We start from the raw sequence: 72,089 nt of genomic DNA, 5'->3' as shown, positions 1-72,089 counted from the left end.
CCGACAGGAGGGCGAGGTGATAGTTCCCATTGTCGCCTTCCTTGAAGGGAGGATGACAATCCCCATGGGGCCAGTGATGAGGGATTACTTCACGCACTTCCGGTTGGCCCCCACCCAGTGTGGGATAAACGTCTTTAGGATTCTGGGCTGTGTGGACGCCCTAAATGAGAAGATGGGGCTGAGGTTGACCCACCACGACGTGAATTGGTGTTACAACCTTCAGCTTCTTAAGGGCAAGTCGTATTACCTGAAGACGAGAGACGACAGGGTGCGGCTCATTCAGTGCCTCCCCGAGTCCAACAAGGGGTTCAACGAGAATTTCCTCATCGTGTTAGGGGAGTGGCACTGCACGATGGCCTTCACTGCCTAACAATAGAGGGAATACCAGGTGGGGTAGTGGGAAACAGGAGGGGTTTCAAGTTCTCGTCTTTTTTATTCCTTTTTTTTTTTTCTTTTTTTTTTCTTGACTAACGCGGTGGTGCTTTCCGTTTGCAGACCCGCATGCTTTTAAGCGTCACTTCCCTCTGGTCAACCAGGAAGATTTGTAGAAGGCGCTGAGGGCGTGGGTGTATATAAACGAGGACGACAATCAGGTTAGGGCCGCCCACATAATTTTGGGGTATAAACCTACCCAGAAGTCGTTCCCGGTTCCGAAGCACGTCATCCGAGCTAGCGATCCTTGGCTCCAGAGGATTACTGTGACCAAGGATGGGTTTTCGTTCCCCGAGGAGCCCTCCGACCAGGAAGCTGTCACGCTAGCCATCCCCTCCTCTTCCCAACCGCTCGCCGAGGCCGCCGAGGAGGATCCAGAGAGGGAAGGGGACGCGTTTGACGTTTTCACACAGCTTGATCAGTCCGAGGACCCTCTCGGGGACTTGGGTGATCCCAATTTGACCGAAGCAGACCTCCTTACTTCAGAAACCCCTCCTCGGACGAGAATGGGTTACAAGAGGAAGCCCACCACCACCTTGTTGGACCTGATTGAGGGCCAACCGGGGGAGTCCCAGCAGAAACTTCCTACTCCCCCTCCGAAGACTAGGTCGACTTCTGCTCAGCAGAAGCTCCCTCCTCCTCCTTCTCAGACGCGCTCACCCTCTGGGTCCGTGCCTGCCGGCCCCAAAAAGAAGAAGGATAAGGGTAAAAGGCCTGTAGAGGATAAGACGGTGTCCTCGCAGGAGGAGGACACTACTCTGCGGCCGTCTAAGCAGCTCAAAATAGGCGACAAGAGCCAGGAGAGGCAGGTAGTCGACACCACCTCTTCCGAGGCTCAAGCCTGGCTCCCAGCCCCGATGCTCCGTGGGGAGCCCTTGAGGGATAACGCCTCCCTAAGGGACTTCAATGAGGGCGAAGGTGCGCGCGTGGCCGACGCGCTGGAGAGGAGCCTGCTGCTCCCGGCGGACATGGCTGAGCTTAACTCTTTGACGAGCGAGCAGGTCTTCGTCAGCCTCAAGCGATATGTGGGGATGGTAAGGGCTATAACTTCGACTCTTCGCCCACTCTTTTTCTTTTATTAGGCTTATAGCGTATTGGTTATTTTGGCAGGCTGTCCAGGCTATCTTTAGGTTGGAGGGGGCGGCGAACGACTAGAGGAAGGCTCTCAACAAGGAGCGTGATTGGCGCTTTGAAACTACCCGGGCTCTGAAGAATTCCGAGGCTGACCTCGCCAAGGCCCGAGAGGATTTGAAGGCGGTGACCAGGGAGCGGGACAGTGCCCTATCTGGTCTTGAGGGTGCCCAGAACCAGGCCAAGGAGCAGACAAGGCGCCTGGGCGAGGCATAGGAGCAATTGCAGATCGCGAGAGATCTGATCGCAGATCTGCAGGCTAAGGTGACAAAGGCCGAGGGGGCCCAGAGGGAGGCAGAATGGGCCAGAGACCAGGCCTGGTGGGCTAAGGACGAGGCGGACTATGGCAGGGAGATGGCCCTGACTGCCAAGGAGGATGCTGAGGCCGCAGCCTACGCCGATGGGGTGGTCGCGGTAGAGGCCCTCTACAAAGTTCAAGTCCCAGGGGTATGTAGGCGATACTGCTCCCAGGTCTGGGTTGAGGCCTCAAACAGGCTGCGGTGGAAGCTTCGTCCGACCTGTGGAAGGCGGAGAACGTGTACTACCCCCCTGCTATCTGCGAGGTAGCCCCTGATGACCCTAAGGTTGGGGAGATTGCTAAAGCGGTGGGGGCTGCAGAACTAGGGGAACATTCGAGCGAGGAGGTGCCCCAAGAGATAGTGGAGATCCCGTCCGATGATCAAACCCCCGCCACCGAGGAAACAGCTGCTCTCGCTGCACCCTTGCAAGCCATCCCCTCAAGCCAAGGCTCAGAGGGGTCAGAGGTTGCCCCTGCCCAGCCTGAGCAAAAAGAGTAGACTCCCCGATGTCTTGGCTCGCCCTACTTTTACGTTGTTTTATTTTATTTTGTTGCGCTTCTCCTCTATGTACTGTGGCTCTTGCCAGGCAACTTTTACGGGCTCATTATTGTAATGCGAATTTAATTTTCCTTTCTATTTATTTCAACTGCTTATCTGTGTGCACGCTGCCTGCTTTTCCTCTTTTCCTTTGATCTGCACGATTTTAGCTTGAATTGTATGTCGGCCAATTGCGCCAGTAACGATGATAAGGAGAGAGAACGTATGCGTGGGCAGCCCTCTGGCGTTTCAAGGGCTAGGTGGGGCTTCATCCTTCCCTAACTTGTGATATTTTATAGTTAGTCTCCCTGTAGGCCTAAGTTCGAGGACCATGCAATGCCTTGGTTCTGTCTAGCGCTTCCATTTCTCTGTAAGTATCTAGTTTCCCCATAGGTTTGAGTCCGAGGACCATGCAATACCTTGGTTCTGTCTAGCACCCAGGTGTAGTTGAGCGGTTAGTTTCCCCATAGGCTTGAGTCCGAGGACCATGCAATGCCTTGGTTCTGTCTAACGCTTCCATTTCTCTGTAAGTATCTAGTTTCCCCATAGGTTTGAGTCCGAGGACCATGCAATACCTTGATTCTGTCTAGTACCCAGGTATAGCTGAGCGGTTAGTTTCCCCATAGGCTTGAGTCCAAGGACCATGCAATGCCTTGGTTCTGTCTAACGCTTCCATTTCTCTGTAAGTATCTAGTTTCCCCATAGGTTTGAGTCTGAGGACCATGCAATACCTTGGTTCTATCTAGCACCTAGGTATAGCTGAGCGGTTAGTTTCCCCATAGGCTTGAGTTCGAGGACCAGCAATGCCTTGGTTCTGTCTAACGCTTCCATTTCTCTGTAAGTATCTAGTTTCTCCATGGGTTTGAGTCCGAGGACCATGCAATACCTTGGTTCTGTCTAGTACCCAGGTGTAGCTGAGCGGTTAGTTTCCCCATAGGCTTGAGTCCGAGGACCATGCAATGCCTTGGTTCTGTCTAACGCTTCCATTTCTCTGTAAGTATCTAGTTTCTCCATAGGTTTGAGTCCGAGGACCATGCAATACCTTGGTTCTGTCTAGTACCCAGATGTAGCTGAGTGGTTAGTTTCCCCATAGGCTTGAGTCCGAGGACCATGCAATGCTTTGGTTCTGTCTAACGCTTCCATTTCTCTGTAAGTATCTAATTTCCCTATAAGTTTGAGTCCGAGGACCATGCAATACCTTGGTTCTGTCTAGTACCCAGGTGTAGCTGAGTGGTTAGTTTCCCCATAGGCTTGAGTCCGAGGACCATGCAATGCCTTATTTCTGTCTAACGCTTCCATTTCTCTGTAAGTATCTAGTTTCCCCATAGGTTTGAGTCCGAGGACCATGCAATACCTTGGTTCTGTCTAGTACCCAGGTGTAGCTAAGCGGTTAGTTTCCCCATAGGCTTGAGTCCGAGGACCATGCAATGCCTTGTTTCTGTCTAACGCTTCCATTTCTCTGTAAGTATCTAGTTTCCCCATAGGTTTGAGTCCGAGGACCATGCAATACCTTGGTTCTGTCTAGTACCCAGGTGTAGCTAAGTGATTAGTTTCCCCATAGACTTGAGTCCGAGGACCATGCAATGCCTTGGTTCTGTCTAACGCTTCCATTTCTCTGTAAGAAGGGGTTTGTCCTCGGACCGCTTTATTGGAAACGATTCCTCCTTGGGTCGGACTATGATCTTACACGTGTCGTTGACCTCGCCTCCAGCTCGAGTCCCCGTCTTTTTCATTTACGATGTGTCCCTTGGCCGTTCGTGCTCCGCGCTTGACGTTTCGATGTGCAAGGCGCGCCTTCATTAATGTCCTCGTGAATCAACACAAATCCAGCGGTCTACGGTCCCTTTGGAATTTGGTAGCTTCATGATTAGCACTGCTGATAATTCTCCCTTCGAATTCTGTGTAGATTAATTCTCACCAACCTTCATCCTCTATATAAGACTTTTCGGGGGGATGGTTTCTCCATATTCCATGAACTTCCCGACACAAACAGAAACACGCATTTTCAGCTCCCCAAGCCCCTTTAATAACCCCGCCAGAATTGTGACCGGAGTTGGCAGATATGGGGCGGCTTTAGGCGGGTGTGAGGACATCCATGCCAAGAGTCGTTGTAACCGCAGCCCCCACTGGGCTTCCGACGCGGCCGAGTCTAGGCGTAACACTAATAGTGCTGTGCACGGTGGCTAGAAGGGACGTCGCTGAAGTACCTAATGTCTCTCCCTGAAACGCACCTCCGACGAAGGAGACGCGAGAACTCATGTCATGGCTGGTGCCCGAGTGTTGCCATCTCTAACGGCCAACGCTCGTGAGGATTGGAGAGAATCAAAAGAACATCACGAGGGAGGGCGTCCCGGTGCCTCTGCATCTGCTCCTCGCTTTGTTCAAGCTCCGCCGCACCGAGAAAGGAGTTGTTGGTGGCCTTGAAACAAGCCAGCCTCCTTCCCTCCTCCTATTGTCAAGCTCTCCCATTCTCTTGATGCCAATAAAAGCACGGGTTGACACTTCCCTCTAGCTGGTTTTAGGACAGGTCCACCTGGGCCTCTGTTTGTAGGATTAGCTTGTAGGAGTAGTTTTGAAACACGCCAGCCTGAGCCTCTGTTTGTACATTGTAACTTTTTGTTTAATAAAGTAAGGTGTAGACTCATTCCGTTTCTGTTGAATCTTCTGTTTCGAACTTTTATCTTTCTGCAACGTTTTTTTTTTTTTTTTTTTTTTTGCATCACCACCAATCTTCCGTAGAATGATTACTTAGAACGATCGTCTGTTGCGTCGGTCAGCGTACTAATCCTTCTCACAGACCGCGCCAATTGTAGGGTCGGTTTTTGTAGCCCAAGAGATATGTGTTCCCCCCAGGCCTAACGAACCCAAAACAATAAATTTGTAGAGAGTGGATCGAAGGTTTAGGCGCTCGCCGGCGTGCATGAGGCATAAACTACTTTTCTTTTATTGAAAAATACTAAGACCAATTTACAACTGGGGGATGCTCCTCGGCCCATGGCCGAGGAGGTTTTTTCTTCCCCTTCACTCCTCCTCCAAAAAAACCCCCCTCTTACACTTTGTTCCCCTTTCTTATATATCCCTCTCTTTCTCCTCCTGTTGATCATCTATTGGCCTCCCTTCTGACCATCTGTCCCATCAGAGGTCATATCCGTGCTCAGGTGGCTCACCCTTATCGATGTTGCCCTGTCAAGGGGTTACATCCTCATTAATGCGGCCAGAAGGGTTAGGTGAGCGTATTCAATGCCGAGGTGACAGTTCGCCTAGGGCTTGCCCCTTCTCCGTAATTCTATTGTTAACGCGTGGCACTGGGCCCTCTCCTCCTCGGATATTCCAGGAGTCCTTTGGTAGGGTAGTCCTTGTATTTTTCCGAGGTCTCGGACGCCCAAGGACTGAGTCATCCTCGGACATATCATGCATCCTCGGTGTGGGCCATTTGGGCCTGGCTTGGGGTGGGCCAAGGCTACCCGATTTTCTGGCCTCACAATATATATGCTAATACACTAGTCGCCCTTTATATTTTCAGTAGAAATGATTTTTAGTTATATGAACATTGGACAAGGCAAAGCTTTTCTAAAAAAATAATCATTACTATTTATTATTTAATAAGCCAAGAGAGAAATGGGCTATGAGCCCACCACATGATCTTGACAATGACATGAACTGTGAACCCAATTGTGAAGTAGCGAGATTGGCCCTTAAGCTCATTCCATGAAATGAAGAAAAATAATATGCCATGAGCTCAATTTCTTTTTTTTCTTTTTTCTTTTTTATGGGGAATTTCTGATTAAAAAATACATATGGGTCTTTGTCCAATTCATAAAATTGTGGAATAATGCGGCCATAAGCCCGTTATGTGATATAGAGAAGACAAGGGCTAATAGGGCCATTTCGTGACGGGTAAATGCTTGTACATCATGAGCCCAACCTGAACAAATATGAGAATTATTGTGCATGATCTAATCTGTGTGATTTATAAACTGTGGGTCCTTTTGGGGCTTGAAATGAATTTGGTCCAAGAACCTCAAAAAGAATGAAAATAATCTTTAATTTAACCAATGGCACAAGAGAACCTAATTAAGCCAATTTGAATTATCTATCTATATTATATATAAGAGGATTCTCCACTTTCAACTAGACTTTTATATGGTTCAAAAATATTCTCATTAATGAAGGGTAACTTCATTTAGAAATAGGGTCATAAATGTCAAATAACAAATTTCATTTTGAATTCAAAAAGAGAACTCCTAAAATTTAGGATTTTTGTCCCTTCACATTCAAAAAAAAAATTACAATATTGCTTATCTCTAAAGTTTACCCTTTTTATTTGTTTGAAATTTAAAAAAAAAAATGTATTTCTAAATTATAATAGATGCAAACTATCAATCTTTACCCAAAAAAATAAAAGAGTCTTTCAGCACATATGTGAGTGCATGCTCAAAAGCTAGTACTATATATAAGAGGATTCTCCTCTTTCAACTAGACTTTTATGTGGTTCAAAAATACGCTCATTAATGAAAGGTAAATTCATTTAAAAATAGGGTCATAAATGTCAAACAATAAATTTCATTTTTAATTTAAAAAGAGAACTCCTAAATTTAGAATTTTTTTTTCCTTCAAGTTCAAAAAATAATTTATAGTTACTGCTTATCTTTAAAGTTCATCATTTTTATTTATTTGAAAAATAAATAGAAAATATATATTTCTAAATTATAATATATTCAAATTATTAACTTTTACACAAAAAAATAGAAGAGTTTCTGGGCACAAGCGTGAGCGCGTGCTCAAAAGCTAGTACTATCTATAAAATGATTCTCCTTTTTTAACTGGACTTTTATATGGTTCAGAAATACCCTTAAACCTTAGATTTAACATTAAAAAAAATAAATAAATAAATTTAAAGGCAACCCGATAAAATATATCTCTAACTCTACTAAAATACCTACAAAATAGGATATTCTCCTGCTAATCCATGTCTTCAAAACAAACTTATCCAAAAAAAAAAAAAATTTTTAAAAGCCTTGTCATACGTGCAAAGCACGTGTGATGAGGCTAGTTTTATATAATTCTCACCCAATTCAATGTCATTCAACTTGGGTTCCATGAGCCCAGAGCTCTATGATTCATTTAGTCGAATAGATGGCATGCCTCAACAACTTAGCCTGAGTTTGGAGATGTTTTAGATGGTTTTGTTCCTTCCAAAAACATGACTTTTGTGGAGTGGATCAATCAGACCAGGTTTGAGTTTGACACCATGGAATAAACTCCAAGGCAATGAGGACAAAAGCAAAAAACAAAGAATACGGAATGGTATAAAAACAACGTGAAAGTGAGACATTGATTAAAAGAGAGAGAGAGAGAGAGAGAGAGAATACGGAATGGTATAAAAACAACGTGAAAGTGAGACATTGATTAAAAGAGAGAGAGAGAGAGAGAGAGAATCTAAAGACTGTAGAATTGCCAAAAGTTGAAGGTAATTGAACTATTGAAGAGGCAAGGGAAAAAAACAAAACTAAATGAGTTGAGAACCCAACCAAATATGTAGTCCCGCATATCTTTCATTCTTGAAATTACAGTTAATGAGATTGGATTTGAAGCCTGAATTTGTGACCCCCCCAAATTTCGGCTAAATTTTCCGTGTAGAAATTGCAATTTCCTTTGAGAATGTCACCAAACAAAAGGATTTGATAAATTCCTTTGTCAAATTCTAGTTTCTTCCCAAATCCCATGTACAAATTTTCCCTCTCCCAAACACATGGTAAATACATACCTTTGTAGTTGTCAAATGGTGCATTTAGTATAGAAGAACATACTATTAAAAGTTTTGCCTCTTCTCACCCAAAACTCACTGTTTTGGTTCAACAAAATAACAAAACTTTATTAAACAAAGGAATCACTCTCCTTATCAATGTGTGATTACACATTTGACAAAGAAAAATACTAGAACTAGAAATACAAACTTTGACAAACTCCTTATCTTTCATATTAATTCTCACATTTATATATATATATATATATATATTTTTTGGCTGCATCCCACATCTATACATTTAAATTGCCAATTTTATTTATTTTAATTATTTAATATGAATATGATACAACATTAATTTATATAGTAATAAAATTTGTTGATCAATTCATTTTAATAAGATTTGAATTCAAAACCCTTATTCAATGAGAAAAGAGTTTTCTCAGTTAAGTTAAGTAAACCAAAACAGCATGTTATATTCTTCTTCTTCTTTTTGTTTTTGTTGATTTGTGTGTTCGAATGATAATAAGTCTGTTTCTATAAAAAAAAATTAAAGAAAAAGAAAAAAGAATGATATTAAGTACCCGTTTAGGTACAATTGAAACAAACCCAATGTCTACGTTTTGGCGTTTCCTTTTTTTTTTTTTTTTTGAGAATGTGCACTGGCTTTTTTTGCTTTTCCAGTGGATCCAGTGCATTATTCTTGAAACCCACGAACCTCTTTTTTCAACAAAACTTTCATTAAAAATTAATTTTACAGTACTATTCACCCATTTAAAAATTATTTTACTTTAATTTTTTTAACTTTTAACAAAATAAGCAGTATTTAAACATATTTTAAAGTCTTCGAAGGCATGTGTGACCCGCGTGGATGATGTCTTTCTTTTTCTTTTTTGATAGGACATGCGTGGATAATGTCATGTTGCTAGTTGGTAGGCTAGTACTCCGCATACACAATTTTTGGATGTCAGAGCTTGGTCCCCCAACACATGAATTGTGTTGCATTGCACCAAGAAATGCACATAATACTTTTTGAGATTTAACTTATTTTGCCTCCTTTATTCTCATATATTATTTATAGGACTTTTTATACTATTCAGTTAGTTTTTAACTTTTTCTTTTCTTATATTTTCAGTAAAAGGTAGGTTTTAGCTAAATAAGTTGTTTTCAAACAAAACCTTAGGGCTTATTTGGTTTAACTAGGACTAAATTTTCACAACTCAATACTTATAACTTATTACTCAAACTCAAAATGCATAACTCATAATCCAAACCTCATTTTCTCACAAATGACAAAACTCAAACTTCACTTTTTGCCAAAATGGTGGAGCCCACCCACCGACACCACATAATGGGCTTATGTCTCTTACCTCTCATAGAAATTTTCTCCAATCAGAGCACGCCTCTCTTCCCCAAAAAGCACACCTAAACCCCATAAGCCAAAAGCATAGCAATCACCTCCCAGTCCAACGTCGGTAAAGATCGAGAACAAGTTCGGGTCTTCTTTAATCTTCTTTCTTTTTCTATTTCTTTATGGTTTTCATCAATACCCATTTAACACCTCTCTTTCCAAAAACTCATTTCACGCCTCTCCCTCGTTTGACCTCAAATCATCACTTGGGACCGGTGAAGATTACTCTGGAGTTCACTACAATTATCGCTGCACTTGCTGAACCACCGTTTAAGGTAATTTTCTCATGACCCTTTGGCTCCGTCTCTCCGTTTCTCTTGCCCTGTTTGGGGAAGTTTTAGGATCAACCTAAGGAATGGTTTGGGCCTACTTCGCCTCTGAAAAAACAATGAGATTTTGGGTCTGTAATGTTTAACCCCATATCGCACAACAATATGTATGTAATCAATGGGTTTTGTTGAGCTTGGGTTTAATATTATATATGCTATTTGGGTTAGATATATTCAAACTTTTAAGTATACATTAGATGTTTGGAAAACGTTTGAATTATTCCATCTATATAATTGAATCAACATACTACTTGACACAGTTTGGATATAGATGATTTTTCAATGGTATAAGCAGAGCAGTTTGTAATTTCAGCGTACAATTTGATGTGTGTTATAGTTTAGTCATTCATTTGAAATTAGAAAACTTTAGAGTACTTGGTATAAATTGGTTCTCAGGACTTAGGTAGGAAACTATGGATTGACATACTATTTACCATGTTGTTATCTAACCCAAGTCTGACTGATTCTATAAATTTCTTTAAACTGTATTTTTTTGAGTGATTTCTTGGATACTAGAGCTAGATTGGTAATGTAGGTAGCTGGGAATGGACTCTTTTGCTGGTTGCATCAATCTCTACTATTATGATACTATTTTGATTGCCAAGTTTTGTTTATGAAATGTATAGAACTCGTTCAGGACTAGTTTGACTGAGTTCTCTGTGACTGGTTATGGATATTTGAATGTTGTGTTCATCTTAGGCAGGTTCAGTGCTTCGGTTCATCATCTCAAATGCCATTGGGAATGAAGTGTAGGCGAAATGTGAGAGGAGACAGAGAGAGGGAAGTGGGAAGGAGGGTAAAGTGACGCTGAAAATTTGGGGGAAGAAATGAACTGAAATGAAGCAAATGCAACGGTAATATCAAAGGACTGTTGACAATTCACTGCAAATGGGTCCCACGAAGTCACACTATTTACCAAATTGCCATTGAAACTCAGTTTTCAACTTGGAAAACACAAATTTTTTGTTCCCATCACTCAAATTCAAATTTTTAGTTTTGATTGATGGGAACAATACTAGGAAACCAAGCCAAACACTAGGATTGTGTAGCCAACCCGCCAACCCACCAAAACCGATCCAACCCAACCCGTCGAGTTGAGTTGGTTTTTAGGGCTTGGTGGGTTGGGTTGGGTTACAAAATTTTTTTTGATAGCGGGTCAGGTTGGGTTTGAGTCATAAAATTCCAAACCCGCCAAATCCAACCCGACCCATCCATATATTTAATATATATATATATATAATATTATATAATTAATAAAATTTTAAAATAACTAACTCTTCCTATCTTATATAAAAATCAATTAGTTCACACAAACCCTAGTAAATTACTATTGTTGTTTAATCATTAGTGTTGTTTGCTTTTAAAGAGTTACATTGATACTAATCTTTGGGTTTTTTAAATATATATATATTTATATTTTTTTTCTATTCAATTTAATAATAATAATAATAAATTTGTCCAACCTATGGGTTCAACACGACCCAACTTGACCTATGTGGTTGGGTTGGACTTATGTAATGGGTTGAGTTGGGTTGAATTTTTTGACCAACTATGGTGGGTTGAGTCAAAAAATCCTCTTAACCCGACCCGACCCGACCCAACCCAACCCATACACACTCCTAGCAAACACACTTTTTTTTGTGGGCCCCACGATATTGGGATTGAGTGCGATGGAAACTGAGTTATATCATATCCAAATATCCAATTTTATAGCTTTTTTTTCTTATATCTTTCTCCAAGCGAAGGTATTGCGCCAACTTTGACATTGATGGGCTGTTAATTATGGTCTCGTTATCAGCTAGCGTCCGCAGGATAAATAGAGATTCTTGTTAGTTGGTTAATGGGCCTTACATAGAATTCTGTGTGTTGGCCCAAAGATTTTGGCATTTTTGAAAGGTCTTTAACAAACTCACCGATCACTTAATTTCAGAAGTCATGTGTAACTTTTATTTGTGCAAATGCAAATACACTACTAGTCCATCTTTTTTATTTTCAAACGAAATAAAAATCATTAACTCAGAAAAATCATCATCTATGAGGAAATGAATTCAAGACTCATTAATAAACAAATTCTTACTATAAATACAGAAAAGTTGGTAAAGAAAATTTTGTTTCATACAAGAGGTACTCATACAATGATAAAATTGATAGTCATGACACCTGTGGTAGTATGGTCCACTTCTAGTGGAAACAGTAACAGTGTGTATAAACTAATTTTCATTTTGGGGGACAGCGTCTGTTGCATAAATGGGTAAATCCAAGCTGTAACTCGAAACAATAAAAAGGATGGTTCAAAGAATTCAGATTTCAAAATAAAATAGAACAATCTGAACAGCTAACAGGAAAATTTAGAGAAAACGAAGATTATAGAGGATGGGGGAGTTAATAATATACCTGGCCTCTATGGATGCCTAGATGAATTGATGAGGCAACAGCATCTTAAAACATTAATTTTAAATTAGTATTAATTAACGATTCAAACAACTCTGTCCAGTAGAGTATTCTAAGAATTCGTGGAGAATCTAGTTGTTATTTATTTTCAAATTGCTTTTATCTTCTAGTTGAAATTACTTCTACAGGAAGGATGCTTCCTTAAAGTTAGGAACAAATCTACAGATATTTATGTATGTGTAATAATAAAATTAAATAGAAAATTTATCTCAAGTTCAATAAACTACTTTAAAAAAAAAACAAAAAAACAAAAAACAAAACAAAACAAAAAAAAGGAGGATGGTTCAAAGAATTCAGATTTCAAAATAAAATAGAACAATCTGACAGCAAATAGACAAATTTAGAGAAAACAAAGATTATAGAGGATGGGGGAGTTAATAATATACCTGGCCTCTATGGATGCCTGGATGGATTGATGAGGCGGTAGCATTTTAAAACATTAATTTTAAATTAGTATTAACAATTTAAAGAACTTTATCCAATAGAGTATTCTAAGAACTCGTAGAGAATCTAGTTGTTATTTATTTTCAAATTGCTTTTATCTTCTAGTTGAAATTACTTCTACAGGAAGGATACTTCCTTAAAGTTAGGAATAAATCTACAGATATTTATGTACGTGTAGTAATAAAATTAAATAGAAATTTTTTCCCAAGTTCAATAAACTACTTTCTCAAAAAATAAAATAAAAAATCAATAAACTAGTCACCTCAAGAGTATTTAATTAAAATATATATATTATTTTATAAATATTCATTATCCATAATTGATCCCAAATGATTAAATTTTAGGTTCAAAATTAGAATGAAATTCAAAAAAAAAAAAATTCAAAAAATCATTAACAAAAGTTTAAAAAATTGTAACAATATTCAGGTTCATATTGCAATGTAATTTTAACAAATCAACAAAGTTTTTTTTTAGAAAGTTTCAACTTGTAGCGTCCGCTCCTAATAATAACTCTATATCATCCGACCAAGACATCAATCAATTTTTTGGTGTAGACGAAGATTGAATCTCAAATCTCTTATACAACCATCAAAAACTTTACTAGTTGAGCTAACTAGAACTCACACAAATCAACAAAGTTATCTTCTCAGTAATTCCAATTCAAATCATAATGTTTGCTAAGCCTCCAATACAAAAGGAAAAGGTGGTGACTAAAAAATGTTTAGAATGTGAAACAGTGTGACCATAAAATTGTTTTGCTTAATTTCAAAAAAATAATTAATTAATTAAAAAGAAAAAAAAAATTGTCTGGCTTTATAGTTAAATTTGTCTATTTCTAAGACAACCCTCCAATTCCCTACTACTTTTAGTTGGATGATTTTATTTTTAAATACGACATGCCTTAGATCTAAATTAAAATTTATTTGACTTTTAAATACCATATGTCTTTCTTTTTTTTCTTTTTTTTTTTAATTTCTCAAAAAATAAAAGAAGTTTATTTTTTCCATTTTATAAGGACTATAAATCGTCTCAATAGATGTTCTCTTTTTAAATGGCGCAAAATATGTTTGTTTTTTCCCTTTCGGGCCTGAGCACCACATTTCAATTCCAGGCAGGATTGCTTGCTATCATTGAATTTCATATTAGTTTAAACCCCACCTCTTTTGATAATAAACACTTTTTTTTAGAAGATGATAATAAACACTTGATAACACAAAACAAAACAAAAAAGTGACCAAAAAAATTCAAGAATGAAGTTCCAAACATATTCATGAACAGAAAGAGGATAGTGTGTACAAATGCCATAAGATGTACTATCTAACTTTATAAAAACCAGAGAGGGCTCGTGTATAAGCTAAGCCTCTAATATATATCTCATAAAGCTACAAAGACAAGTTGGTACAATGAAGAAAAGGAAAAGAAGTGAAGTGAAAAAAAAAAAAAATTTACATTTACAATGGGAAAAGAAAAGGAAAAATGTGTAGCAGGAAAACAGAAGTATATATTTTCTGGCCGTTGAGCATCAGGCGAGAGAAACAGATACAAAAAACTATTGGTGTGCTTCGTTTGGTAATGTTGGTGGATCCTTCCTAAATACATGCTTTCTGCAGCGTTCAAAAATGCTGTCATATATCAGATCAAATTGAACTCCCGCTCTCTCCCGATTCACGATGAACAATATGTGATCAGCTTCCACAATCTTGTAGTACCTGCATTTAGTTAAAACGTCAGATTCCATCTCTGAGCAGGCTCAAAGAAGAAGCATTAAAGCGAAGTCTAAAGCTGAAATGTCCACAAGCAGTGGATGGGGAAAAGCAAGTATAAGTCATTCCGTTTCTTAATAACATAACCTTAAGCAAGTTTAATAACAATATTGAACTTCCAATTTTATTCCTAGCCATTATGGAAGTGGACAATTTACTTGTTTTCTTGATGTTTTGTACGTTTCTTTGAGAATTACAACTATGTTGTGAGACAACAGTTGCAGAAACTGATATACGGCTGAACTAGCTTCAGCATTTGGGCACGATTCTAAAAATGATTGATCTTGCTATAGTGATCTCTAATGGTTGTTTACAATGCATGTCCAAAAAAGAGCACCATCTCATTATTTTGCAATATATAAATGAGTAGCAATGTCATGATCCCCCAGCAAGCATATTGCTAGGCTGGACTAGTTAAGCCACCTTAATTTACACATATTAGCAATGGAAGTAATCTCTTTAACATCCAATTTATAAATTCTTAGAAAATGTACACCATGATAGTTAAATTCTGAATGATATGAATTGGCTTAAAACTGAAGCTGGATGTCAAACAAGTTTGAAACTTTGGGTGAAAGATTTGTCTATGAAAATTACCATTTTGTAGCTAGCATTGTTAATAGTGTATGCAAGAAACAATCAAAATCGAATTTCCCAAAATCAAGCTCTGTGGCCAAACAGTAAATAGGATTTTATTAGTAACTGTGTTAGGTAAACAATTTTGTTACTAAGAAGCATGACTTACCAGATGCCTGGTTGCAGTGGTTGACACTCTGAATCATTTTCAACAAAACAACTTGGATGTTCAATTGGAAGACGAGGGTGAGTCATGTACGCTGTGTTCAGGGCTCCATCATTGTCCTGCCAATCCTCATCCCTGAACAAGCATTTATAAAACACAAATTAGTTATTACTAAAGTAATAGTCATTTTTGTTTTTCAGATATCAAATTCAGCACTTGCTCCAAAATGAAAACTTTAATTTCTTGATTTACGCAAAATCTTACATGTAAAAGAGGGTACCACCATCTGTAATTTTCAAATTCTAGAGATTTAATCATTACAGAAACAGACAAACTAATTAATAGTGGAAGTGTCACACTTGATTAGGATATTGACAGAGAAATACTGTAAATGATCCAAACTTATATAGTGGAAATCATTTGTCAAAATAAAAACCTCTAGTAATTGGAGAACAGGTGCTAGATAATAAGTAGATACAAGAACACATGGATTTTAAAAAAAACCTGTAGCCTTTATAAGGGGGATAGACATCAGGAGGATGACGCCATTGGCTCATCTGCAATACTCTTATAAAAAGCAATGGGTGGATGCCAAGTATGCTAGAAGGAACTGTGATGCCTAAGATCTTCCTAGTACGCTTGGTAGCATAGCTGAAGTAGTATGTATTGGGAAAGGTATTTAGATGGCAGTTGAGATGCATGGCCTCTTGAATTGAAAGATCTGGGAGGATCCAGTCCCCTGAAGAAAATGGGCCTGAATTCCCCAAGAGGCCATCAACAAGAACCCTAAAACCAATTTTCCTCCACGACATGTTGAAGTGATCAAACCCAAAATTGTAATATGCCTTGAGCCAGGGAATGTCAAACCAATCATATATTATCACTCCAATGCGTAACAATTGTAGCAGACATATAGGTTTCATGGTTCTCCCATCCTCTGGCCTGGAACAAGTTCAAACCACCTTAAAAGTTAGGCGTAGGGAAATTTTTTAATGCAGGGAAAATTGGGGGAAAAGTAGTCAAAATATATAATAGCATAATTTGCCAACAATTATAACCATTATCCAACTTTACATACAAAAATGAAACTAGCTTTGATGTATAATCTAACAAGGCAATTATTATGACATATCATTAGGAGCTAACATGGCCACATAGACCAACTGCTTCTCTTTTTTATGCTTTCTACTAGTAAGTGAATTTTGAATCCATAGCCACCAATTCTTGTGCGAGAAGGAAATGCTATTAGAAAAGAGATCACATGTCCTCCCTGGGGCATTTGCAAGCAGTACTCTTAGTGAAGTTATTTTCTAGTTGTTCTGTTTCTGTTTTGCTCTCAGTTTGCTTTTTGAAGAATTCCCCCCCCCCCCCCCCCCCTCTCTCCCACCCCACATAGTAACCCCTTCCCATCAACCACCCCTCAATATGTAGAATTACACCCATAATTAATTTGCTATCCATATAATCTTATTTGGCTACTAGCATTATTTCAACACTCATTGGTTGGACTTAATTTCGCAACTAACACAAAAGTTAGAGAATTCCATAGCTGTAATAGAAATTAAAGAGACTGAAGCTTTTAGGAAAGGCACAAGTTTTAAACGAAACTCACTGTATCCCATCTAAGTAGGTTCTCGTAGTCCCATTGAAGGCTCCTGACAAGGCTGTGATGCTCAATACCCATTTTTCTGAGGTATTCTCATACCCATTGAATGCCTACGAACAATTTGAGCGTAAAATTACAAACCATCTTTAATTTGAAGATTTTGGGTTCTCCTTAGTTTACATAATACAATTTCAACTAACCTTATCAGTAAGCATTTGCTGCAACAAGCAAACAACCTGTGCTCCAGCCGAGTGCCCCACAAAGTGAATAGGGTGATCCTCATCCCATTCAGGATAATTCCCTGCATTGCAATTACAGCCTATTAGAATAATGGTTAAGTGACTAAAATTCACCCCTTCTTCATTGTTAAAGTTTTGGGGACAACTCATAATTTGACATGGTATCAGAGCAAGTGGTACTAATTTCAAACCTGTCTCCACTCTATCTCTCATCTTTCCTAACAGCATAAACAACTAGTAATTTACCAATCCACAACAACAAGAAGACAAATTCAAATTCAACTAAAGCCAACTATTATATAGACAAATTTCATTCATTGAAACAGACAAAAATCATGAATATAGAGCTCTAAGCAAAGCAGGCGAACTAGAACCTTGTTCATAAACTCGTCCGAACTGTGAGTGCCCACAAGCCTTGCTATGTTCTTCACCATAATCGACCTGCCCTCCTTTCAAATAATAGAACAATTCACGAGCCCTGAAACCCAAAACCCATTTCAAAAGTAGCTAACGAGAAAAAAGTGAAAGCCATGAATTCAGCTGAACCAAAAACGCCAAAACCCCATTAAAAAGTGGCACATACCTATCATAAACGCTTGTTAAAGACCCCAAATCAGGCACCAAAACCCTCTCGTCTTTCTTCTCTGCCCCAGCAAAATACGACAAACCTCCCAATCTCTAAAAACCCAGAAAAAATTTACCAAAATAAAACCCAAAAAGATTAATTTGGAAGCGTAAAAAGCACGAAATGGAAAAAACAATCCAAACCCATTTGAGAGAATAATGAAATATTCACAGACCCCTTTGCCAAATCCAAAAATTCCATGAACTAAAACAATAGGAGGCAGACTATCAACATTGGTGCTTGTCCCTTTCGGCACGTCTTCTTTGACCACAACATTCGTATTGTTAGCCTTAAACAAACATTCATTCAGAGCCTGAGAGAGATCACCAGCCACGGCGGAGCTAAATATGTAAAACCCAAATAGCATATGACCCATCGAGCTCACAAACAGCTCTGCTAATTGCAGTGAAAGCACCCACCATCTGATCATTCTTAGATTCAAAATCAAAATAAAAAATATACACTCTGTAAGAGAAAAAAAAAAAACACTATTTGGAGGCTATGTTTTCCAAAACAGAGACAGAGCAGAACCTTCTTCAAAACCCAAAAATGAAAAAACCAAAGAAGGTTCGCCCAAAGAATTGGTTCAAAGAATCAAAAGTTCTACATCAACCCCATGTTTTAAAGACCAAAAACATTCTAAACAAGCTTTTATATATATATATAGCATGAATTTTCTCTTTTTTTAATTTTCTTTGCGGAAGTCATGTTGGAGGTAAATCCTTAGCGCGCAGAGCCATCATTTAAGGCTATTGGTCGCCAAATATACAAAGAAAAGCATAAGAATACATGAAAAAATGCGATCAATGTTAATGGTTCGCACCAAACATACGCCAACCGGGAGAGTCCTTAATCATTTGTCTAGCCCTTGGCCATTCGCTCAATAAGACCAAACATACACCAACCGAGGGGAGTCTTTAATCATTTGTCTAGCCCTTGGCCATTCGCTCAATAAGGCTTAGATATTGTGGGCCTTTTTTCCAAGGTAGTAAGGAATAAGAGGTATCTGCTGGTCGGCAAAGACTACTTCACTAAATGGATCAAGGCTGAACCCCTGGCAAACATTAGAGATATGGATGCCAAAAAGTTTGTCTGGAAAAACATTGTTACCTGATTCGGAGTCCCTAATACTCTCATCTCAGACAATGGTCTCCAGCTTGATAGCAAATCTTTCAAAAGATATTGCTATGAGTTGGGAATTACGAATAGATATTCTACTTCGGCTTATCCCCAAGGGAATGGACAAACAAAGGCTATTAACAAGATCATAGTGAATGGACTAAAGAAGAGGCTAGACGATGCGAATAGAAAATGGGTGGAAGAACTACCACATGTTTTCTGGACATATCAGACCATGCCTCATAGACCTACCGGGGAGACCCCCTTCTCAATGACTTATGGGGCTGAGGCTGTCATCCCTTTAGAAACTGGTTTCCCAACATTAAGAACCAGTTCATTCAGTTTGAGCCGTAACAATGAGCTACTAGAGAAGAATTTAGACTTGAATAAAGAGATAGGGAAAATGCAATGGTCTAACTAGCATATTACCAACACAAGCTCAAACAGGGTTATGATGCCAACGTGAAGTTGAGACCATTAGCACTTAGTGATTTAGTGTTGAGAAAAGTTCTAGGCCCTGCAAAGAATCCAGCATGGGGAAAACTAGGGTCCATTTGGGAAGGGTCATACCGTATTACCTCAGGGGCTGGCATCGGGGCATACTTTCTAGAAGATTTAGATGATCATGTAATACCACATCCGTGGAATGTAAACAACCTGAAAATGTATTATTATTAACGAGTTTTTCCTTGATCAATATATTTATTTGTTATATAAAGGTTTTGTACTTTCTGTTATTTTTACTTTTATAAGTGTTTAAACTGAAAATCAATCATGATTGAAGTCCTCAGACCAGATGATATGGGAAGGTTAACACTCAATGACAACTTTTACAAGTGTTTAAACTGAAACTCAATCATGCCTGAAGTCCTCGGACCAGATGATATGGGAAGGTTAACACTCAATGATAACTTTTACAAGTGTTTAAACCGAAACTCAATCATGCCTAAAATCCTCAGACCAGATGATATGAAAAGGTTAACACTCAATGACAACTTTTACAAGTGTTTAAACCGAAACTCAATCATGCCTGAAGTCCTCAGACCAGATGATATGGGAAGGTTAACACTCAATGACAACTTTTTCAAGTGTTTAAACTGAAACATAGTCATGCCTGAAGTCCTCAAACTAGAAGCTGAGGGAACATTAACACCCAATAATATCTTTATAAGTGTTAGGTAGATCATAAATCATGACAAGTTTCTCAAACCACATACATGGATAAAACTAACATTCAATAATAGGTTTAGAAGTGTTTAAATGTAGCCTTTGATGTGTGGTGTTTTCAGGCAACATACTTGGTTAGAATTAGCACCCTATGATATCTATTTGTTTCCTACTAAATGTCAAAATAAGCCTAAGACTATGGCTAAATCTTTGGCCTGATAACTTTGAGTAATGTATGGTCTTTAATAATTTTTTTTAAGAATTAAGTAGTGAGAAGGATATTGGTATTTATTCCAGTATTTATTCTTTACAAAGTTCATTACTCATATTTTTTAGATTGGGCCTTTATTAGTATTTCATTAAATTTGCTTGCAATGGTAGCAGGGTATTGTTGTTGGTTTTTATTGAAACTAAAGTGGCAATAGTTTAAGATTATTTGCAATAACAGTAAGCATAAAAGCATGTAATGTAAAGACACAGAAGATAGCAAGAAAAGCACATTCATTAATTAAAAAGAGAATACATTACATCCCATGACAATAGTTCAAAAAAAAAAATCCTAATATCTAAGTCTGGGCCTTGGGGACAGGAGGATCAGTAGCTTGGCTCTGTTGAGAGATGGCAACATCCTTAGCTTTGTCCTTAGGGCCAGAGGGGGGTTTCTTCTTTTCCTGGATCTTACCCTTATCTTGGACACCCTCAGCTCCCTAACCTTGGTCACCAGCTGGGTCAGATCCTTTCGAAGCCTCATGGAGGGCTGGAATAGCTTGGTGGATCAGTGGTTGCTCGGATCCCTTTGGAACTTGTTCAAGGAAAGAGGAGTCCGGACCTGGGAGTTCACAAATTTCTGGGTGATAATATGTACTCCCAGGTTGCCTCAAGTCAGAGTCTATAGGGACTTCTACAACGTCAAAGGCCTTACCCCATGATACGCTGCAGTAATCCTAGCATACCCCTGAGAGCTCCTCGGCAAGCCTTATTTGGGTTTCTTCCATGCCAAGCGAATAAGCTACTAACTTCTCAGCCTCCATTAACTCCTTAGCCAGCTAAGTCACTTCCTGGCCTTCTGAAGTTCAGCCCTAAGATCTTTAACAATTTGTCTTTCTGTGGCCAAGTTTATCTCAGTTAAATGCAGCTGTTGGCCCTGATCCTCGACCTGCCTCTCCACAGTCTTAAGGCCTACCTTAGCACTGCCCCTAGCCTGGATTGCCTCTTTCAACTTTTCAGTTAATTTGGCTTGATCTTGCTTGAGAATCCCTAGTGACTTCTCAGTCTCGACGCGAGATTGGGCCTCTGCCTTAGCTTCATTGCGGGCATCCTTGACCCATTCCTCGGCCACGAAAACATGTTGGGTAATCTACATAAAAAGAACAAAAGGATTACATATAAGATAAGGAGAGAGAATGAATAAAAGTGACTAAGTGTTCAATTGAAAGAATGGGTTAGATCACTTACCATAGCAAGATCACTTTTAAGGGATAAGAAAAGATCGGGCTGCTTGAAGCGCCTGTAAGTGTCCATATCTTTTGGCAGAAGAAGTGGCTGCTCCAGGGTTCCGGCAAGATGACCCAAGTGTCCTCCTTGGAAGCTTCGGACTGTAGCATCCCAAGGGATGGAGGCACCGTCCACTTCCAACTTAAGAGACCAAGTGCGCTGTGGTTGGAACACATTAGCCCTATGAGAATCATCCCTGCTGTCAATGGAAGTGGACCTCCTACCTCAGGTGTCCTTAGCCACTTTCTGTTGTTTAGTCCCCTTTTGGGGACCCACCTCGCCTTCCTCCAAAGCCTTATTTGGCCTTTTCTTTTTCAACTCCAGAATTGGTTTCAATCTGAGGTCTTTGGGAATTTGAGAAGGGAGAGGAGGAAGATTAACTTGAACTTGGGACTTAGTGGCCTCTTGTGAAGTTGACACTTGATTTCTCGCGGCCATAAGCTCTTTTAAAGATTTTCCTCCTTTAATTGGAGCTATATCGTCTTCTTCTTCTTCCTCTTCCAAAGTATCGTCCAAAATAACAACAACAGGAATTAGGGTGTGAACACTTGAGTGTCTGTCAGGTTCTTCCTCGGCGTCCAAGACTGATACTATTTGCACCCCCTGAGGCTCCTCTTCTCCGAAATGAAATTTATCAATTTCTTCTTCGAGTGAGGAATTAGAAGAAGCAACCCCTTCTCCGACTACTGCTGCTTCAAGAGGAACTTGCTGAATTGGTTGGACGATCAGAGGACCGCTTTGTGGGAATGGGTGTGCTACTGGTGGAAGATCGCACGGAGCTAAAAAATTGGGTCGAGACACGTCGATTCGAGCTATACGTTGGTCACCCGCTCTTATGGCATTGCCGACCTCTTGGAATATCTCTAAAATGGGCTAGAAATCCAAAATCAGATGGACAACCCAAAGTTGCCCGTTTTCACTTACGAAGATTTTGGATCTCAACAAGTAGTTGAAGGCTGCAACGTTATTCAAGCTGATCCAAGAAGCTACGTGCCTTCTATCTATTAACACCAAAGAAGAGCAAAGCACAGTTAAAAAGTTGAAACCCATTATTATGAAAAAAAAAGACAAAAAGAAGCGAAACAAGGCCAAGGCTAAAGAGTCTAAATCTATTGTTAGGAGACCTAAATCTAAGATGTCCCACCTGGCTCTCCCTCTTCGACTGGGCAATGAAGACCATCATGCCACGCCTCTGAAGTAATCAGGTAGTCGTCTTTCATCCCCTTGTTAGATTTAAGGAGACACGAGATGAGCCTGACAATATCAGATCGGGATTTGAGGTAAAATCCCGCCCTTTTTTGTTTGTGACACTCGTACATATTGACCACGTCATGCCAGGTGAGCCTCAAACCCAAATGCTCGTTTAGAGCATCAACACTCCCTAGGATCCTAAAAAGATTAGGTGTGCAGTGGTGAGGGCATATCCTATGGTTGTGGAGATAGTCCCTTGTAATACTACCCATAGGTAAAGTCATTCCCCCTTCTATGAAAGCTATCATAGGAATCATGACTTCTCCCTCTTCTCGATTGGTTACTATTTCTTCTGGGGAACAGTACCATAGGGTGATTTCCTGCGATATGTGGTATTCTTTCTTAAAGATCTCTATCTTGGTAGGGCTGTTTACTAAATGCTTAAATCTACCCATTTCAAACAAATTAAAGAGGAAAACACCGACAATGACAACTAGAGAAATAAGAATTGAGGGTCGAGGAGATTGGCCGAGGAGAAAAAGAAAGGTTCGGAGAAATCAAAACTTACACAAACTAAGGTGAGTGATGATTCTCGAAACCTTTAGCAAAACTCTCAAAGGTTTCTAGGGAAACGAGTATGGTAAGCTTAACGATTTAATAGGTCCTGTGAATTTGAATGCTTGAGATTGCTAGAGAGCTTGAGAGTTTGTAAAGTAAAGGAAAAATGATTTTCTTCAAGGCTTTATATAGAGGCCAAAGAATGAGTGGGAGTAATCCCACCCAAACCCTGAGGAAAAATACCAGCCGTCAGATTAATGCCTTGCCGTTAGATGTAAGGGACATAACGCCGCCTGGAGCAATTAATGGCGCTTCGTGGATTCCGAAAGGTCAGTAGCAATTATGAAGTGCACAAAACTATACTCCCACATGTGTAAACTCAGGGATTTTTATATTCCTAGCCCTTGAATTTGAAGCAAATCAAAACCCCATCTTTTCTCCTCAGATGTGAGGGAAAAACTGAAATTTTGAGGGGCTATTATAGGGATAAAAGCCCAAATTTGTATATTGGGCCTTGGGCCTTATCTGGGAACGGGCATGTTTGAAGAAGGGTAAGTGATTGAGAGAGACCCCAAGTTTAAAGTCTCACAAAGAAGAAACAGATGGAGAACGGTCTGAGGAGTAAATCCTCCTTGGACACAACAAATACAGTTCAAATCTATAGTCTAGCAACCTAGGTGACATATCAGGAGGTTTACACGATGAAGATGAGCTTCAAGCATATATTGGAGTGATAAGAACTTAGAAATATCTAAAGGAAAAGGTATTACCAACACATTAAATGTATTGCAGCTACTTTTCTAGCCACATTTATGTGGAGAAGACCCCTAAACAGTGTAGTCTCAGTTACTACTACTCACAGAAAGCCAAAGAAAGCGTCTGATGGGACAGTAACTCAAGTGAAAGTTTAGATGATTGACAAGTGTAGGATCAGGATGACTTGAGAGGAACAATATAATGTGAGAGACCTTCCACGAGTGGGGGACAAAAGAAAAAGAGGAAAGAAACACTTTAGTTCAAAATTGTATTTATAAATAGTTATATTGATTTATACTCCAAATTATCTCCTTGGATAGTGAATTTATTCAATCCAATGAGTTTTGTTCTTACTTGATCATCTTCTAAATCCATACTAGCCGTTATTAACTTCATTAAGACCTAACTCTTTAACCCATTCTCTACAAATTTATTGTATTGGGCTCATTGGGCCATCATCAAATTCTTCTTTGGACTTGAGCCCTAAATTGTGACCCTACAATATATATATTGGTTGAATCTCACATCTATACATTTAAATAGCCAATTTTATTTATTTTAATTATTTAATATGAAAATGATACAACATTAATTTATATAGTAATAAAATTAGTTGATCAATTCATTTTAATAAGATTTGAATTCAAACCCCTTATTCAATGAGAAAAGAGTTTTCTTAGTTAAGTTAAGTAAACCAAAACAGCATGTTATATTCTTCTTCTTCTTTTTGTTTTTGATGATTTGTGTGTTCGAATGATAATAAGTCTATTTCTATAAAAAGAATTTTTTTTAAAGAAAAAGAGAAAAGAATGATATTAAGTACCCGTTTGGGTACAGTTGAAACAACCTAGCGTCTATGTTTTGGCGTTCCCTTTTTTTTTTTTTTTTTTGAGAACGTGTACGGGAATTTTTTTGCTTTTCTTATGGGTCTCGTGCATTATTCACGGAACCCACAAACTTCTTTTTTCAACAAAACTTTTATTAAAAATGGATCCCACGACATTATTCACACATTTAAAAATTATTTTGCTACAATTTTTTTAATTTTCAATAAAATAAGCAGTATCTAAACACACCCTAAGTCTTGAAGACATGCGTGGTCTATGTGGATAATGTCTTTCTTTTTCTTGTTTGATAGGACATGCATGGATAATGTCATGTTGCTAGTTGGTTGGCTGGTACTCTGCATACACAATTTTTGGATGTCAGAGCTTGGTCCCCCAACACATGAATTGTGTTGCATTGCACCAAGAAATGCACATAATACTTTTTGAGATTTAACTTATTTTGCCTCCTTGAATCTCATATATTATTTATTGGTATTATTGTACTATTCAGTTAGGTTTTAACTTCTTCTTTTTTTATGCTTTTAGCAAAAGGTAGATTTCAACTAAATAAGTCGTTTTCAAACAATCCCTTAGGGCTCATTTGGTTTGACCAAGAGGTCCAGGACTAAGTTTTCATAACTCAATACTTATAACTCATAACTCAAACTCAAAATCCATAACTCATAATCCAAACCTCACTTTCTCACAATACTCCAAAATTCTTGTTTAGCTACATAACTCAGCCATGTAACTCAAAATTTAATTCTACTTTTTGCCAAAATGGTGGAGCCCACCCACTGACACCACATAGTGGGCTTATGACTCTTACCTCTCATAGAAATTTTCTCCAATCAGAGCACGCCTCTCTTCCCCAAAAAGCAGACCCAAACCCCATAAGCCGAAAGCATAGCATTCACCTCCCAGTTCAACATATCGAGAACAAGTCCGGGTCTTCTTTAATCTTCTTTCTTTTTCTATTTCTTTATGCTTTTCATCAATACCCATTTAACACCTTTCTTTCCAAAAACTCATTTCACGCCTGTCCCTCATTTGACCTCAAATCATCGCTTGGGACCGGTGAAGATTACTCTGGAGTTCACTACAATTATCGCTGCACTTGCTGAACCACCATTTAAGGTAATTTTCTCATGACCCTTTGGCTCCGTCTCTCTGTCTCTCTTGCCCTTTTTAGGGAAGTTTTAGGATCAACCTAAGGAATGGTTTGGGCCTACTTCGCCTCTGAAAAAACAATGAGATTTTGGGTCTGTAGTGTTTAACCCCATATCCCACAACAATATTTATGTAATCAATGGGTTTTGTTGAGCTTGGGTTTAATATTATATATGCCATTTGGGTTAGATAAATTCAAACTTTTAAGTATACATAAGATGTTTGGAAAAACGTTTGAATTTTTCCATCTATATAATTGAATCAACATACTACTTGACACAGTTTGGATATAGATGAATTTTCAATGATATAAGCAGAGCAGTTTGTAATTTCAGTGTACAATTTGATGTGTGTTATAGTTTAGTCATTCATTTGAAATTAGAAAACTTTAGAGTACTTGGTATAAATTGGTTCTCAGGACTTAGGTAGGAAACTATGGATTGACATACTATTTACCATGTTGTTATCTAACCGAAGTCTGACTGATTCTATAAATTTCTTTAAACTGTATTTTTTTGAGTGAGTTCTTGGATACTGGAGCCAGATTGGTAATGTAGGCAGCTGGGAATGGATTCTTTTGCCGGTTGCATCAATCTCTACTATTATGATACTATTTTGATTGCCAAGTTGTGTTTATGAAATGTATAGAACTTGCTCAAGACTAGTTTGACCGAGTTCTCTGTGACTGGTTATGGATATTTGATTGTTGTGTTCATCTTAGGCAGGTTCAGTGCTTCGGTTCATCACCTCAAATGCCGTTGGGAATGACGTGTAGACAAAATGTGAGAGGAGGCGGAGAGAGGGAAGTGGAAAAGAGGGTAAAGTGATGCTGTAAATTTGGAGGAGAAATGAACTGAAATGAAGCAAATGCAACGGTAACATCAAAGGATTGAAACTAATCTGACAATTCACTGCAAATGGGCCCCACAAAGTCACACTATTTACCATGCCACTAAAACTTAGCTTTCAACTTTTGAAAACACAAATTTTTTGTCCTCATTTTTTATCACTCAAACTCAAATTTTTAGTTTTGAGTGATGGAAACAGTATTAGGAAACCAAGCTAAACACAAATTTTTTTTTCGGGTGAGCCCCATGATATTTGGATTATGGGTGATGAAAACTGGGTTATCATATCCAAATATCCAATTTTATAGCTTTTTTTCTTATATCTTTCTCTAAGCAAAGGTATTGGGCCAACTTTGACATTGATGGGCTGTTAATTACGGTCTCGTTTTCAGCTAGAGTCTGCAGGCTAAATAGAGATTCTTGTTAGTTGGTTAATGGGCCTTACATAGAATTCTACGTGTTGGCCCAAAGATTTTGGCATTTTTGAAAGGTCTTTAACAAACTCACCGATCACTTAATTTCAGAAGTCATGTGTAACTTTTATTTGTGCAAATGCAAATACACTACTAGTCCATCTTTTTTATTTTCAAACGAAATAAAAATCATTAACTTAGAAAAATCATCATCTATGGGGAAATGAATTCAAGACTCATTAATAAACAAATTCTTACTGTAAATACAGAAAAGTTGGTAAAGAAAATTTTGTTTCATACAAGAGGTACTCATACAATGATAAAATTGATAGTCATAACGCCTGTGGTAGTATGGTCCACTTTTAGTGGAAACAGTAACAGTATGTATAAAATAATTTTTATTTTGGGGGACAGCGTCTGTTGCATAAATGGGTAAATCCAAGCTGTAACTCAAAACAATAAAAAGGATGGTTCAAAGAATTCAGATTTCAAAGTAAAATAGAACAATCTAAACAGCCAATAGGCAAATTTAGAGAAAACAAAGATTATAGAGGATGGGGAAGTTAATAACATACTTGGCCTCTATGGATGCCTAGATGGATTGATGAGGCAACAGCATCTTAAAACATTAATTTTAAATTAGTATTAATTGACGATTTAAACAACTCTATCCAGTAGAGTATTCTAAGAATTCGTGGAGAATTTAGTTGTTATTTTTTTTCAAATTGCTTTTATCTTCTAGTTGAAATTACTTCTACAGGAAGAATGCTTCCTTAAAGTTAGGAACAAATCTATGGATATTTATGTACATGTAATAATAAAATTAAATAGAAAATTTACCTCAAGTTCAATAAACTACTTTTATAAATAAATAAATAAATAAAGAGGATGGTTCAAAGAATTCAGATTTCAAAATAAAATAGAACAATCTGAATAGCCAATAGACAAATTTAGAGAAAACAAAGATTATAGAGGATGGGGGAGTTAATAATATACCTGGCCTCTATGGATGCCTGGATGGATTGATGAGGCAGTAGCATTTTAAAACATTAATTTTAAATTATTATTAGCGATTTAAAGAACTTTATCCAATAGAGTATTCTAAGAACTCGTAGCGAATCTAGTTATTATTTATTTTCAAATTGCTTTTATCTTCTAGTTGAAATTACTTCTACAGGAAGGATACTTCCTTAAAGTTAGGAATAAATCTACAGATATTTATGTACATGTAATAATAAAATTAAATAGAAAGTTTATCCCAAGTTCAATAAACTACTTTCTCAAAAAATAAAAAATCAATAAACTAGTCACCTCAAGAGTATTTAATTAAAAAATATATATTATTTTATAAATATTCATTATCCATAATTGATCCCAAATGATTAAATTTTAGGTTCAAAATTAGAATGAAATTCAAAAAAAAAAAATCAAAAAATCATTAACAAAAGTTTAAAAAATTGTAACAATATTCAGGTTCATATTGCAATGTAATTTTAACAAATCAACAAAGTTTTTTTTTTGGAGAGTTTCAACTTGTAGCGTCCACTCCTAATAATAACTTTATATCATCAGACCAAGACACCAATCAATTTTTTGGTGTAGGCGAAGATTGAATCTCAAATCTCTTATACAACCATCAAGATTTTACTAGTTGAGTTAACTAAAACTTACACAAATCAACAAAGTTATCTTCTCAATAATTCCAATTCAAATCATAATGTTTGCTAAGCCTCCAATACAAAAGGAAAAGGTAGGGACTGAAAAATGTTTAGAATGTGAAACAGTGTGACCATAAAATTGCCTTGCTTAATTTCAAAAAAAAAAATTAATTAATTAATTAAAAAGAAAAAAAATTTGCCCGGCTTTATACTCATACCCCTGAATGCCTGCAAACAATATGAGCATAAAATTACAAACCATCTTTAATTTGAAGATTTTGGGTTCTCCTTAGTTTACATAATACAATTTCAACTAACCTTATCACTAAGCATTTGCTGCAACAAGCGAACAACCTGTGCTCCAGCCGAGTGCCCCACAAAGTGAATAGGGTGATCCTCATCCCATTCAGGATAATTCCCTGCATTGCAATTACAGCCTATTAGAATAATGGTTAAGTGACTAAAATTCACCCCTTCTTCATTGTTAAAGTTTTGGGGACAACTCATAATTTGTCATGGTATCAGAGAAAGTGGTACTAATTTCAAACCTGTCGCCACTGTATCTCTCATCTTTCCTAACAGCATAAACAACTAGTAACTTACCAATCCACAACAACAAGAAGAAGAAGACAAATTCAAATTCAACTAAAGCCAACTATTATATAGACAAATTTCATTCATTGAAACAGACAAAAATCATGAATATAGAGCTCTAAGCAAAGCAGGCGAACTAGAACCTTGTTCATAAACTCGTCCGAACTGTGAGTGCCCACAAGCCTTGCTATGTTCTTCACCATAATCGACCTGCCCTCCTTTCAAATAATAGAACAATTCACGAGCCCTGAAACCCAAAACCCATTTCAATAGTAGCAAACGAGAAAAAAGTGAAAGCCATGAATGAAGCTGAACCAAAAACGCCAAAACCCCATTAAAAAGTGGCACATACCTATCATAAATGCTTGTTAAAGACCCCAAGTCAGGCACCAAAACCCTCTCGTCTTTCTTCTCTGCCCCAGCAAAATACGACAAGCCTCCCAATTTCTTAAAACCCAGAAAAAATTTACCAAAACAAAACCCAAAAAGATTAATTTGGAAGCGCAAAAAGCACAAAATATCCAAACCCATTTGAGAGAAAAATGAAATAATCACATACCCCTTTGCCAAATCCAAAAATTCCATGAACTAAAACAATAGGAGGCAGACTATCAACACTGGTGCTTGTACCTTTAGGCACGTCTTCTTTGACCACAACATTCGTATTATTAGCCTTAAACAAACATTCATTCAGAGCCTGAGAGAGATCACCAGCCACGGCAGAGCTAAATATGTAAAACCCATATAGCAAATGAACCATCGAGCTCACAAGCAGCTCTGCTAATTGCAGTGAAAGCACCCACCATCTGATCATTCTTAGATTCAAAACCAAAAACAAGAATATTCACTCTGTAAGAGAGAAAAAAGCACTATTTGGAGGCTATGTTCTCTAAAGCAGAGAGAGAGCAGAACCTCCTTCAAAACCCAAAAATGAAAAAACCAAAGAAGGCTCGCCCAAAGAATTGGTTCAAAGAATCAAAAGTTCTACATCAACCCCACGTTTTAAAGACCAAAAAGAAAGAGAGGCCAACGTTCTAAACAAGCTTTTTTTTTTTTACATGGCATGAATTTTCTCTTTTTTTAATTTTCTTTGCTTCACACTTTGAATAAAGGCTTCCCACGATTTTCTCATTCCCCAACCTCACAAAAAGACAATAAATACTGGCAAACAATTGATTTATTTTTAGGGGAAATGGCAAATACACCCCTAGACTATTACCCTTGTCACGCAAATGACAAAACACACACGTCAATTTTTAAATTTTAAACTCATGAAGAGTAGTGATGAATTAGAGAGACGTCGGTTCTTGTATCCCAAAAAAAAAAGACGCTATTAGGTTGTGCTTTTTAAATAATAATTTTTAGTATTTAAATAATATAAAATATTTTTTTATTCATATATATTTTTAAAAAATATAAAAATGTTACTAAAATAATATTATTAAACGAGTCTTAATTTCACAATTTAGTGATATATATATATATATATATGGATTTATGGTAAAAGTGGACTATTGATCACTTTCATATGTTATGAAATTAGGTAAGTCTTTAGATTTTCTAGTTGATCAATTGATCCATCAATCTCACTTTTGTTGATTTATTTGTAATTAAGTTTTAATAAAAAATAATTCTAAATTATGAAGAAATAAATAATTCTAAATAAGATACAAAAGCTATAGGACTACATAAAAATCATAGTTCTTGTTATAATTATCCACAAACAAACATGTGTGTTGTAAATATAAGAAAGAGTAATGCTATTTTTACAATATTTTTATAATATTTTCACAACAAATTTTAAATAGTAAATTATTATGAGTTGTTATTTGTAAGATAAAAAAGTAATTTCAATAATAAATTTAAATTTAAATTAATAATAACTAAGTTCTTAAAATTTGTTAAGTATTAAAATTATTCGAGATAAAAAAAAAATTAATATATAAAGGGGTGGAGGTGTTTTCAGTAATTTGGCCTTCTTTTCTTTTCCACGCGGCCGAAAAGTTTGGTATGGGTTGGTGCCACGTGTAGATGGTATAACCCACAAGATATAGCAAAATGTTGAGACCCACTAACATGGATAAAATTATACCGAAAAAATCGAAGATTTTTGCCTCTATATCANAGTCAAAATATATAATAGCATAATCTGCCAACAATTATAACCATTATCCAACTTTACAAACAAAAATGAAACTAGCTTTGATGTATAATCTAACGAGGCAATTATTATGACATATCATTAGGATGATCAGCTAACATGGCCACATAGACCAGCTGCCTCTCTTTTTTATGCTTTCTACTAGTAAGTTACACACTCTGAATTTTGAATCCACAGCCACCAATTCTTGTGCGAGAAGGAAATGCTATTAGAAAAGAGATCACATGTCCTCCCTGGGGCATTTGCAAGCAGTACTCTTAGTGAAGGTATTTTCTAGTTGTTCTGTTTCTGTTTTGCTCTCAGTTTGCTTTTTGATGAATCCCCCCCCCCCCCCTCCCACCCCACACAGCACCCCCTTCCCATCAACCAACCCTCAATATAGAATTACACCAATAATTAATTTGCTATCTATTATAATCTTATTTGCCTACTAGCATTATTTCAACACTCAATGGTTGGACTTAATTTTGCAACTAACACAAAAGTTAGAGAATTCCATAGCTGTAATAGAAATTAAGGAGACTGAAGCTCTAAGGAAAAGCACAAGCTTTAAACGAAACTCACTGTATCCCGTCTAAGTAGGTTCTCGTAGTCCCATTGAAGGCTCCCGACAAGGCTGTGATGCTCAATACCCACTTTTCTGAGGTATTCTCATACCCCTCGAATGCCTGCAAACAATATGAGCATAAAATTACAAACCATCTTTAATTTGAAGATTTTGGGTTCTCCTTAGTTTACATAATACAATTTCAACTAACCTTATCACTAAGCATTTGCTGCAACAAGCGAACAACCTGTGCTCCAGCCGAGTGCCCCACAAAGTGAATAGGGTGATCCTCATCCCATTCAGGATAATTCCCTGCATTGCAATTACAGCCTATTAGAATAATGGTTAAGTGACTAAAATTCACCCCTTCTTCATTGTTAAAGTTTTGGGGACAACTCATAATTTGTCATGGTATCAGAGAAAGTGGTACTAATTTCAAACCTGTCGCCACTGTATCTCTCATCTTTCCTAACAGCATAAACAACTAGTAACTTACCAATCCACAACAACAAGAAGAAGAAGACAAATTCAAATTCAACTAAAGCCAACTATTATATAGACAAATTTCATTCATTGAAACAGACAAAAATCATGAATATAGAGCTCTAAGCAAAGCAGGCGAACTAGAACCTTGTTCATAAACTCGTCCGAACTGTGAGTGCCCACAAGCCTTGCTATGTTCTTCACCATAATCGACCTGCCCTCCTTTCAAATAATAGAACAATTCACGAGCCCTGAAACCCAAAACCCATTTCAATAGTAGCAAACGAGAAAAAAGTGAAAGCCATGAATGAAGCTGAACCAAAAACGCCAAAACCCCATTAAAAAGTGGCACATACCTATCATAAATGCTTGTTAAAGACCCCAAGTCAGGCACCAAAACCCTCTCGTCTTTCTTCTCTGCCCCAGCAAAATACGACAAGCCTCCCAATTTCTTAAAACCCAGAAAAAATTTACCAAAACAAAACCCAAAAAGATTAATTTGGAAGCGCAAAAAGCACAAAATATCCAAACCCATTTGAGAGAAAAATGAAATAATCACATACCCCTTTGCCAAATCCAAAAATTCCATGAACTAAAACAATAGGAGGCAGACTATCAACACTGGTGCTTGTACCTTTAGGCACGTCTTCTTTGACCACAACATTCGTATTATTAGCCTTAAACAAACATTCATTCAGAGCCTGAGAGAGATCACCAGCCACGGCAGAGCTAAATATGTAAAACCCATATAGCAAATGAACCATCGAGCTCACAAGCAGCTCTGCTAATTGCAGTGAAAGCACCCACCATCTGATCATTCTTAGATTCAAAACCAAAAACAAGAATATTCACTCTGTAAGAGAGAAAAAAGCACTATTTGGAGGCTATGTTCTCTAAAGCAGAGAGAGAGCAGAACCTCCTTCAAAACCCAAAAATGAAAAAACCAAAGAAGGCTCGCCCAAAGAATTGGTTCAAAGAATCAAAAGTTCTACATCAACCCCACGTTTTAAAGACCAAAAAGAAAGAGAGGCCAACGTTCTAAACAAGCTTTTTTTTTTTTACATGGCATGAATTTTCTCTTTTTTTAATTTTCTTTGCTTCACACTTTGAATAAAGGCTTCCCACGATTTTCTCATTCCCCAACCTCACAAAAAGACAATAAATACTGGCAAACAATTGATTTATTTTTAGGGGAAATGGCAAATACACCCCTAGACTATTACCCTTGTCACACAAATGACAAAGCACACACGTCCATTTTTAAATTTTAAACTAATGAAGAATAGTGATGAATTAGAGAGACGTCGGTTCTTGTATCTCAAAAACAGAGACGCTATTAGGTTGTGCTTTTTAAATAATAATTTTTAGTATTTAAATAATATTATATATTTTTTTATTCATATATTTTAAAAAATATAAAAATTTATAAAATAATATTATTAAACGAGCTTAATTTCACAATTTAGTGATATATATATATATATATATGGATTTATGGTAAAAGTGGACTATTGATCATTTCATATGTTATGAAATTAGGTAAGTCTTTAGATTTTCTAGTTGATCAATTGATCCATCAATCTCACTTTTGTTGATTTATTTGTAATTAAGTTTTAATAAAAAATAATTCTAAATTATGAAGAAATAAATAATTCTAAATAAGATACAAAAGCTATAGGACTACATAAAAATCATAGTTCTTGTTATAATTATCCACAAACAAACATGTGTGTTGTAAATATAAGAAAGAGTAATGCTATTTTTACAATATTTTTATAATATTTTCACAACAAATTTTAAATAGTAAATTATTATGAGTTGTTATTTGTAAGATAAAAAAGTAATTTCAATAATAAATTTAAATTTAAATTAATAATAACTAAGTTCTTAAAATTTGTTAAGTATTAAAATTATTCGAGATAAAAAAAAATTAATATATAAAGGGGTGGAGGTGTTTTCAGTAATTTGGCCTTCTTTTCTTTTCCACGCGGCCGAAAAGTTTGGTATGGGTTGGTGCCACGTGTAGATGGTATAACCCACAAGATATAGCAAAATGTTGAGACCCACTAACATGGATAAAATTATACCGAAAAAATCGAAGATTTTTGCCTCTATATCAGCGATCAAAATAGCGGAGTGAAATATGGTAATAAAATTTTGGATAATATTTGTGATTCTTTTTTTCTTTTTTTTTGATAGGAAATATATATGATTCTTTCATTCTAGATGTTTCTTATTAAATTCAAACAAAAAAATCAAAACAAAACAAAACAATAAAAACAAGAACAAAACAAAGCAAAAGTAAAAAAGATTCTCGGTGTTTCTATCGAGTACTGGGGCGCTGGATCAGAGCTGGAAGGTTCTCTCCATTACCAAAATCCAACTTCCCAACTGTAATTGACCCTTATCCCTTGCAATTCGTATCTTCTTAAATGCAAACATTTTTAATGTTGTGGATCACGCGCTTAAGTAGAGGTGTAGAGCTTGTAAATTGGTACTAATATATTTATATTTTTTATAAAAAAAAATTCAAATTCAAATAAAAACTCAAAATCACATGAGGATAATTTTATAATTTTCTAACAACCATTTTCAGGAGTGACATGCATCATAAATGATTTCTGAGTTTAAGTTTGGTTGGAGCAAAAGGAGAGATGATGAAAAAGGAGAAAAAAAAAAAAGAGATAAAATAAAAAATTATTTTATTATTGAATCATGTTAACGAGTGTCTTAAAAGCATTAGTTAATAATCTATTTTAAGAAAATTTTAACAATATTTTTATGAGAAATAAAAAAAGTTGTCAAAATATTAATTACCTTTTTTTCTATAAAAATTTTCTTTAGATGAATTATTAACGCATTTTCCTTTATTGTTTGGTAAATATTTTTTTTTTAGAAAGTATTGTTTGGTAATTTGGTTGGGAGGACATGGAAGGGATGAAAAATGAGGTTGGTGATTTTCACCTGGCCTATAAACTTTAATATTTCTAAATTGGAGAGAAAATGAGTAAAAATGTAGAATATAAATGCATTAACTATTTTACTCTTTGAAACCCTTTTGACTGACTTTGTTGTTCTCTTTTTTCTTTATTTTATGGAGCATGTGATATGAGTAATATAGTAAATTTAAACAAATTATCTTTTCTATCATTTCATTTTTCTTCCCAATCAAACTGTGCCGGCTTTATACTATAAGCAATTGATGCAACTGTCTAATGTCACAAGTAGAAAAAATGCCACTAAATTTTAAACAATAGAGTTATCTCTTTTGGTGTGATAGTATTAATTAAATCTAAATATTAGCCAATAAATAAATAATATTTTTTATCAAATGAAAAATAAGAAAAAAAAAGCTTCGTCCCCAAAAATCTTTACAAACACTTTTGCAACAAGTCCTAAGTAGCTAGTTCTTACTGGCTGCTATAGATGACAAAAAAATAATTTCAATGGTGGGATCAAATTAAAACTAGTAACAACTTAACACTTAGAATTTGTTGTAAAAAATATTGTGAATGTAGCACTTCTAAAAAAAAAAAAATCACAACATTTTTCATAATAGTTGAGTTGACAAACTTTTATTGGCTCTCATTTAGGTCCACCACTATCATCACTCTTTTATTTACCACTATTAATCTACCACATTAACAGGTGTGAAAAGTTTTGTTAAATATTTTGTATCTTTAAACTTTCTATGGAAAAAAAAAAATTATACATAGTTCATGTTAAGTAGTAGTACTTTTGCATCTAAAACAATACAATAGAGTTTAAGTAATATTTAATTTTTTTAAGTCATATTTAAATATATAAAAGGCCCCAATTTTAGTTTTTGTTCTAAGGCCCCAAAAGCATCAAGCCACCCCTGCAATCAAACAAAGGAAATTTGTACTTATTTTCCATCGCTTCACTTTTTCATCCTTTCTATTAAACATACATGGTGAAATTTTTTTTTTTTTTCTATCCTCCTCGCATTTTCCATCATCCCAACCAACAATGCAAGAGGATTGTATGAAGAGAATACTATCAAGTTTAGATGTAATAGGTGTATAACTGCCTCTTCCATGTATTGGATTCTATAATTGTGGGGTTTGCCTTTATGTGAGGAGGAGGTTGTACTTGTATACCATTATACTATATACAAACTCAGTGTGAAGAGTCTAACGAGCATGTGATTGATTTGCCTTGCACAATAATTTGTTATTCATTTAATATTATTATATTTGGAAGTAATACAAACTACAAAATTTTCCTCCAAATTGGGTTGAAATAATCTTATCTAACCCATTACTTGGCAACTCATAAGAACATCAACATATATTAAAGCACAATATTTATAAAAATATATAAATAAGTTATGTAACTAAAAATATGCGTATATAGTTTTCTTAAATTGTCATGTGGTGGTGGATTGGAGAAACATTTTGTTATTTGAGAAAAAAATCTGAGAGGAACTAAAAAGGAGAATTTCACTCCTTTGATAACAATGAGTAGACTTTCGTTTCACCTGCGCATATTGTAAAATATGATATAGAAAAAAAAAATTAAAAATTTGTGTGGTTTTTTCATAAAATATATACCCATTAAGTTTTGAGTGTACACTTAAACCTCATTGCATTCTTTGTGTGTAAACTATTGCACATTTGATAATATAAACAATGAAGGACAAGCTTTCTTTCTAAACTAAACTCTTCAAAATTCTCCTATATCTTTTTGTTGAATATGAATTTTAAAAATCTAACTGTTAGATTGTATGTTCTTAGCACACATGTAAATTTTTGTTCAAATTGGATGTTATTTACTATTCGGTCAATTGACTTATGCTTTATGCATAATTTTCAACTACAAAAACTTGAAATTTAAACATTTAATTGATGACATAGCTATTTACCTTTGATTTTCTTGAAATTTTGCAAGCTTGGAAGATTTTATAAGAACATTCAATCCAACGATTACATTTCTAAAATTCATGTCCAAAAAAAGATATAAGAAAAGTTTGAAGGATTTCTTTCCAAACTAGTTTGGAGAGAAACCTTTTCCGACAAGGAATTGTTCATGTGACAACACATGTCACTCCTTAATTCTTAAAACCTAAAGGGGCAAGGGTTAACCCACCCAAAAATCCCCATTTCCCCTTTTCTTTTCTATTCTTCTTTATATACATATATATATATATATAAATGAAATTTCAAAATAACTACGAGAACGAGACAATGAGTATATAATGCAAGCCTACTCATTCAAATAGACACTACTCCCAACCAACTCCTTCAAACACAAGCCCTTCCACCTCTTTTTATTTTATTTTTATAAGATATAAATTATATTCTAGTCTAATCTAAGTATATATACGTGTGAAACTCCCTCCTGGAGACTTGAATCCCAACCATTGCCCCCCACATCCCACAATCACTTATACTTGTGGAGTGATCATCGTGCTAAGGGTGTATAGTGGTCTCTTTCACCTTTTCTATTACACTTTTTTTGTTCGTTTTCAAAATGTTATGTTTTATTTAAATATTTTTTATATATTAAACTTAATTGAAAAAAAAAAGCTTCCTATTTTATACATGATTTTTAATATTAAAAAAATAATAAAATAAAGAAGCAAAAAAATTACATTAAATATAATATATATATATATATAACTTCTAAGGGTTAAGAGCTCAAACATTTTATTTGATAATTATTATTTTTCATAAAAATAAATGTGTAAGTAATAAAATTTTTAAAATAATAATAAAATAAACTCTATATGGACACGATTTAGTCCCAAAGCCCAAATGGAGGATCAATGGCCCAAAGAGCCTAAACAATGAATTTGTTAGAGAGTGGGTTTGAAGATGAACTTTTAATGAGTTAAGTGGACAGTGATTATAGTAAGTTAGTTGTTACTAGAAAGAATAAAACAAATAGTTTTACACAAGAAAAATTCTCCGCAGCCAAGTCCAAGGATGGTCTATTCTTATATATTTCTCTTAGACTCATACAAAATTACAGTTCTTGAGTATACAGTGATTATTCCTTAGATTTTGTCCTGATCCCCTTGTAATGGGGTTTTTCCCCTTTATATTCTCCCTCCTTCTTTCATATCAACCCTCCATGTGTAATGGGGTTTTCCCCCTTTAGATTGCTGGTTTTGATACTTGTTCCATCAGCCCCTTCCTAAAATCTTTGAGGGTAGCTGTAAGATTGAAAGTTACTGTTTAAATATCACCTCCACATTAATGCGACCAGAGGTTTAGATGCAGAGCATTCAATGCGATGATAGCAAATTTCTTCTCAGATATTTCTTAACTCTCTTTTGTCTCATCCTTCTCTGGTGTTTATCCTTTCAAGCATAATTGCTCGTTGCTTTGTTCTTGATGGATGGTCGGATCATTTGACCTTTACTCTGCTTGGTCGAGGAGGCATTTCTCCTTGGACAACATCCCTAGTTTCTTATGACCAGGCTTCTTCCACGACCTATTAATCTATATGCCTTCATTAGTATTTACTTGTCCTTAAGCTATCCGATATCCTCGGGCACAGCCCACGACCCGATACCTATATATGGGCCCTTCATCCCTACAAACTCCATAATTGAATATTGTTTATAAGCTGAACTCCAAAGTTTTAGAGTCACAAATGGATACAATATGGCTTAAAATTTTATAATTTTTAGGTTTAACAAAAATTAACATGAGTAGTACTTGATTTTTTTCTAGTTACCTATCTACTCACTCCCAAGTGCAGGAGATTGTAGTAATATAATTTTTGGAGTACCGAGATCGAACCACAAGGAGTAGGGTAAATTCAAAAACAATGTAATTAAATAACACTTTAGTGAAGATGAAAAATAATTTTTACTTGGTGATTGTCAACAATTAAATAACGACTCTTTTATATCAATATTTTGAATACCAAGGTATCGGGTTGTTTTGTTATATTGATATAAAACTCTTTGTGATCTAAGAAAATATATATTTCATAATTGATTGTTCTTAGACAATGAAAAACCTATGATTCGGTTGAACTAAAACAATTCAAGAACTCATGATAACTTAAATTAATAATGCATTTAGAATAGTTAAAAAAAAAAAAAAAACGTTCACTTTAACATGTGATTTCTATTCGAAATTATTAGAAATTCATCTAAACAATAAGAAAAATATGATTGAACTTATTGAAAACATGGAAGAACTAATACATCAAAAGAAATCTAATTGAACAATCAAATATGTTGTTGTCTTAAAACTTAAAAAGAATCACAATGAATTAGCATACCGTATAGAAGAAACTTAACCCCTAGCCCTAGCTAAGAGTTTAGGCAGCCATTAGGTAAAAGAAATACATGTTTCTATCTCTATAAATTCGTTCTCCATAGGCCCCCTTCAAAGCCCTAACGTAAAAGTGTACAAAGAAAATAAAACTTTTGACTATTTAATTTTCGTTTAGATTTTTAGTAGCAACTTGTGAGTTAGTTTCGACTTTCAAAAAATGTGAATTTTGAAAAAATTAAAATTGAAAAGTTGTAGATATTTAAGTCAAGGTTCCAGCTCATTTGTTCTTGAGCCAATTAGATTTTTGAGGAGACTAATACACCCAAAATATTAATCAGTGCGCAAAAATGAATTTTCCATTTCAGATTATACCTCTTTGATTTCTTTCCTTAATTTGAAGCTTTTAAGATGGTAAATGACCCAAGCACTCTAGCTGCACCTCCTTAGACATTTAAGCATGGTCCTTTAACTCCTCTTTATTTCTAGTTTGATCTCCATTCTCTCACAAACTCTTATAAGCTCATTTTTTCACATGATTTTCTGAAAGTAGAAAATTACACATAATGAATAACATCTTATTCAATAAATTATGTAAAGATAAATAATAAGGATTAATGCAAATTATAGTTTAATTATACAAATTAAGCATAGTAATAAAGAAATAACGTTTACATGAATATATAATAAATATACATTTTAAGGCATTATCATTATCAAAAATAATTTCATGAGAATTATATATGAAAATTTGATAATAACAAAAAGGGCAAATTATAGTAAACCCACTTATGGTTTGGTCCATTTGCACTTTGCCTACTCGTAGTTCAAAACTTAACATTTTGCCCACTTGAGATTATCTCTATTAGTCTCCTGTTACCCACTTCTGTTTAAAACACATTTTTAAGACTAAAACAAATTTAAAACAAATCAAAGAATTAGGGTTTGAATTTTATACAAAAAGTGATGAACATTACAATTGAAATTCCAAACAATTACAAATCAAAAATTTGAAATTAAAACTAGTACAAATCAAATGCCCACATTTCACAACAAACACAACACAACATAGATCAAAGAGAGAGCCCACAAATCACAACAAACACAAAACAAAAGTTCCACCATGGGTATGGGTTTGGTTTAGATCGGAGAGAGGGAGAGAGAGGAGGGGAAAGCTTGAGGTCATGGGTTCAGTGTAGATTAGAGAAAATAGAGAGGGTGGTGGCCACTACCACTAGTAGTGGTGGCAATGAGAACTCGGAGAAGACAACCCAGTGAAGCTTTGACCATGGTTCCTTGGATGAGCTTGGAGAGAGAGAAAGATGGCTTCAAACTAAGATCAACGGTGGATCGGCTATCTGCCTGAGCCATTACTCCCCGCCTCACGCAATCTTGGATCTCCTTCTCTCTCTGTGCTGCTACTATGATGTGTGTCTAAAAGTGTGGGATTTTGAAATTTAAGGTGTAGTTGTGTAGGATTTTTGTGAATGTCTAAAAGTGTGGCTGAAATGATTTTTGTGAAATTAGACTTGAGCACTTTCAAAGGTGTCAAGTTTAGGATTTTTGAAAGCGTTTTCTTGGATTTGTGTGATTATGAATTTTTTTTTTTTAGATTGATTGGCTCAAAACCATACATACCAAGAGGAAGTATGTTCATGAACCTAGGTTTACAATTTTTATAAATCTACTTTTATATCTTATTTCTATTATATATATATATATATATATTGTTTTGGAAAGAGAGTGACATAAAAGTGGAGTAAAAAGACATATTTACTTTTGTTTTTAATATAAGTAGGTAACAGGGGACTAATAGAAGTAATCTCAAGTGGGCAAAGTGTTAAGTTTTGAACTACGGGTAGGTAAAGTACAAATGAGTCAAACCACAGGTGAATTTACTGTAATTTGCACTAACAAAAAATTACAACACAACTTTTTTTTTTTTATAAGAAAGACAACACAACTTATTCATATATAAATTCTCAAACATATAAACAAAATGTAATAAATGTTACTTTTTACGGTTTGTATAGCATCAATATACCACTTGGTATTCACACGGTTTTTATTTTATTATCTAGGTTGGTTTTTAAGTATTATAATTATATATGAGGTGTGTCGTGCAAGAGTATAATTTGTGTATAAATTTTGTAGACATGTATATGTATAATTTTGTGTGTATAATACATATTATATAATATGTCCACAACTATATGGAGACATATATATGTGTGTGTATATATATATATATAATTTTTCTTTTGAGGGAATAGAGACATGTATGTTAGTTATAAATTTTGCTCCCCTCCGCCCAAAGGCTCTAACAATGATGAGTATTCTATTAGTTTCATCCATGCATGTCATAGAATATAATATAGAAAAAAAAAATCCATATGTGGTTTTTTCATAAGAAATTTTTTTTAAGCCATATAAGATAGAAAATAAAAAATTAAAATATATAACCCCATGAAGCTTTGTGTGTACGTACATTTAAATCGCAAGGCATGCATTTTTTTTTGGATGGGTAAGCCATTGAACATTTATGAATACAGACAATGAGTTGTGCATGTCAACGATTCCTGTCCATATTAATTTTGGGGGGAAAAAGAAAATACCATGTGGGGTTTTATGTTACACTCAAGACCCGTAGTGGTGGTGGAGCCATAATTTCACTTGAAAGAGGCATAAATATGCGAAATTAGAATGAACACCGAATATGTGAAATCAAATTTTGAATTGGGGGGAGGGGTAGACATAAATTAGGTTATGTTTATGCATTTGTCAATCACCAATATAACTAGGAGTAAGATAAAACCTAACACCAAAAAATGAACACCAAAATAGCATTGAAAGCATATATTTGTGTATGGATGTATTCATTTTTTGAATTGTGTCTAATCACACTCCTAGCTATATCGATGTTTGGAAAATGCATAAATATCACTTGACAAACACATAAACCTCAAATTAGGATTAATGGAAAATGTTGACCATAAAGCAAAAGTGGGAGGGGAGGGGGGGGGGGGGGGGTTACATTTGCAATTATCACGAAATTTTATTCTTCACCAACTCAAGGTTTTTGCCAAAGTACACGACACACCAATAAGGGATATCTAAGCCTAACCAAGAATTAATCACATTATGTTTTAATGCTAATTAATCACTTAAGGATATTAGTTTAAAAAAAACTATTTTTAAAAAAATTTATTGAAAATAATAAAGTAATTAATTTTTTTCCAACTTTTTATATTTTCTTTGAAAATGGTGTCAAAAATTTTCTAAATAATTTATTAACTAAAAACATTAGTATATTACATTAAACTGATTTATAGACATCTACATTAACATGTCTTGGATATAGTACAGAGTCTATCATTCAAATATTGTAAGATTTATATCAGTTATATCTGAAAGATCCTTGATAAACAGATATTAGCAAATACTACTTGCAAAACATATACTTGGTTTCTAGATAACTTAAACATACTATAGCATTAATGGCAAATTAATACTGATAAATCAACCTAAGAACAATGTGTGAAGCTGGTTTCTTTTCAACCTTGACTTTAGTATCCTTCAATTTATGACTAAAGATATTAGGCCCCGTTATTATAGAGATGGTATTGATTTTTAGGCTACATTTGGTTGGAGTGAAAATAAGTAGGATAGAAAATAAGGATATTAAGGAGAAATTTTGATTGAAAGGAGTGTTTAGTTGGAGTTATTTTAGGGAGAGAAAATGGTGAGGCCCGACTGTTTTTCTTTGAGTCTACCATTTTTTAGCCCCTCAAGTTGGAGAGAAAATGAAGAGGAGAAGTGAAATAGTTTGATGAAAATTACTAATCTACCCTTTATCCTCCCCCAAAATAAATTCACATTAACACTCTTTTCTTTATTCTCTACTACATTACAATTTAAACTCTTTTTTTCCCCCTTCTTCGGTTCTTTGCTCCTTACGTTGAACTCTTTTTCTAAGTTAGAGTTGCTTATTTTATTCCAAAAAAAAAAATTTATTTTCATTTTATTAAGTACTTTTAATGCAGTGATCACTTCATAATTATAAGTGCTTGTGGAATGTGGGGGGGGAGGGTAGGGCTGGGGTTCAAGTCTCCAGGAGCAAAGATTGAGCCAGAACTTAAAGTTAGAGAAATGACTTTGTTACTGGTTTTGTACAGTGATTTCGGCTTTCGACTATGCTGCTGCTTAGTCGCTTAGCTGCTAGTTGTTTAAATGGTCAAATTGTTTGTTTTGGGTTAAATTTGTTGACCAGGCTTAATTTTTTTAGGTTTTACTATTGGTAATTTTGTTGTTGGACTAATTTTTTTGAGCTTGTATATTTTGTTTTAGATTTGGTCTTTAAAATGAGAAGAAAGCTAGAGTTACATTTTTATTTTTTTTTACAAATTGCTGATGTGATGAATGATTATTAGTAAGTAAAAAATAATATAAATGGTAGGCCCAACTGCGAATCAATAAGAATTTGCAACTTTAATAGTTTATAAAAATATTGTAGAAAAATTTGTGACTATAATAATATTCTTAAAAGAATCAATGTTATTGTTAAGGAGGCAAAATTGTAATTTTATAAAATAAAATTGTTAAAATTAGTATCTATATATATAATAATATATTTTTTAAAAAATTTGGTAGGCCATTGCCCCCCAATTCCAACTATGGCTCTGTCCATGTTCAGGAGAAAATTTCATACACATATACACTTAGATTAAGTTAAAGTAGAATTTTTACAATGTATATATAAAAAAAAATTCAAATAAATAAAGAATTATATATTAAGAGCATAAAATTAAATTTATATAAAAATAATAATTTCAATAAATACTTTTGTTAATAAAATATATAACGCGAGTTATTATCTAAGTATAAAATTCAGGACCATTGGCCTCGGCCATATTCCCACATGATGGACCGTACTTTGCACGCATTATAGGAGGGGATATATTCTGTACCAGGCATGCCGGGTACAGGATATACAAAATCGCATTATAGAGATTTGTGGGTCTGGTGACTCTGATGGTCATTATCCCTGCTACTTCGTGGCAACGGCACATGCATTCATTTTGGGCGTACGTAATATAAAATCTCACAAATTAGATTTGAAAACTGGGAACTTGGAACCATGTACATTGATTTATATTAAAGAATATTCAATATTGAGAGGCTGGTGAGTGGTGAGTGGTGGCCGGTGTGAGCTTTTCGCTTGTTCGTTTCATATTTTTTTTGGTGGGGCCTTTTGCGCTGTCGTTTGTTTGCCGGGTTTGGGGGTTGACCACTTTTTGCTAGCTGACCAAACCAAAATTCCCAGGAGGCATTATGTTCTGATTTGGGAAATAAATTATTAATTAAATAATGGTTTTTTACTCGTTTGACACGTTAAGGATTTGATTTGATTANTATAATAATATTCTTAAAAGAATCAATGTTATTGTTAAGGAGGCAAAATTGTAATTTTATAAAATAAAATTGTTAAAATTAGTATCTATATATATAATAATATATTTTTTAAAAAATTTGGTAGGCCATTGCCCCCCAATTCCAACTATGGCTCTGTCCATGTTCAGGAGAAAATTTCATACACATATACACTTAGATTAAGTTAAAGTAGAATTTTTACAATGTATATATAAAAAAAAATTCAAATAAATAAAGAATTATATATTAAGAGCATAAAATTAAATTTATATAAAAATAATAATTTCAATAAATACTTTTGTTAATAAAATATATAACGCGAGTTATTATCTAAGTATAAAATTCAGGACCATTGGCCTCGGCCATATTCCCACATGATGGACCGTACTTTGCACGCATTATAGGAGGGGATATATTCTGTACCAGGCATGCCGGGTACAGGATATACAAAATCGCATTATAGAGATTTGTGGGTCTGGTGACTCTGATGGTCATTATCCCTGCTACTTCGTGGCAACGGCACATGCATTCATTTTGGGCGTACGTAATATAAAATCTCACAAATTAGATTTGAAAACTGGGAACTTGGAACCATGTACATTGATTTATATTAAAGAATATTCAATATTGAGAGGCTGGTGAGTGGTGAGTGGTGGCCGGTGTGAGCTTTTCGCTTGTTCGTTTCATATTTTTTTTGGTGGGGCCTTTTGCGCTGTCGTTTGTTTGCCGGGTTTGGGGGTTGACCACTTTTTGCTAGCTGACCAAACCAAAATTCCCAGGAGGCATTATGTTCTGATTTGGGAAATAAATTATTAATTAAATAATGGTTTTTTACTCGTTTGACACGTTAAGGATTTGATTTGATTAATCAAATTTCAAGTCTTTTTTGACAAATGTTACAGTTCAACGGCTTAAATCTAATCCCAATTTTGTCCTATACCATTAACATGACGTTACGCGTGATGTTTTTGCGTTGTTATTAAATTGAAAAGAGATAATACATGAATTGTGTGTCCATTAATGAAGGTGTAATCTAGGAGTGTTATTTATTTTATTTTTTATAAAAGTAATCTAGGAGTGATGCTTTCGATCATGGAATTAGAGTTTGAGAGTTAGGCAATAGAGGCATGGTGCAAGCCTGCAGGAGCATCAGTGGTAATGTGGAGAGCATGCAGCATGGTGCTTATGGGGTGGGATACTGGGATCGTCTCTGCTTAAATTTAGATTTTATTTTATGGATTTAACAATACATCAAACTGGTTCGTTAATTAAAAAATAATAGTGAGTTTCAATTAGTTTAATTGATAATGTAGAAAGCATGCAACATGATGTGTGATAAGGGTAATTTTGTGGTGCTAATAAAGTTACCCATATCAGGCAAAAGCGATGGTCCTAATGAACTCATCGATAAGGTAGAGTTGATGTTTCAACTTCAAAGCCGACGGTTGCACCTTGAGGTCAATAGGCACCTAAACAAGACGACTAAAATATATAGACGGAAGAAGAAGCTGATGAAGGGAAGCTGACAGGTTTAAGCGAACCATTGACGAGGCTGACATGGCCTTACTTGGCCTTCACGCATGAGCATATAAGGAAATATCTTGTGCCCCATGTTTAATCCTAATCAAGAGAGTCCTATAAGGAAAAGACCCCATAAAATACACAAACTAAGGAAGATCTCTCCCACAAGGAAAGGATTTCTAAGCCATAGAACGAATGTTAACTCCATGCTACTATAAAAACCCAAAACCCTCACAAATCAAGGTACATATAATTCCTCTAGTCTATCACTCTAGAGTTGTGAAAGCTCTTTAACTTAACCTTCGGAGGGTCTTCGGCGGTACCACATTGGTACTCTCCTAAGGCCTTCTTTGTTTTTTGTTTCGCAGGTGTTGTCTCGAGCCCATGAGTACTATGTGACTTACTGACGATTTTTGATATCATCAATGCGTATAGGGTGGGATCCTCTCCACTTAAATTTGAATTTAGATTTTATTTTATGGATCTAACAATACAAAAACTGTAAATTTCAATTAAAAATAATAGTGTGTTTCAGTTGACTCAATTGGTAAAATCTCTAATGGTTGAATAAGAGATTCAGGATTCATTCCCGTATACACAAAAAATCGATTGGTGTCTAAGTGGAATTTGTGTGAGTGTGAGTCTGTGAAACTCTATTAAAAAAGAAAAGAAAAATGTGGAACTTGTGTGAGTGTGAGTAAGTGAGGACTGTGTGACTTACTGACGATTTTTGACATCATCAATGTGTGTGTATAGGGTGGGATCCTCTCCACTTAAATTTGAATTTAGATTTTATTTTATGGATCTAACAATACAACAAACTGTAAATTTCAATTAAAAAATAATAGTGTGTTCCAGTTGACTTAACTAGTAAATATCTAATGGTTGAATAAAAGATCAAAAATTCACTTCTCGCATACACCAAAAATCAATTGGTGTCTACATGGAACTTGTGTGAGTGTGAGTCTATGAAACTCTATTAAAAAAGAAAAGAAAAATGTGGAACTTGTGTGAGTGTGAGTAAGTGAGATAGGCTGATAGCATTCAGGTAAATGCCTAGAATGTTATAGTTTAATTGGTCAACACCTATTGATGTTTCTAATAGAGACATTCAACGCTCCAATTAAAAAAAAAGGTAATTATTTAAAAGTTCTATTAATGGGTGTCCTTAGAGCAAGTGTTATTAAATTATTTTAAGAAAGTTTGATATCACTTTTATGAGAATATAAAGAACATCAAAAGATTCAATTACTTTTTATTTTTCAATAAATAGTTTTTAAAAATATATTTTAAACTAATGCTCTTAAGGAATTAGTTAACTGTCCTAATATAATCCCAATATCAGTTTGCAGCTCTTAAAACTTGAGCTTTAGAGGCAAGAGTTCCTCAATTGAACTCAAGCATCTAAGACTGGTTTTTCTGATACAAAACCAAATTATTGGTAAAATCAGGCCAAATGGCCCAAAAAAAAAAGATCCAATATTTAATGGTTAGGCCAACAAGAATCCAGTTAATTTAATAATGGACCGCTGGCCCAAAAAATAATAATAATGGACCCATAAAACTCAGGTCCAAAGCCCAAACTTAGCCCAAAAAAGTTTCCTCATTTCTTCTCCACTGCAAGACTAGGGTTTTGAATCTATTCGATCCACTTTCAGTAAAACCCAACAAAAACCCACACTAGCTACTTGCTAGTTCGGAATCGGAGAACTTGGAAAAGGGAAGCCATTGCAAGAAGCAAGAACAATGGCACTTCTTCAACATCTGGGGCGTTCAAAGAGCGTGGCGAAGAGGTCGAAGAAGTACTTAGAGGAAGCACTTTACACGAGGCTCTTCAAGGAAGGTGGGTCTGAGTTGAGCGTCAGACACCAGCTCAACCAGTTCATCAAGACCCACAAGCGAGTTTACAAATGGGAAGTCGGTGACACTCTCAGAAAGCTTCGCCAACGCAAGCTCTACTACCCTGCTCTCAAGGTTTGTATTGAAATTTTTGTCAATGGTTTCAATTCATTTGCTTATCTCTCTGTTTTATAAATTTACCCATTTCAACATTTGAGCCTTTAGGACTTGAATGGTTAGGAGTTGTGTGATTTTGTTGTGCAATTTGATATGAAGGGCTTGCTTTGTTGTGGGTGTTATAGCTTTTATTTGGATTATCAGCATTGCTTCATTTTGTTGTTTTTAGAGTTCAAGCATGTTAAAATGTTTATATTCTAGAGTATCGAGAGTGGCTAAGGGCGTTTATCGGTCAAGTATGTTTATAAATTAGAGCACTGATAATGTAAGTAGCTTGAGGTAGTGACATATTGAAAGTTGAAACTATCTGATAGGAGGTCGAATCTCGCCCTTTACATAACTTGGATTTCAATTGAAGGGGGGGAAATGGAGAATGATTTCGCATATAGCATTCAAATCTGCTTTTGAACACGGTCAAATTATAGATGGAGCTGGATGTTGTTCAAACACTTTAGATTGTTGGGAATTTGCTACCATTATGTATCCTTTTTCTTGGGCACTATGTTTAATAGCGTGCACAACCCTCTTAGGTCTTAGATATGCAGATAGAAGGGAATTTGCTGTCCTAGCTGGCGAATTCCATATACAATTACTCCGATAATGTGATCAAAAGTGTGTGTAAATGTCATTAGGGTTTTGATTTTGTTGTGGAAAGAGTAGGTTATGCCCATATATATGGTTCTGCCATTATAAAGGCAATGTGATATAAGCAGTATGAAAAGCCCATAACTTATTAGCAATGTTGCTCTGACTTTTTAACTTTTAATGCTTCTGCATTCGGAATGGGTGTAGTTTCTAAAAGCCTCAATTATTGCCCTCACACATGGTTAAATCCCATTTTTGATCCTAGAAAGATCCAGCAATCACTCACTTATCATGAAATAAGTAAGATCCTGCAATTATCCTGTTTATTGGATTAAGTGGTTTGGCTGTGTCTGTTTAGTGTTGCTCTTGGTTCCAACCCATGTTTTTATTTATTTATTTATTTATTATTTTTATTTATTTATTATTATTATTTTAAATTAAAATTTAATGGCCAGTATTCAGTTGATAATAGAAACTAATGCCCTTCCCCACCCCCTTCCTCATTTTTAGGGTTGTGCATTCAATCCGCCACCCCAATGGACCCAACAACTTGGATTGGTTTTTAGTGAGTTGATGGTTTTTGAGGTTTGTGTTGGTTCAGGTTTTGGGTTGGCACTTGGAAAAATGTTCAATCAGATTAAATGGATCCAAGCCACAATATTAATAGTTGGAATTATCATTTTCTTTAAAAATTTGTTAGTTTTTTTTTATTGGATTTTGATGCCCAGTTTAAATATGTTATGAACCCGATCTGGCCTGACCCGACCCAATGTCTCATTTGCCTCTCTCCGTTTATTAAAATTACCCATTTTGCTTTTCCTATGGCATACGAATTAAGTTTTGCTAGATTTTTAATGGTTCACAGTTTTATGGTTTTGGAGTTGTATGATTTTGTGCAATTTGATGTGAAGGACTTGATTTGCTCTGGCATTATAGTTTTAATAGGATTTTCAGCATTTCTGGCTGTATTTTGCTTTATTTAGAATCTAAGAATGTTAAATTGTGTGAATACGAGAGCAACCAAGCCTTAGTCCCAATTTTTTTGGGGCCGGCTATGAATCCTCAATAGATTAGTCAAAGTCGGTCACATATATTCTTTTTTGCCATTCTATTCTACCTGAAGGCATACTCTTTGTTACTATCTTAATTGACATGTCCTTTTTTTTTTTTTTACTACTTATGTTATTTTTGGTCTTCCTCTCTCTCTCTCTTCAACTTGAATCAACTGACTCTTTCTCACTAGTGTATTAATCGCTCTCTTCTGATGTCAAACTGTGTGAATTCTTATATATGAAATGGATGTATTTCTTATTCCCGCTGATTTGTTTGTATTTGCTTCAAGGGCAGTGAGTTTACTATTGTAAACACATCGCACTTTTCTTTTCAATAAAACTTTAATTACCTATCAAAAAAGAAAGAAAGATGTATTCCCTTTATTTTTATGTGTGACTTTTCGTGTAATCTGGGCTTGATTATTGATTGTTGGAATCTTAATTAATTATTATTATTTTTAAATACTACAGCTTTCAGAAACTATGGCTAAAAGGGGCATGAATAAGACGGTCAGTGATCAAGCTATACATCTAGATCTTGTTGCCAAAACACGAGGTATATCTGCTGCAGAAAATTATTTCATTGATCTTCCTGAATCATCAAAAAATCATCTTTGTTATGGTGCCCTCCTAAATTGTTACTGCAAGGAATTGATGACTGAAAAGGCTGAAGCTCTTATGGAAAAGATGAAGGAACTGAACCTTCCTTTAAGCTCCATGCCTTATAACAGCCTTATGACCCTCTACACAAAAACCGAGCAGCCAGAAAAGATCCCGGCCATCATACAAGAAATGAAGGCATCCCATATCATGTTTGATGCCTATACATACAATGTCTGGATGAGGGCTCTTGCTGCTGTCAATGATATTACTGGGGTTGAAAGGGTTATTGATGAGATGAAGAGGGATGGCCGAGTTGCTGGAGATTGGACAACGTATAGCAACTTAACGAACAGGGAACTTGCTTGAAGTTTATCGGGTATGGCGTTCTTTGAGGTTGGCTTTTCCTAAAACTGCAAACATAAGCTATCTGAATATGATTCAGGCGCTTGTTAACATAAAAGACTTACCAGGAGCAGAGAAGTGTTTCAGGGAGTGGGAATCTGGGTGCTCAATTTATGATATCCGTATAGCAAATGCTCTGATAGGAGCTTATGCAAAAGAGGGTTTGCTAGAGAAGGCTGAAGAGATCAAGGAGCGGGCTCGCAGGAGAGGGGCCAATCCTAATGCTAAAACCTGGGAGATCTTTTTGGATTATTATATGAAAAAAGGGGAATTAAAATTGTCAGTAGATTGTGTTGCCAATGCAATATCTATCGGTAGAGGGGATGGTAAGAAGTGGGTCCCATCATCTGTGGTTGTCAGCAGTTTGATGGGGCATTTTGAGCAAGAGAAGGATGTTGATGGTGCAGAAGGGTTTCTGGAGAATTTGAAGAAGGCCGTGGATAATCTAGGGGCAGAGGTTTTTGAATCACTGATAAGAACTTATGCAGCTGCTGGAAGGACAAGCCCTATAATACGGCGCCGGCTGAAAATGGAAAACGTTGAGGTGAATGAGGCTTGCAAGAAGTTGCTTGATACAATATGTGTTGAGTGAGTTTTGTTTTCTCTTCATTCTAATTTTGGTATGTAAAAGTGATTTTGTATGGTTTCTACTTGCTATTATGTTTCGATAATAATGTTGCCTTCTTTTGTTTATTAATGTGAAGTGACACATGGATTAGCTGTGTTAGCTCATTCAAGAGTACCTTCCATGCATATATTGAAAGGGCATTACCTTTGTTATAACTTGATATTCAGAAGATATTTCAATTAACCTATTGTTAAGGGATTGAGATTTCACACTGGTCAGGGTAGATAGGATGTGGAATATGATAAAGAGTGTGATGATATAAACATAACCATTGCAGTCTTGTTCTTTCTACTCAAGATACAGGAACATGTTAGACAAAGTCGTTACTCTTTTATTTATTTATTTATTTTTATGGCATTACTTAATGCTGTAGAAGGACAAATTGATGATGAAGGAGATGAAACCTATGTTAATCTATTGTAACAATTTAATTTCCTATGTTTCTTTGTTTTAGCTAACCCACTATTTGATGACTAGGGCTAAAGCCAGCATAATCAAGTCCTAGGGTTTTATCTCCCACATGGACCCAAATTGATGGGAGTGGAAACCCTGTGCTTGTAAACTGTGGTAGGGTATGCTTTCTCCCTACTCCGGATGGTAAAATTGTGGACTAGTAAAAGATTTGGCCATCACTGGACAAGTAAGCACAAGCGTATTGGAACCTATAACTTCTGAATTGTTTGATTGCGGGTTGGAGGAATTGGGGGATGATGCTCCATTGGGTGAAAATTATAAAATGTTTTTGAATGTGGATTGGGTTGGTGTCTGTAAACCTGAATGCGCTGCCCAGATAGTTTCTGGTTGAATTCCTAGCTGCCTTGCCTATATATGTATATGCCTCCTGTTGTTTTGTTTTTTTTCAACATCTATAACATTTCCTTGATTAGATTATATGAATAGCACACAAAGAAAGTAAATTCATGTTTTTTCACTAGATTCTGAGTAATTTTATGCCATCAGAATTTTGAAGTGCCATGTCCTGCTTATTGTGATACAGTGCTGGTGTGATAAACGCTTATTTTAGTATATCTATACCGTTCTGTCACAATACTGAATTATTCTGGGTATTGGTCCTCATCCTGGTAATGCTTTGAAAAATATGTAAACTATCTTCATTTCCTTTGTTTTTTTGTTGAACGGATGGAATAGTTTTTGTTTGTTGTTTAGTCTTCTTTTAGTTCTTATCCTGCAGTTGCAATTCTGCCGTGCAATTTTATTTGTCAAAAAAAAAAAAAAAAAAAAAAAAAAATCTTCTGTGCAATTTGAGTTGGTTTGTTTATTAATTGACATGTCCTTTTTTTTTTTTTTACTACTTATGTTATTTTTGGTCTTCCTCTCTCTCTCTCTTCAACTTGAATCAACTGACTCTTTCTCACTAGTGTATTAATCGCTCTCTTCTGATGTCAAACTGTGTGAATTCTTATATATGAAATGGATGTATTTCTTATTTCTGTTAGCTCTTCCCTCTGATTTGTTTGTATTTGCTTCAAGGGCAGTGAGTTTACTATTGTAAACACATCGCACTCTTCTTATCAATAAAACTTTAATTACCTATAAAAAAGGAAAGAAAGATGTATTCTCTTTATTTTTATGTGTGACTTTTTGTGTAATCTGGGCTTGATTATTGATTGTTGGAATCTTAATTAACTATTATTATTTTTAAATACTACAGCTTTCAGAAACTATGGCTAAAAGGGGCATGAATAAGACGGTCAGTGATCAAGCTATACATCTAGATCTTGTTGCCAAAACACGAGGTATATCTGCTGCAGAAAATTATTTCATTGATCTTCCTGAATCATCCAAAAATCATCTTTGTTATGGTGCCCTCCTAAATTGTTACTGCAAGGAATTGATGACTGAAAAGGCCGAAGCTCTTATGGAAAAGATGAAGGAACTGAACCTTCCTTTAAGCTCCATGCCTTATAACAGCCTTATGACCCTCTACACGAAAACTGAGCAGCCGGAAAAGATCCCGGCCATCATACAAGAAATGAAGGCATCCCATATCATGTTTGATGCCTATACATACAATGTCTGGATGAGGGCTCTCGCCGCTGTCAATGATATTACTGGGGTTGAAAGGGTTATTGATGAGATGAAGAGGGATGGCCGAGTTGCTGGAGATTGGACAACGTATAGCAACTTAGCGTCAATATATGTTGATGCTGGATTGTTTGAGAAGGCAGAAAAGGCACTCAAGGAATTGGAGAAGAGAAATGCCTGCAAAGATCTCTCTGCTTACCAATTTCTAATTACGTTGTATGGCCGAACAGGGAACTTGCTTGAAGTTTATCGGGTATGGCGTTCTTTGAGGTTGGCTTTTCCTAAAACTGCAAACATAAGCTATCTGAATATGATTCAGGCGCTTGTTAACATAAAAGACTTACCAGGAGCAGAGAAGTGTTTCAGGGAGTGGGAATCTGGGTGCTCAATTTATGATATCCGTATAGCAAATGCTCTGATAGGAGCTTATGCAAAAGAGGGTTTGCTAGAGAAGGCTGAAGAGATCAAGGAGCGGGCTCGCAGGAGAGGGGCCAATCCTAATGCTAAAACCTGGGAGATCTTTTTGGATTATTATATGAAAAAACGGGAATTAAAATTGTCAGTAGATTGTGTTGCCAATGCAATATCTATTGGTAGAGGGGATGGTAAGAAGTGGGTCCCATCATCTGTTGTTGTCAGCAGTTTGATGGGGCATTTTGAGCAAGAGAAGGATGTTGATGGTGCAGAAGGGTTTCTGGAGAATTTGAAGAAGGCCGTGGATAATCTAGGGGCAGAGGTTTTTGAATCATTGATAAGAACTTATGCAGCTGCTGGAAGGACAAGCCCTATAATACGGCGCCGGCTGAAAATGGAGAACGTTGAGGTGAATGAGGCTTGCAAGAAGTTGCTTGATACAATATGTGTTGAGTGAGTTTTGTTTTCTCTTCATTCTAATTTTGGTATGTAAAAGTGATTTTGAATGGTTTCTACTTGCTATTATGTTTTGATAATAATGTTGCCTTCTTTTGTTTATTAATGTGAAGTGACACATGGATTAGCTGAGTTAGCTCATTCAAGAGTACCTTCCATGCATATATTGAAAGGGCATTACCTTTGTTATAACTTGATATTCAGAAGACATTTCAATTAACCTATTGTTAAGGGATTGAGATTTCACACTGGTCAAGGTAGATAGGATGTATGTTTAGTTGTATGGAATATGATAAAGAGTGTGATGATATAAACATAACCATTGCAGTCTTGTTCTTTCTATTCAAGACACAGGAACATGTTAGACAAAGTCGTTACTGTTTATTTATTTATTTATTTTTATGGCATTACTTAATGCTGAATGTAGAAGGACAAATTGATGATGAAGGAGAAGAAACCTATGTTAATCTATTGTAACAATTTAATTTCCTATGTTTCTTTGTTTTAGCTAACCCACTTTTTGATGACTAGGGCTAAAGCCTGCATAGTCAAGTCCTAGGGTTTTATCTCCCACATGGACCCAAATTGATGGGAGTGGAAACCCTGTGCTTGTAAACTGGGGTAGGGTATGCTTTCTCCCTACTCAGGATGGTCAAATTGTGGACTAGGAAAAGATTTGGCCATCACTGGACAAGTAAGCACAAACATATTGGAGCCGATAACTTCCAAATTGTTTGATTGCGGGTTGGAGGAATTTGGGGATGATGCTCCATTGGGTGAAAATTATAAATTTTTTTTGAATGTGGATTGGGTTGGTGTCTGTAAACCTGAATGCGCTGCCTAGATAGTTTCTGGTTGAATTCCTAGCTGCCTTGCCTATATATATATATATATGCCTCCTGTTGTTTTGCTCTTTTTTCAACATCTATAACATTTCCTTGATTAGATTATATGAATAGCACACAAAGAAAGTAAATTCATGTTTTTTCACTATATTCTGAATAATTTTATGCCATCAGAATTTCGAAGTGCCATGTCCTGCTTATTGTGATACAGTGCTGGTGTGATAAACGCTTATTTTAGTATATCTATACTGTTCTGTCACAATACTGAATTATTCTGGGTATTGGTCCTCATCCTGGTAATGCTTTGAAAAATATGTAAACTATCTTCGTTTCCTTTTTTTTTTTGTTGAACGTATGGAATAGCTTTTGTTTGTTGTTTAGTCTTCTTTTAGTTCTTATCCTGCAGTTGCAATTCTGCTGTGCAATTTTATTTGTCAAAAAAAAGAAAAAAAAATCTTCTGTGCAATTTTAATTGGTTTGTTTTATATAAATATCATCAATAATAAGAACAGAGATGAAATTCCAAAACTTTGAGTTCGACTATAGATCCTTAATAGACTAATTGGGGTTTGTCACATTAATATTTCTCTGCCATTCTTTCATAATCCAAACCATACTACTTGTTATCTGCTCAATTAATATTTCATTTTTACTGCTTCTATTAGTGTTATTCTAAGGAGATGCTTAGAACAATTTGGTTCCATTGTCTGATCCAAATCTCGAATCTCTCTCTGGACTGTAGTAGCTATTTTAGAAGAAATATTCCTTTCTTCTATGCTGCCTAGCTATTGTTGGAAAATCTCAACCTATAAATAGTAACTTGAATAGTGTGGCTCATATATAAGGTCAATGGGTTTATTGTTGTAATCGGGTTGGGCCTATACCAATAATCTTAGACAATTAGACCTTCCAGATTCGGTACTATTTATTATGTTGGAGGAGAAAAAGACTCAAAAACTCTAATCCAGCTATTGAGTATTGAGTGGTTGGTTTGTGCTTCAATTTGGATTGAAAATTTATCACCATATCTCGAATAATTTCAAAATATAAATACTTAGTCTAAAACTACCCTTAAAAAAATGATATTAGTCCAATAGCTTTACCCACATCAATTCTTTTTAAGAGAAGGATATGCATAAAATTATGCAGCAATAAGTCTATAGGTTCTGCCTCCTTATTGAGGGCTACCAAATCCTCCATCACATGTGGTGGGTTATCAAATACAACAAAAGTACTAGTAATAGAAACATTAGGTCTGCCAAGAGCATTCGCACATTGGTTTGCTGTGCGATATGTGGCAAAATTTGCTCAACAGCATTTTTTCAGAAAAATATTAGATAAACAACATGCGTTTGAAGTTATTTAGTAAGTTGGACTGTTTTTGAAAATCGAGTTTGTGAAACTCGAGTTCCAACCCAAAATCGAGTTTCTCAAACTCGATTTACTCTAGACCTTGATTAAAAAAAGAAAAAAAGAAAAAAGGTGGAACTTGAGTTTAGTAAACTTGAGTTCCATGCTTTAAAAAAAAAAAAAAAAAAAAAAAAAAAAAAAAAAAAAAAACCAAATGGAACTCAAGTGTAGGAAACACAAGTTCTGTTATTTTTTTAAAATGGAACTCAAGTTTACTAAACTCGAGTTCCACTTTTTTTAAAAAAAAAATCAAGGTCAGTTGTAAATCGAGTTTGAGAAACTTGATTTTGGGTTGGAAATCGAGTTTCATAAACTCGATTTTTAAAAAACAGTCCAACTTACTAAATAACTTCAAACGCGTGCTAGCCACCAAATTTTTTCTAAAAAATGTACTATTGAGCAAATTTTGCCCGATATGTGCGATCATCTTGGTTGCTAGTTCCTTAAAAAAAAAAAAAAAAAAAAATCTTGGTTGTTAAGGAAGGTCTTCAAGAGGTTCTTGTAAACAGATAACAAAGGTTCTGGTGATTGGTTGTCGAGATGAACCACAATTAAGGCATCTAACTCAACAATCAGGTTAGAGATATTGAAGTCTCTAGCTAATAATAGGCCATCTTAGAGAGCCCCCAGTTATGCCATTATACTAGTCAAGTTTTTGGAATTTTTGGGGAAATCTTTGATCCACTCATCAATGTTGTTCCTCAACAGCCCATCTCCACCTAATTTATCAGGATTCCCAAAGGATGACCATCATGTGTTAAGTTTAAACCACCCACCCTGAGGTCTACTCCACGAAACTGGAATACAGGTCTTACTTGATGTTAGCATTGGGCTCAATTACCATATGCCAAAAAAAAAAAATCTGCTCATTTTTTAACACAATCATCAACAACTTTTGGTTCTATAACTCCATTACGGAATATGTAGGAATTCCAGTGTAGCCAAAGTTGCCAGAGTCTCATAAAATATAAGACATTCCACAACAGTCCCATTGTTGGAAATGCTGTTGGAAACGACATTTGAATGAATCCATTCCATCATCAAGACAGAGTTTTCCATGTCTTGTGGACCCCGGTTGTGGTATAACAAGGTTGGACCACCTCAGTCACATTCCTTAGAATTTAGATTTAAGGAAAAAATTAATGGATCCTTAGTATTAATTTAAGATATATTTTTAGAAATTTTTTAAGAAAAAAGAAATTAATTTTTTTATGTTTTTTTATTTGAGTAATGCTATAAACACAAACTATTTTATAACATTTTTACTCATAAATAGAGAGAGGGAGAGAGAGAGAGAGAGAGGGGTTAATGTTTCACAGTTTCCGTCAAAAGAAAAGACCAATGAATTCTGAGTCTCTGACTTGGGGCTTGGGGTGTAGACCTGAACGAGTAGCCTGCCAGGCAGCCATCATTTCAGTAAAAGGACGTGTGGAGTAATTTGCGTTGAGGACACACTAAGGACTTGCGGGATAATTCATTGGAGAAGAATTCAAGAAATGTTAATCCTACTACTGTTTCTCTTTTGATTTCCAAATATGTTTCACTTTCACCACGCACTAATGAATTGTGGAATAATTCAGTAAAAAAAAAAAAAAAAAGACTTTGTGGGATAAAAAAGTCATGAGCAAACCGTGTCAATCAGTGTATAAGAAAAAGCACACATTGATTGAGTAATCGTTTTTCATATGGAAGACTTAAGAAGTCCTAGAATTGGCTTGTCAAAGAAGGACAAAAAAAGAGTATAAAACAATGTTAATAGTATCTCTGTCCTTGCATTTCTTGTATGTCACAGTTTCAGCCAAGGCACGAGCAAATTAGCAATTGCCTTGCCCCACATCCAGCGTATCTGAGAAAGGACTAGATATTATTGAGTTCTCGTCATCAACACTGCGCGTAGTAAATAGTATTCCCTCAAAGTCCTGCCAAGTTAGACTTTGTACACAACTTTCAAATTGTAATTGAGTATTAAGCTCGGACACAGGTACGACTACAAACATGAATATGGATACAGATATAGATACGAATACGACACGGTGACATGAATAATTTCTAAAAAATTATAATTAAAAAAAAAATTATAATATGAAACGGCCAATATAACACCAATATAACATAAACACGATATAAATATGACACGGGTAGCCACCCTAAATAAAAAGTGCCTATTCACACAAATACGTATCACAAAAAGATACTGCAGACACTGAGTTAATGCCATGATAATAGGGTCCACAGACACAGAGTGATGAATATATAATTCTAAGGTCTACGTTGCTCACTGTTCTTAGCACAAACAATTGTTCTGGTTCGTGTCACAATTAAAAGCTCCCAATGTGTATGATTGTCACTCATCTGTAATGGTTGGTGGGTTCATTTAGTAGGTATCATAAGAGCAATACTTGGGAAGTTGGGAACACATCATAAACAACTATTGATGGGTGCAATACAGAAAGAAAAAACACTCACATTTTATGGTTGGTCCATGGACTTTTTTTTGGATCCACTCTTTACGCCTTCGCTTATGCTTCAAGTATAACTTAGATCTTATTATAGACTTATAGTATATCTGACTTCAGTAATATTAATATCTGATGCGCCGACTTGGAGCCAAAGTCAACTCCATCACTCTGAAATACACATTGGTTCAGGCCTGCAAGAATGGCATTGATTTAGCTTCAGTTTGACATATTGATTCAAGATTGCTTGTCTAGGCAAAAATCTTTATAGACCATGCTGGTTTTCCTTCACCCTTTTTAGACGTGAAGACAGGTTTTATAGTGCTGGTTAAGATTTGAACGCGTCTAAACATTGTTGATGATGTTTTATCTTTATCTTTTTCGTCGAAGAAAATGATTTCCATTGTAATTTCAAAGTTTTAACTAGCCGAAAATCCACAAGTTGACTCATATACCTAAGGAGTGAAAAAGCTGAAAAGATGTAGCATGAAAAAAGATATAGTTGTGCTCAGGGCCGATGTAGAATTTCATGAATGGGGCCAAAAGTATAACAAATACAAAGTTGAACTAATTTAATTGAGTCATACAAGAAATATGAAGAGTTTGGGGGGTTGACCATATTTCTTTTATAAAGTTTAAGTAAATTTAATGGTAAAAGTCTAATATTTGAGAAGTTTGAAGGGCCAACTATATATATATTTTGAAAAATTTTCAAAAAACTAGGGATAATTTTATAATATTCAAGAAGTTTAAGGGGCATGCCCCCCACTTCTCCAAGTAGTTCCACCGCTGGTTGTGCTTATTAAAGAGTAGATTCATTAAAACCGATTTAACTTGATTAGGCATGTTTATGCATAATAGTATAAGAGAAAAATTTTGCACATCAAGCTCCAAAAATCACTTATATTAATAATCCGTCTATGTAAACTTGTATAAATTTATATTGTCACTATAGTAAACATGTCAATATACATAGTTACTATTTACATGCAAATATATTTTTTACTAATTTTTTATTCATATACGCAAAGAGAAAGGGTGATTTGAGAGAATAATAAAAAATAATAATAAAAAAGTAATATTTAATAAAATGTAGTGTAAAATAGGTAATTTGAAATAAATATTTTTGAAAAATAGTTGTGTGTAATAGAAAAAGTAGGTCCTATGTTAAAATTGACAAAATTTTTTACACAAACTAATACGAATGCACTTAAAAGTGTACAGGGATTCAGCTTAATTGGATGGACTTAGCCTTTTATAAAACTCTCTTCAAGGACAAGGTTTTACATAAAGGGCAAAAGATGGAATAGATTCTATCTGTTCATTTTGCATTCTTAAGAGGAAACATGACAGAATATGACTATTTATCTATGAAATTATGAAGAAAATACCGAGTATACATATTCCCGTTGCTTAAGTTTAAAGTGCTTTGACAATATATTAATACAAATTCCCATTGTACAACAATACATATCTCGGTTACATAATGTTGACACATTTTTAAAGTTTGAACAATAAGAAGAGAAAACGTGGACTTCAAGAAAAAGATAATAGTTGGCAATCGTGCACATTGACATTAACAAATATACAAATCCAATTTCTTAAAAACAAATTCATGTGGGAACGCATCGCAAGGATTGGATAAATGAGTAATGATAGAAGATGGGGTATTGTGTTGTACTAAGTAATAATCATGGTCAATAGTCTTTGGGGGCTCAAAGTGACATACATTATATCTACTACTAGTCTACTACTATTTTTTTTTAATGTATTATTCGTAATGGCATTAATTATCTCTAAGTTTCTATCTTATATTCAAAGGAAAGCATGCTTACTTTGGTATTATTAGTATATTAAAAAGTTTGTATGTGTGGGGGGGAAACTAATTATTTATGCTAGCTAAGTATGCTTCATATTTCATCCAGCTGGGTCCACAATTTCACATGCTAATCATAAATTTAGCTATACATACTTATGATATCTCAATTTTAGGTTTACGAGAGATGTGTCTCCCTATTTAAAAAAGAATAGGGAATTTATTTATTTATAATTTTGTAAAAATTGCCCGTTAGATAACATTTATGAAAGTTTGAGAGCAGGTAGCAAGTAGCAACTACATGCTAGAAAAACAGTCACCGACTCATCTCTCCAAAGTCCAAATTCCAATTATAGAGAGAGTGAATAATTTTGTGTGGGACCTATGGCCTTCATCAAGGGCAGGCATGCAGGCATTTAATTTGTGAAGGATTAATGTGACTACAAATACAGTAGCTGTTAGGTTTTGGTCAATTGCATGGTCCCCTATTTTGTAAAATTGAATAAATACCGATCTTTCATTCTCAAAGTTTTTTCTAATAAAGGGAGATCATGTGGTGGGTTCCGCTTAGTTCAATTGGTAAAATATCTGATGGTTGAATAAGAGATCTGTGATTTAATTTCTATTTATATAAAAAATCAATTGATATCTTGATCTGATGATAAAGAACAAAATCACGGAAGTGAACGCCATAGGTTGAAATTTTATTAAAAAAAAAAAGAGAGACCATGTGAATTTCAAGTAATTCATTTAGTTGTTTTTAGGGCCTCTTTTTTTTTTGTGATCACGGAGTGAACAAGAAAGATGGCCAGTACCCAACCAGAATTCCGGATCCGAATTCTAGCCACCAATTTCCATGCTTCGGATCCTACACAATATTATCGAATTCACTCCATTAGAGAAAGAAAGAAAGAAACAAAGAGTAAAAAACGTAGGTATAATTCTTTAGATTTTATTTTTGAGATTTCTTAACTAAATTCAATTTTGTGGCCGCGTTGAATAAATGATTGCATAGTTGAATTTAATTCTTTTTAACAAAGATAATATTGCTTTTGATGTATTGACGAATACAATTAGTCATAGTTCAATGGATAATCGTAATGTACAAGAAGTTGAGGAATTGTAAGTAGGTTTTATTCAAAACTAAAAGTTGTTAAAAGAAAACCAATGAGAAAACTGGTTATTCTTTAAGCCAAAAAGTTCATGGTTGAAGATTTTTATTCGTGGGAAATTCTTCATATTTATGAAAAAAAGATGCATAAGATAAGACAGGAAGATCTTTTGCTTGGAAAAGAAGAGAATCTTGCAAGACATAAAAAGCACAATGGAACATTGGAATTACAATTCATTAGTATTTGAGATTATTAGTGCATGCGTATGATGACTATAGTATAGTGGGATGTGGCACATTTTCACTTGAAATATGGGCTATTCCTAATGTTCATATCTTCATGCGTGGTATTATTATTATATTTTGATTTTTTTTTATTTTGTCATTATTCAATCCAACAATATTATAGACACACCAAATTCAACATTTAATTTCATATCTTATTAAAGTGATTGATTTTAAGTTATGAAAATAAAATTGAGAAAATATGAAAAGTTGGTGGGCAAAATATATCCATTACTCATAATCGACCACTCGATTTTACAGTAAAATTGATATATTCTTAGATTTCTTCTACTTGTAAGTTTATGTATGAAATTAACCTTGCTCCCTTGCACTATCTTCAATGGACAAGTTGGGATTTCGAAAGTTCTAGAGGTGATTGACCATCAAATATAAGGACTTTTTGGGCTAGAAAAGTATTTAGATCAAATGGTCCAATGCAAATCTATCATTAAATATTTTATATTTTGGTGGGACTAAGAGATCCATGGCCGTGGATGCTTTGTCATTCTACACATCTAATACTCTTTAGACTCTTCTTGATTTGTCGTATGTAGGTCATATGATTGCAAGTTTTACCTTAAACAAATAACGAACAAACTCGCCATGACCTCAACTATGAAAAACATAAAATTAAAAAAAGAAATTGCTATATCTATTTCCATTTTATTTATCCTATTTCTATTTTAAAACTAAGGTACAACCTATTCATACTATTCCTTTTGTGTTTGATTGTTTTCTCATGAGCCAAAAAAAAAAAAAAAAAAAAGCTAAAACAAAGAAATAAAAAATTGATTTTGGCATCCAAATCAAGTTATATATATATAATATATATATATATATATATTTTTTATTTTGAGGTTAGGTTGNCTTTTTTTTTTTTTTTTTTTTTTAGAAGTAATTTTTAGGGCCTCATTTGATTCATCAAATCATGGATTAAAAATTTTTGGGTCCGGTTAATGGATGTTCTTAAAGTATTTATTAATAAACTATTTTAGAAAAAATTTAATACTACTTCTCTAAAAAATATAAAAAGTCGTAAAAATAGTTAGTAACTTTTTTTATTTTTTCATATATTTTTTTAAAATATTTTTCAAATTAATGCTCTTAAAGCATTTTTTAACTTTTCCATAAATTTTTTAACCAATATTTTGGGTATCTCGAAAGAATACTCATGGTAATAATCTAGTGTAAGGAACGTGGGAATTATACTCAACTAATCTCATATGAGGATTTTTATTTTTTATTTTTTATTTTATAAGTCATATTAGGATTAATTAAGTGCTCTAAAAGTCATGGATATCCACATATTAAGGAAACAAAAAAGGATGGAAATCACAAACCACAGTATATTCACTATTTCTTTTTCCAAATTTACACAAGTCCCTAAAGGCGGTATAATTAATGAATCACCTGTTAGTAAGAAAAGGAAAAAAAAGAAAGAAAAAGGAAATGACAAAGAAAAATGGATTAACAAAGTAAACATATTATACCCCAAGCTCACCGAATGATCTCGAGAAGAAACCCAAATAACCCAATTTAATAAAAAAGGTAAAAAAAAAAAAACAAAGTAACTTTCCACCTTTGTACCAATCCATTAGGGACACCTCACATTTCTTCCAGGTCCACCATAGTAAAAGTAATTCCCCCAAACACTATTTATTCCTCCTTGTATATCATAGCAATTGGGATGATCTGCTAGGACTCTTAGGTTTGATAATGGAATCAAGTTATTATCCCAATCAACAACTTGCAAATTTCGAAAATAAGATGCTTTTCCAAAACCTTCTCCTGCAAAATGTCCACTTCCCATTTGTGTTGACGTGTGAAAACCAGATGGCCTAGAATTCACAGTTTCTCCTCCAAATTGTACCATGCTTGCATGACTTTGTAGGTGAGTGAACAAGAAAGATGGCCAGTACCCAACCAGAATTCCGGATCCGAATTCTAGCCACCAATTTCCATGCTTCGGATCCTACACAATATTATCGAATTCACTCCATTAGAGAAAGAAAGAAAGAAACAAAGAGTAAAAAACGTAGGTATAATTCTTTAGATTTTATTTTTGAGATTTCTTAACTAAATTCAATTTTGTGGCCGCGTTGAATAAATGATTGCATAGTTGAATTTAATTCTTTTTAACAAAGATAATATTGCTTTTGATGTATTGACGAATACAATTAGTCATAGTTCAATGGATAATCGTAATGTACAAGAAGTTGAGGAATTGTAAGTAGGTTTTATTCAAAACTAAAAGTTGTTAAAAGAAAACCAATGAGAAAACTGGTTATTCTTTAAGCCAAAAAGTTCATGGTTGAAGATTTTTATTCGTGGGAAATTCTTCATATTTATGAAAAAAAGATGCATAAGATAAGACAGGAAGATCTTTTGCTTGGAAAAGAAGAGAATCTTGCAAGACATAAAAAGCACAATGGAACATTGGAATTACAATTCATTAGTATTTGAGATTATTAGTGCATGCGTATGATGACTATAGTATAGTGGGATGTGGCACATTTTCACTTGAAATATGGGCTATTCCTAATGTTCATATCTTCATGCGTGGTATTATTATTATATTTTGATTTTTTTTTATTTTGTCATTATTCAATCCAACAATATTATAGACACACCAAATTCAACATTTAATTTCATATCTTATTAAAGTGATTGATTTTAAGTTATGAAAATAAAATTGAGAAAATATGAAAAGTTGGTGGGCAAAATATATCCATTACTCATAATCGACCACTCGATTTTACAGTAAAATTGATATATTCTTAGATTTCTTCTACTTGTAAGTTTATGTATGAAATTAACCTTGCTCCCTTGCACTATCTTCAATGGACAAGTTGGGATTTCGAAAGTTCTAGAGGTGATTGACCATCAAATATAAGGACTTTTTGGGCTAGAAAAGTATTTAGATCAAATGGTCCAATGCAAATCTATCATTAAATATTTTTATATTTTGGTGGGACTAAGAGATCCATGGCCGTGGATGCTTTGTCATTCTACACATCTAATACTCTTTAGACTCTTCTTGATTTGTCGTATGTAGGTATTTTTTGTGGTGTAGTTTAATTTACCTTCCAAACCAATAGGCTAATATCGAATTGTCCACCATTGTATGAGGAAGTGGGAGAAATTGCAGCCCCAATTGCAATTCTATTGTTAGTCTGAACGAAGCCGGAGCATAATAAATTGTAACACCCAGTTGCTTGATAAGCATCAGTCTGTAAATTGATAAATTAATAAGTACCTTATTATTTTGTGAAATTAATTTCAAAGCTGTAGATGTATTGCAATTTTTTTCTTAAATGAAGGAAATTTTATTACTTACAGTCCAATAAGTAAAGAACCTAGGATAGTTGTCCCCATACAGCTCTGGGCTAACCTGCAGAAAATTAAATGAAATAAAGAAAATGAGAGGTGGTTGAGCAGTGACAACCACTTTAAATGTGAAAGCAAATATTGGTATTTAATGTGTTGAGATTCTTTGCAAACATTATATTGCTATGTTTGAGTGTAGCTTTCTCAATGAAATATATGGTGTCTTCCTATAAAAAAATCTTTACTAATTTTATTAGATAAGTTTTTAAAAATAGACGTGTTAACTTTTAAAAACAACACGAGAAATTAATTAAAAGGTTTATTTATTGTGTGATTACTGTTATATTTATTGTCATATTTGTTTGTAAATGTTCTATAGTAGTAAAATTGATAATAATTTTAGCATTTTCATAAATCTATTGAGAGTTTCAAAACAAGTTGCACTAGCTCATAAGAGATTTTCCAATTGGCAAACTTCATATTATAGTTCAATGACTGGAAATAAACAATTTTTTTTTTCTTTTTAAAATTAATTTATTAGTCAAACCTTAAAAAACTTCCATTCTATTGTGATTGTGACGTGTGAGTAGCATCCAGCCAAGACAAGTATAGTAAAAAGGGTAACATTTCTCTGAGAGAAGATGATATGAGGAAATAGAAGCATACCTGCCAACCAGCTTCAATGGTGTTAAGGTCATCGCCAAATGAACCAGAGATGACCCACATTTGAGACAAACTGAATTCATATTGATTAGCCACGCGAGGTGCCCACACATTTATGCTAGCTTTTGCTCCAAAATACTGATCTCCACTCACATACCCAACCGCATGCTGAAACACACAAGTTTAAATGAGAAAGGAACAGTAACAATGCCATAATTTAAAAACTAATTTATTACTTTATGTTGCTACATTTTCATGGTTTCTGAAACCTTTAAGTTTGTTGACTTATTCTTGATGGTACAGTACATACGTCTTCTTTTAACCTTTTTTTTTTTAAAAAGAAAAAATTCTTATTCTATTCGAATAAATTCAATATTTTATCCTCATAGAATTCATATACTTTGGTTCATTAGAGTGCATTTGGATTCACTTTTTATAGACAAATTTATTTCTCAATTATTTGTTGCAAGTTAATAAAATCGAGATTATAACTTACAAAGTGAGACTCTAAAAAAATTGTATATAAGCAAAGAAGCTAATAAGATTGGAAAAAAGATAATCCAAACGCCATTTATGTTTGATGAGTGAAATGAAGGAAACCCCACAATCGTATGTATATACATTTTTGGTTTATTCTGCTTACATAGGAAAGCATCAGTGATCAGACACATTATTGTCATGACCTGGGTTATGTTTTGTTCAAAATTCTCCGGAAGAATTTGTTGTAAAGAGAACAGAGGGAATAAAAAATGTTTATCAGTGACTTCAATTTCATATAAATAAACAAATTAAAAAAAAAAAAACAAAAAAAGCAGATTTTTGTCGCACTTTATTCTTTGTTCAACAAGTTTATTAATAAAGCTGTTATCTTTAAGAACAAGGATAAGAAAAAGAAAAAAAAAAAAGAAAAAAGAAAAAAAAAGTTGCAATATGAAGAATATTTGTTTCAGTTTGATCATAATTTTGTGACACTTTCCTCTTATTAATTTGTGTAATTGCTATTAATTGCACTTTACCTCATGGCCATTGCTGCTGGAGTCTCTTCTAACATGTCTTCTTGGTTTCCTTCCAAATCTTCGCACAGAACTAGCTCTTAACATATCTCCTTCAGTTGTTCTTCTGATTGGAACTGTTCCTTCTGGACATGACTCCCCAGAAAGACTCCATAACTGAACGTTTTCTTCTAACATGCCTGATGGGCTATGGCCTTTTGGTCTATCCGGTGGATCCTATAAATTTAAGAAAAGAAATTCACACTCTGATTAGTTTGAATTCACTAGCTTGGCTCCAAAATATGAGTTATGAAAACCTTCAAACAAATTGCCAAAAGTAAAGTTAAACTTACCAATGGTTTTTGACCTTTGAGTTGAGGGTGATCAAAAGCTGGTTGTAGATGAGACACAACGCAATCTATTATATCACCATCAGGGCTCTGCAGCAACAAAAAACAAGAACATTTAGTCCAAAACAAGTGCTAGAAAAAACAGAACAAAAACAGAGGAAGTGAAGGTTTAGTCCTATAAAAAAAAACCCAGCATTAATTGAGACGTAAGTGTAAAATACATGCCTGAATTGTCTTCACAGCAGGCTTGTTGATCTTGCTGAGACGAGCTGCTATTAATTTGAGCTTTTTCAACTCTTCGTTTGGCCGAAAAGTTTGATTGGATGCACGGTCTTCAACGGTTTCCAATGAATGAACCGGACAAACCAAAGAAAAAACAAGAAGAAACCAAACAAAAATGGGAATGATTGGGGAGATCCTACACCAACTAGATGCCATGTTTGAGAAATTTCCTTGTGCTGTTGTTCCTTTTGCAATATCTGTTTGTGTTTGTGCACATTGGTGTTGTCTTCTTCTGAGTTCAAAATGATGCCATTTACTCCTAGATTTTCTCCATGAAGACACACCTCCCAGCAAATCCATCCAAGGCTAAAATGACTATTCTAAGAGAATCCAATTCACTCTCTCACCATTTCCAAAGCTTTGGACACCCCAGGATAACGAAAACAAACTTCTATTCTATTTCTATTCTATTCTATTCTATTCTCTCTCTCTCTCTCTCTCTCTCTCGCTTCACACACCTTCTAATACCTTGGTTTTGTGTTCTGACAACTTGAACTCCCAGGCGTGAGTTTGATTAAAAAACACACACAAATGGGTTGGGTTTTCTTAAAGTTTTACCCATGTGGGCATGGAGTTATAAATAGTTTGGTAGTGATGAAATCATGGTCTATTTTTAAATTTCGAAAAAAGAAAATTGAGGAGAGAGAAAAATCCCGGGGGGGGGGGGGGTTTGAGAGGTTGTGTTTCCAGTCTCCAATACAAAGACTGAAACTTTAGCTTTTGTGTTAATTTTATAGGGAAAATGGTACTGTTATCTGTTATTCTTTACTTTGGCTATGAGGACAGATAGGAATTACACTTGATTCTGGGTTTCCAAAGTTCTTTGCTTTGGGGTCTCTCTTTCTCGCTTCCCTAGATGTTCTTTGTGTCAGCTAGTCTGTTTTTGTTACCTCTCATTTACAATTACGGTTTAACAAATTAAAATTTGCTTACATTGACACATTCAACCAAAAAATATATATATATATATATATTAAAGCATGCCGACTTTGGTTTTCTAAAACTTGTTAGGTAAATTTTTTTTTTTTCTTTTTGGGGTTTGGATAATTAGAAAAAGGAAGTAATATGCTATCATGATACTACAGTAATTAACTTGCTGATGGGTGAAGATTTGGACATTGCTGGGTTGACCACCAAGCTAGTCACAAATCAATATGGAGTCGGCACTTCCTACGGTTGTAATTTCTGACTTAATCCAAGTTTCTCTTAGTACTATACCTTTTTGTGCAGTCATTTTCTTATAGTGAGCCAATTTTGTGAGTGTGTTGGGCCTGCTGTGTTGGCACGCGCATCTGGTTTTGTGCACTCTATGCTATGCACACACCCAGCATCACCTGCTTAATCTTTCATTTTGCAATTGATTAATGGTTATTGGTACTGGTACATGAAGTTCCACCATGCATTTTTCTTTTATTCTTTGCACAAATCGTTTAATTAGTGTAGAAGAATGAGAACCAATATATTTTGCTCGGAGCTTCCCTCCCTCACCACCTCCCCCCCCCCCCCCCCACAAAAAAAAAACTTGTTTTTTGGATTTATTGGATATTTTAAAAGAAAGAAAAAGGAATGTATGCATGGTTTTAAAAATCGAAATGATCAAAGAATCAAAACTAGATAAGGTTCTCGATTTTTGATTGATTTTTCCTTGGATTTGGAGGTTTGTACCAAACCAAATTAGGGACCATTATTTAGTTGAACTGATCAATTTGATCTAGTCTATTTTTTTAAAAAACCATGGATGTATGTTAATTATGCAATAATAGTGTTTATATCAAATTATATATAATACAAGTTTACCAAACAGTAGGGGGCCGACTGTAGGGTATCTCAAATAAGGTAAAAACAACATAAACTAGTAACCCAAAATATAAGGAGACTCCAAAAGATATCCACCCCTAGCCAAGGTTTTCAGACCCAGACCATTCATTGAACCGTAAAAGGGAGAAGTTTAATATTTTTGAGGTCTAACCGAGGTCGAACCGTGATGACGTCATAATTAATTAAGCCTGAATATAGATATTAAATTTATAAAACTAGCAAAGTTGACTAATATATCTATATATGTGAGAGAAATTTATTGGTTTTCAAGCATATATTTAATAATTAAATAGGAAAGTTAATAAAATAAAATAATAACCATGAAAACATTAAAATTTATGAATAATTTTTGAAGTAAAGTCGAATATCTTTGAAAGATTTTAATTATACTTTTTTTTAATTCCTTGTAAGAGATGGATAATTTAATTAAGTAGAATAAAATTGTGTTAAGTTGTTTTTATTAAAAAAAAAAAAATACTAAGGGGTTGGACCGCACGGTTTTTGCCACCAGTTCTTCATGACCCGTGTGGTCCAACCCTGGTTTTAGGGGTTCACGGAATTGCCATATATACCTGGTTCTCTATGCTTAAAAAACTGAATTTCAATTCGGTTTCCAGTTTCACGATCCGACCTCCCAGTCCGGTCCGGGTCTAAAAACCTTGCCCATAGCCATTAGCTTTAGGTGCGATTACGAGTGGAGTTGAGTTGGGTTGAGCTCAACCCATCAATGACCAAAGAGAACTGGCCCCTTGAGTTTTTGAGAGCTCATGTGAGTAGTCTAATTGTCTAAGGTAGCGACAATGATCACAAATATGAGATGATGATGGGCAATGGCGGTCACATAATTGACTAAAATAAGTGACTATAGGTGATGATGGGTGCATATCTAGCCCAAACTACAGTGGGGAGGAGTCGATGTTCATAGACTGAGTTAATGATGATAGGGAGATGATGTAGAGCAAGTAGGAAGATTGAGGAAGGTGGTAGCCTTTATGATGATTTGAGTAAATATATTCGATTAGGTTGGATTTGTAATGTCAAGGAGGAAGAAACCCACTGCCCAATTCTCCACCCACCACTCGAATACCCACTTGTTTGCACCATCTAACACTCTTCAGGATAGATTAGGTTGGGCGGGTGGTTGATCATCCCTAATTAGCTTGTCAGCACAATAATCACTTATATACATATTGAATGGACAATTAAAAAATCTGTAGAGAGAAGCGTTAGGATATTTAGATGTTGCTTAATCCCATAACAAATTTATTTGTAATTGTTGGGTTTGATTTTGTAATATAAAAAGTGGTAATGAAGACTAAAGTCATGCGAGATTCAAATAGACCGCTTTGTTAACCCTAATATTCAAAGAATGAAGATAGCTATCAGAATTAAGAGAAAAATGCATTGAATTGATACTTGTCTTCTAATCCTCCCTATTTGTGTTATCCTTGGGAGGATATTTTACCACCTAAATCAAGATCATTGCTTGCCACTGGGCCTTGTAGCCTAGTGGCACTCGGTGTCCCTGTATATCTTGAGCTCGGGGGTTTGAGCCCCCGTATTTACCTAGCAAAAAAAAAAAAAAAT

The 72,089-nt window shown here is 35.0% G+C and overlaps 4 protein-coding genes across 6 annotated transcripts; 2 read left to right on the top strand and 2 right to left on the bottom strand.

The window, feature by feature from the left end:
- Window positions 1-14,023: 14,023 nt before the first annotated feature.
- On the bottom strand, window positions 14,024-33,856 carry LOC112010107 (uncharacterized). Of its 3 annotated transcripts, none has more exons than XM_024042450.2 (8): window positions 33,305-33,856; window positions 33,098-33,192; window positions 32,889-32,992; window positions 32,470-32,570; window positions 32,276-32,379; window positions 15,790-16,227; window positions 15,289-15,420; window positions 14,024-14,489 (listed from the first exon to the last, which is right to left on the bottom strand). In XM_024042450.2, exons 1-8 carry the CDS (start codon window positions 33,557-33,559, stop codon window positions 14,330-14,332), a joined length of 1,389 nt encoding a protein of 462 aa, XP_023898218.2. In that variant the 5' UTR covers window positions 33,560-33,856; the 3' UTR covers window positions 14,024-14,329. The 3 variants fall into 3 exon arrangements, with proteins under 3 accessions (XP_023898218.2, XP_065627431.1, XP_065627432.1); XM_065771359.1 differs by lacking the exons at window positions 32,276-32,379; window positions 32,470-32,570; window positions 32,889-32,992; window positions 33,098-33,192; window positions 33,305-33,856 and adding exons at window positions 16,898-17,001; window positions 29,275-29,375; window positions 29,694-29,797; window positions 29,903-29,997; window positions 30,110-30,664; XM_065771360.1 differs by lacking the exons at window positions 32,276-32,379; window positions 32,470-32,570; window positions 32,889-32,992; window positions 33,098-33,192; window positions 33,305-33,856 and adding exons at window positions 16,898-17,001; window positions 17,092-17,192; window positions 17,505-17,608; window positions 17,714-17,808; window positions 17,931-18,488.
- Window positions 33,857-48,564: 14,708 nt separating this feature from the next.
- On the top strand, window positions 48,565-52,440 carry LOC112010067 (large ribosomal subunit protein mL101 (rPPR4)). Its single transcript, XM_065771358.1, is given in 3 exon segments — window positions 48,565-48,919; window positions 51,070-51,545; window positions 51,547-52,440. Coding segments are annotated over 3 exon segments (1,353 nt in total). The 5' UTR covers window positions 48,565-48,691; the 3' UTR covers window positions 52,196-52,440.
- A 1,463-nt stretch (window positions 52,441-53,903) lies between these two features.
- Window positions 53,904-55,391, top strand: LOC136066673 (large ribosomal subunit protein mL101 (rPPR4)-like). The gene has a single exon (XM_065771357.1). It carries the CDS (start codon window positions 53,916-53,918, stop codon window positions 55,146-55,148), a length of 1,233 nt encoding a protein of 410 aa, XP_065627429.1. The 5' UTR covers window positions 53,904-53,915; the 3' UTR covers window positions 55,149-55,391.
- A 9,007-nt stretch (window positions 55,392-64,398) lies between these two features.
- LOC112010101 (protein neprosin) lies at window positions 64,399-69,575 on the bottom strand. Its single transcript, XM_024042444.2, has 7 exons — window positions 68,628-69,575; window positions 68,406-68,492; window positions 68,077-68,289; window positions 67,064-67,228; window positions 66,408-66,461; window positions 66,154-66,300; window positions 64,399-65,042 (listed from the first exon to the last, which is right to left on the bottom strand). Exons 1-7 carry the CDS (start codon window positions 68,982-68,984, stop codon window positions 64,665-64,667), a joined length of 1,401 nt encoding a protein of 466 aa, XP_023898212.1. The 5' UTR covers window positions 68,985-69,575; the 3' UTR covers window positions 64,399-64,664.
- Window positions 69,576-72,089: the final 2,514 nt, after the last annotated feature.

The sequence above is a fragment of the Quercus suber genome, unplaced genomic scaffold (assembly GCF_002906115.3).
Source record: "Quercus suber isolate HL8 unplaced genomic scaffold, Cork oak 2.0 scaffold_43, whole genome shotgun sequence".
Classification (NCBI taxonomy): Eukaryota; Viridiplantae; Streptophyta; class Magnoliopsida; order Fagales; family Fagaceae; genus Quercus; species Quercus suber.
The sequence above is the reverse complement of the archived record's forward strand: the minus strand, read 5'-3'. Positions and strand labels throughout refer to the sequence as shown.

What these genes read in the sequence shown, in the direction of transcription:
- LOC112010107 (XM_024042450.2), bottom strand. Translation starts at nt 33,559, where the DNA reads ATGATCAGATGGTGGGTGCTTTCACTGCAATTAGCAGAGCTGCTTGTG. An exon ending in TTTTTGGATTTGGCAAAGGG is followed by an intron (nt 33,193 to 33,304) that starts GTATGTGATTAT and finishes CTGGGTTTTAAG; the next exon opens with AAATTGGGAGGCTTGTCGTA. An exon ending in CCACTGCAACCAGGCATCTG is followed by an intron (nt 14,490 to 15,288) that starts GTAAGTCATGCT and finishes AACTAAATGCAG; the next exon opens with GTACTACAAGATTGTGGAAG.
- LOC136066673 (XM_065771357.1), top strand. Translation starts at nt 53,916, where the DNA reads ATGGCTAAAAGGGGCATGAATAAGACGGTCAGTGATCAAGCTATACAT.
- LOC112010101 (XM_024042444.2), bottom strand. Translation starts at nt 68,984, where the DNA reads ATGGATTTGCTGGGAGGTGTGTCTTCATGGAGAAAATCTAGGAGTAAA. An exon ending in CCAGCAGCAATGGCCATGAG is followed by an intron (nt 67,229 to 68,076) that starts GTAAAGTGCAAT and finishes TGTGTGTTTCAG; the next exon opens with CATGCGGTTGGGTATGTGAG. An exon ending in CCATTGAAGCTGGTTGGCAG is followed by an intron (nt 66,462 to 67,063) that starts GTATGCTTCTAT and finishes AATTTTCTGCAG; the next exon opens with GTTAGCCCAGAGCTGTATGG.